Genomic DNA, 65,893 nt, shown 5'->3' on the forward strand with positions numbered 1-65,893 from the left:
AAAGGTAATATTGACAAAATTTAAATTTAATTTATAAGTTTTTAATCATGTAATGATAATCTGCATATTATGTTATCTAATTTAATCAATAAAGATAATATATATATATATATATATATATATATATATATATATATATTAAAAAACAAGTTTTTAAAGAACATGCTTTTCTTTTGTGAAGGGGGAGAGTAAAGAAAGTATAGGTTCCATGGGTAGACCCTGCAACCACCAAGGCTAGAACAAACCCTGGAACCAACCTTCACAAGGTAGGTTCCGGTTCCAAAAACCTGGAACCGACCCCTATAGGGTAGGTTCCAGGTTCTGCCATGGAACTGAACTGAAGCGGCCCATGCTCACCCCTAATAAAGAGTACACTTGGATGGAAATAAATTAAGTTAACAACCCTCGGATGGGAATAAGTATTAACTCTATATTCTCTAAGGCCTAAAGGTTACTTTGGCTCGGGTAGACATTGGTCCGGGCTCGAGTTTCTTGGGCTTGGGTAGATATCGGTCTGGGCTCGAATTCAACAATGATTAGGCCCGAGCCCCAACCCAAAATTTTAAAAAGCCCGATTTTCTGGGCCTGGCCCTAGCCCAAGGACCTAAAAAACTAAGCCCACCTTATGTAAACTTTCGGTCTAGGCCAGTCCGGTCTTAGGTTGGGTCCACCCAAGTTGCATCCCTATGCATTCATTTCCATTGAATCATATATTTAAGGCATTTTTGTTTCTTTTTATTATCAAATTTTATTAATTAAATCCATATATAATAAATTAATAATCTTAATAAGATAAAAAAACTTATACTTTTAAAATCTACATGGAAAAATAGTGTTTTCATCTAGGTGGTGGTAAGAAGTTAAACAGTTTTAGGTCAAATGAAACAATCCATGCAAAACAATTAAATAATAAAATGAAAAAGAATTGGGAACATTGTTAACATCATATCTTCAATATATTAAACAATAATAAGTGTGTTTAATAATAAATATTTTTATTAATGATGGAAATGAAAAGTAAAATTTAAAAACATTTGGAAATAAAACTATTTTCCTATTATCTCTCGTTAAATCTCATATGTAGGATATATTTTTTCATTAATTAAATCCACAACATTAATTTTAATAATATAAAAATAAATATATTAAAAACTAATTTGAAAATAAAACCATTTTCTTCCACCATAGTGGTGGGTAATTAAGCAATTCAACCATTTTGTATTAAATGGGTTAATAACTAGTGTCAAAATTAAATAATAAAATTTTCAATAAATAAATTATATATTAAAAATAAAGAATTTTACATATCTTTAATATTGTATGTTCATTATACTAAACAAAAATAAGTATGAAATGTAAGAAGTATTCTTTTATAAATGATAAAAATGGAATGCTAAATTTAAAACCTATGTAGTAATGAAATGATGTCATAGTCAAATAATAAAATTTTTAAAGATAGAAAAATACAAAGAATTACAAAAAAAAGATAACAATTTTGGGACATATTTAATGCTATATATTTATATGGGTACAATGTGTAATATTATATGTTCATTATATTGAACAAAAATAAGTATTATACATAAGAAATAATTTTGTCAATGATGAAAATATAATGCAAAATTTAATATCAAGATAGAAATCAAACTATGTTCCTTTTTGGGTGGTGGATTAGTGGTTTAGGTCAAATGATATGTCATGGTCACATAAAAATTAAGTGTGACGAGTAAAAGATATTTATATAATGTAGATGAAATATATATTTAAAACTTATTCGGAAATAAAGCTATTTTCTTATCTAGAAGGTGGGTCAATGATCAAACATTTTCAAAGAAATTCATGATGTCATAATTGAATAATAAATATTAAAAAAATATAGAATATAAAAAATAAATAAGTACAAAATTTTGTCAAAAACATTTGAAACATCTTTAATGCTATATATTAATCATTTTAACTAAATAGTTGTTAAAATAAAAATAATATTTATTTATGACAAAAATGGAATACAAAATTTAATAATAATAATAATAATAATAATAAATTATTATTATTATTATTATTATTATTATTATTATTATTGTTGTTGTTGTTGTTGTTGTAATTTAAATTTTCCACGTGGAATAACATGTGTGCATTACTATAAGCATTTAAGTTTATTTTTAATCATATTATTACGTTTGTTAATTTTCAATTTCTATCTTAACTATGATATATCTAAAGTTCAAGTAATTAATATGAAGAAAATTTCTCATATTAATTAATAGTATACTTAAAAGTTGTGGGTCAATGATCCAACATTTAAAACAAAACTCATGATGTCATAGTTGAATAATAAATATTAAAAAATGTATAGAACACAAAAAAAGAAAAGTATAGGATTTTGTGGAAAGCATTTGGAATATCTTTAATGTTATATAATCATCGTATTAAAAAATAGTTGTTAAAATAAAAATTATGTTTATTTATGACATAAACGGAATAATAATAATAATAATAATAACAACAACAACAACAATAATAATAATAATAATAATAATAATAATAATTGTTATTGTAATTTAAATTTTCCACGTGCGCATTTACTATAAGCATTTAAGTTTATTTTTAATAATATTATTATGTTTGTTAATTTTTAGTTTCTATCTTAAGTATGATATATCTAAAGTTCAAGTAATTAATATGAAGAAAAATTTCTGACGTTCAACATACATTCTTAAATACTAGCATACTTAAAACTTGTATTGCATCTCTTAAATAAAGTTGACTTATATGTCATGTCTTTAGGTGGAGGTGGTGTTGTACAACATACTCCGAACACAAAATCAATTGCTATTATAGAGCAAGTACTGGATATGCTCCTCCCACATGACGCCTCACATTGACCTCATAGACACATCCCACTGTACATTGGGAACATCTCCCATACTTATGTATTACTAGTGGTGATTTGTGTGATGCACGATATGTTGTATTTATAATTTTTTATGTGTAGAGTAGTAGAAAAATATTTCTTTTTTCCCCTTTTAGTTATTGATCTTCAAACTTTCATTTTTATATAATTTATATATTATGAGAAGCGTATAAACCAAGTGATAGCAGTTCAATTAATACCTTATTTAATTAGTTGTAGTAGAGACTTTTGGGTTGGGGCAATTGGTTAGCATGAGATTAATAACAAAGTTAAAAAAAATCAAAATTAAACTGATGAAGATAACCAAAAATTCACATTTAGTTATTCTTATTACATTGCATTATTGAACAAGAACATTCCATTAAACAAATCTACATTAAATTAAATTAATAAAAACAAATGAAAAAACTTGAACCCAAGGAAAGGAGCAAAATCGAGGAAAAAAAACGAGTAACTCAAAGAAAGGAGATATGATTTGTTTAGATTGGTTCACCCTATGTACTAGTGGGCAAATTTGAGTTTTTAGACATTAATTTGGGCCAAAGCAAAAACTCATTAGATTCATTCTTAATCTAACCCAACCCATATAATTTACACCATACTTTATTAGAGAGAGAGTCGAAAGGGATTAAGGGATATTTAAGAGGAAATGCTACAAACATTGAATGAGAGAGAGAGAGAGAGAGAGAAAGAGTAAATATGGATTTTATTAGAGATGGTAATGGTCCATGAGGTTTTTAATGTAAAAGTAAATGTGTACATGTGTGAGAAAGGAGAAGAGGAAGTACATGTGAGCTCTATGGTGAGAGGGAGACCACATCTATGCCCCAGAACGTCCCACCCCACAATGCCCCACAGCATATCCCCGCCATGTATTAGGAACATATCTCGATGATGTACTAGAACTGATGATGTCATCATCAGGAGATGCTCTCAATATACAACAGGGATGTGTTGTGGGGCATTGTGGGGCATAGATGTGAACTCGGTGAGAGGACCCTCACCTCCCTTCTTTCCTCTTTATATTATGTTATATATTTATTTATTTATTTATTTATTTATGGGAGATGTTCCAAATTCACGGTGGGATGTGCATGTGAGATTGTTGTGAGACACCCTCTGTAAGGAGCAGATCCCAATTCTATAAAGCATGATTGGGTTTTGAATTTCATGGTTTCAACTTTCAAGTTTTATATAAGTAATTTCCAATTAATTCATCCATAAAATATAATATTCATTTCCGGTTCATCCTTTTATTAAACCAACACAAATCTGATTTGAATCCGATATAAATCAAAGGGATAAGATCATAACAAAACCAAACATCATTTTATATAACATCATTTTGCCTATATGGCAGTTTTTTTAATAACAAAACCAAACATGTCTTTGAACACCCTCTAAACCGTCCTGCCTGGGCCAGTGGGCCTTACTGTAACTGAGACCGCATACTTGCTATGCTTTGACCGGCCCAGCCAATTGCCATTTCAACCAGCCACTAGGCCCACGACAAGTTGACGCACGTGAGAAGTAGGATCAAGCAGGTGGTGAGCCGTGAGCAATTGAGCATAAAGGCAGAGAAGGTAGCGCACGGACGAGAGAGGAAGCGAGAGTCAGCGATGGCGTCGTTGGTGAAGAGCGTCTTCACAGCGATCAGAGAAAAAGGCATCGGCGGCATTGTCAGGGAGCTCAGAGAAGGAGGATATTCGTCGGTTCCTTCTTCTTCTTCTTTCTTGTTATAATTTATCTCTTGAAGAAACAAAACAGACATTTACCTAACTTTCTCAGGGTTAATTGAAAAAGGAATCAATTTCATGAAGAAGTTCTGCTGTAATACAACATTTATTTGATTTTATTGCTTTGATTAAGTGATGCTTCTTGTGCTTGCGGATGCCCATTTATTAGAAAATTTTTGATAGGATTTATCTGCAAATTAGGTTTGCGCGAGTTTTCTGTTCTCAAAAATTTATTTTTAGTTCCTCTTATTTTTGCTAGAAATGAACCTTTCGTTCTTAATTATCATTTTTTCATGTTATAAGGAAGAGGAGGAATTAAACGTTATGCAGATTTAGTAATCGATGGTCGGATATCGGATCGTGTCTAGACAAATATATGCAAGACAAAAGCTGTGGAAAAGCAGAAGCTATAGAGTTAGGGATTTTGATATTGTGAATAAACATCTTCTTTCAGAATGAAAAAGGATATTCCGCAAGTCCACCTTAAATTAGATCCAGACGTTGAAAATGTTGTTAAAATCCTGCAACCGAAAGGATTGAACAAATCTTTAACGATATCTGGAAATAAGATCATCCTACACTTTTAGTTTGATCGAAGACTCATATTATTTTATTCTATAAGAAGCCAAATTCGCCTTAACACCAAGTTATATTGTCACTCATGATCCTCTCGCTTTGGTGTCTTTATTATAGCACTGGAGGTTATTTGGAAAAACTATAGTACATAGTTTGAATTGCACAATATTTGCCCATAGTCTTATTTGTTACAGGACATTTGTGAGTTGAAAATTAATTATTTGGCCTTTCATTTTTATTCCAGTTACGTATCTCAGTTCCTGCTTTTGTTTTTTTTTTTTTGCTGATATAATTTTTTTATTTAACTTTAACAGGAAATGCCTTTTGGATGGAAACCTACTGTAAGTAAAATTTCTTTCCTCAAATTATGGCTGCTCGGTTAAGGAATATCTCTCTATGCAATGACTCTGTTTTGCATATCAAAAGACTGATAGTATTATGATGATGTATATGCAGCTTTTTCATCCTTCTCTTTTGGGTTAGATTATGAATAAGGATGCAAGAGTTATCTTGTTTTCTTTCTTAATGCTGACTGTGCTTCCTCCTGGTTTGATCTTTTCTTAAGGTTAACTTTTATATGCGATGTGGCCTTTGAATCAGATGCACATATTCTCTCTGTCCTTTTCCCTCTAAGCTTTTTTTCTTTTTCATGAACTATATTTTAAAATCCACGTTCATGGGCATGGGAGCAGGAGTGACATGTGAATCTTTGGTTCCACATTATAAGTTGCTACTTGCTAGAACAGGACTTACTGATGTTAAAGCATTTGTTGACAGAGAAAATAAATGGTGCCTGCCTTACACACCAATAAACATTTTTCTGCCCTTGTTATATGTGAAAAACCTTTCTGTTTCTGACTATATGAAAATTCAAATATTGATAAAAAAATATGAAAATTCAGATGCCGAGACACTTTTTTTGTTGGAAATGGTAACTTCATTAGTACAAAATTAAAGTACAACTGTCCACTCCTAAAATAGGGTGTTGAGCTCCGAGTGATCTTCGTCACAGAACTGCCAAGAACAAACTCTCCCTCACAGTCTCTTGTTGAGCCAATGTATCAACCTAACCATTAGCTGACCTTCTTGTTCATTTGAAGCAAACACCCATCTCCCTTGTTGTATTGAGGATTTCCCTTATGGGCTGTCTATAAATCCAGCCCCCCCACTTGCCTGATTCTGAGCAATCAATTAACAATTTAGAGTCTCCCTCTATCTCAACTTGGTGTAACCCCAATTGTTTGGCATATCTTACACCTTGAAGCAAAGCCATCACCTCCGCTCTCAATGAGTCCCCCACTCCTATTGACCTGGAAACATAGCCAACAATTCTGCCATCTCCATCTTTGAATACTTCCTCTATGCCTGAAGGGCTTGGGTTACCTCTAGAGCTCCCATCAAAGTTCATTTCCATTCTTTGTTGTGTTGGTGGGGACCATAATTCCTGCACAATAGGTTTTATGGAAGTTATATGTCCTTGGTTGAGAAGTCTTTAAACAAATCAAATTTTTTCAATCATTGAACAATCATAATGGTTATTCTTTCTACAATTTCCTCATTGGATTTCTCCACTCCTTTAAAGATCCTATTGTTTCTTTCTTCCTAGACTGACCAAATGATAGCTGCTCTTGTGGTTTTCCACATTAATCTTTCACGCCTCTTCGGTTGCTTGAAAAGGCTTGGGTCAAATAGGCTTACCATGTCCAGGGGAGGTGTCCACCTGCAACCAAAGATAGAAGAGAACTAGGACCAAATAAAGTACACAAAAGGACAAGGGATTAATAGGTGTTTGATCGTCTCACCAAAACTCAAGCAAAGGCTACAAACATGGTGTGAAAGACAAAAGTTTGACTTTTTTCTTTGCAACACATCTAGAATATTGATTTTTTGGAGAACCATCTCCCAATAAAAAGCTTGAATTTTTGGAGGTAAAGGGTGGCACCAAACCTCCTTTGAGGGAAAGTTCCTTGTAGGATTAGCTGACTGAAGGGGGACATCAAAGAAGAGCAACAAGTGAACACACCAGATGGATAAGGTTTCCAAATTCTATTGTCCAAACAAGATTGATCCAAATTCACTGAGGCTTGTGAATTATCATGAAAAACTGAAGGGATCACTCTTCTTTTATTTTTTGAAAGTGAATAAATAGTAGGGAACCTATCACTAAGGGGAGTCTATCCAACTCAAGCATTTTTCCAAAACAACACTTTATTTCTTGCATAGGCATCAAAGTTGGAGTAAGGAAGGATGAAAGGTAATGTACCATGAATAGCTTTCCAGGGACTTCACTAGGTGGTCTTTTTTGGTGTCTCTTGGTTCTCAAAGGAAGTCTCTCATAATCTTCTCTTGCTGGGTTGCCACTTTCACTGGTATCCAAAAGGTAGATAGGAAATATACGGGTAAGTTACCCAATGTTAACTTAATTGGGGTTATACTACCTCCTAGGGAAATGTAGTTTCTCTTTCAATTCGCCAGTCGCTTTGTAAATCTCTTAATTACTAGATACCAAAAGCTATCAATATTTGGATTTCCTCACAAACTGTAATCCTAATTCCTAAATATTGTAATGGCCATTCCCCTACTTCACACCCCAACTAGCTAGCAAATCCACTTCTTCACTCCCTAAATTTACTCTTGCCAGTTGCCACACAGCTCTTGCCCCAATTTACTTTAAGGATGGTTATCTTCTCAAATTTATGTACTATCCTTTTAGGTTCATAAGTTCTGCTTTCCCCTCACAAAACAAAATAATATCATTTGCAAACTGTATATGTGTAACCACCACTTCCACCCTTTCAACTGTCCAGCCTCTAATCATGTTATTAGCATTTTCCCTAACAATCAATTCATTTAGAACATTGGCTACCAAGGTAAAAAGGAAGGGGGACAGAGGATCTCCTTGACTAAGGCCCCTTTTAGTAGTAAAGAAATCTTTTGGTACTCCATTTACCAAAACTAAGAAATGACATGAAGAAATGCAACCCTTCACCCATTTACACCATCTTGCTCCAAAACCCCTATGCTGAAGATTGTCCATTAGAGGGTACTCCTTTTATGATCTTTGGAAAAGTTGGGCAGAGGTGGCCTCCACAGCCCCCAAAAAGAATAGACTATTGGTAGATTGGAGACCTCCTACAGAGGGTGTGGTAAAGGTGTAAAGCTGAACTTTGACAGTAGCAGTCAAGGTAATCCAAGACCTTCGGATATAGGAGGGATCTTAAGAGATAAGGGTAGTAATATTCTATCTCTATTTTCAGGACCTGCGGGTGTTGGTGATTCTACAAGGGCTGAGAACTGGCTGTGGTACAAGGAATACAGTTTGCTAACCAACTAGGAGTGGAAAATCTGATAGCTGAGGGAGACTCTAAGGTGGTAGTGGGCTGGATGTTGAATCCTGAAATGGTTTTCTGGGGCTACATGGATCTTCTTAAGTTAATTGGGCTCACAAGGAATGTGTCAGTTAGTTTTCAGTGGGTTAGCAGATCAGCAAATGCAATGGTTGATTCTTTGGCCAAACAAGGGATCTCAAGGGTTGAATTATTTTGTGCTACCTTATGATTGTATTTTGTTAAGAGTTTGGTTATGCTTTCGCCTCTAAGGGGAGGTGACATCTTGCGCCATCATTATTCATTTATCCAAAAAAAAAAAAAAGAATGTCCATCAGAAAAAATCCTATTCTACCATGTCACAAGTCTTTTCTAAGTCCAACTTACAAACCAGTCCCTAATGCTTCTTCCTTCTTCTAAACTCTACACATTCATTGGAAATTGGAATTTGATCCATTATTTGTTCTCTAAAAACAAAGGCCCCTTGATTTGGAGAAATCATCGAAGGAAGGATTTTTTTTAATCTTAGGGCCAACACCTTAGAAATGATTTTGTACACACTTCCTATCAGACTTATAGGCCTAAAGTCCTTCGGCTGGATTGCATCCACTTTCTTTGGTATCAAAGCAATGAAAGTTGCATTTGCACCTGAATTAAATTTTCACCTCTCATAGAATTCATCAAAAGCCTCCATAAGATCATCCTCGATTATCTCCTAGCAATTTTGATAGAATGTCATTGTAAAACCTGGGGCTTTAGATTTCTCCATTGAGAAGACTGCATTTTTCACTTTCTGAACCTCAAACTTCTTTTCCAAGGATTCCATCAAATCTCTATTTCCAGCTCTCCATTCCAGGCCCTCTAAGTCTTCTCTTGAGCTCCTCAGGCACTCATAGAGTGTCTTGAAATGGTTGACAAAGGCTTGAGCTATGTCTTCATCTCTTGTCAATACTTGCCTATTCCATTCCAATTTCAGCACTGAGTTATTCCTCTTTCTTCCATTTGCCAACATGTGGAGCAAACTGATATTGCCATCCCCTTCCCTGAGCCATTGACATCTAGATGCTGAGGCACTTTTCAACATAGAAAAGGAACTGCTTCAAATAATTAAATAAGTAATATAATTTTTTCCATGTATTCTTTTGATTAAAATATATAACTCCTATCCATGTATTCTTTTGATCATGAAACACAAAAATAAGATCAGCAACAAGAAAGTAAATTGGTAAACTACCTGTTTTTTGAAAATAAGGAAAAACCAAGTCCAAGCCTGGCTTAAGTGGTAGGCTCCCCTGAACATCATATACAATCAATATGTCTAGTCGGCCATTCTAATGTCCTACTCCCAGTACAACACTTCTCTGCTTATGCCTTTTCCTGCAAGGCTGTCAGTATCAAGTTAGCAGATCCCAAAGTCCAATCAAACAAGGAGATTAAAGTGGAATTCAATGACTACTGGACCACCTATTATTCTCCTAGTTACAATTTTAAACCTCCTTTAATTACAAGTCCCCCTCAATCCCCACAAAAATAGAAAACCTGAGACCCTGAGGAAGAGAATAATTCAGAATATCAGACTTGAATAAATCCTATTAACCTGCATTTATGTTGAGTTCTTAAAGCTATCCTTTAGTCCTTCCATTGTTCCAGATGATATTAACAATGCCATTATAGTAACCTTCATGATAATATTGTTTATATCCATTTTATTGTGGATGAAGAAGGGGAGTTAGCAAGAGTCCAAGGATAAAATATGTTGTAATTTGTTGTTCTATGTTGGTTCTTCCAACATTATTATTTCTCAAGTTTCCTATCCAGCTGTCGTTCAACATAAACACAAGATACATGTACAGAGTCACAAGATATGCATAAAGATGCGGATGGGTAAGAGCTGAAGTCTTAAAGTGAGAGAGAAAGAGAACATGTAGAATCTGATTAAGAGATGGGATATAAAACTAGAAAAGTGAGGCCACAGGCCTGCATCAACCATTAAAGGTTAAGCAGATAAATGATCTTGAAAAGGAGCATTGGGGCTTTGTGCAAATTGGAATAGGCATAAGGCAGACTCCATAATCAACATAAATGGCTAGATGTCCAAACTAGGGTATGAAGTGTAAGGGGGCATGACTATGGCAATGCTCCAGCATTAACCTTTTATTTGGATTGAAGATCAAGGCCGTGCATGGTTCATTTAGACAATTTTCTAGAGATAATGAAGTCAATTTTAAAATGTATTAAAGGAGGTACCTATTGAAGTTTGAGGTTTCTTTTGTGAACTCAAACCTCATTCTGTTGTCTCTCAGGGATTAGGATTGGATAGAGAAGTCAGATATAAGGAGAGTGGTGAAGTTGAAGCTTAAAGGCTCCAGATATGGTAGCACGGTTTTGAATATAGGTTTGTTTCCTTAGTTAACCTCCTACGAGAGATCAGGTTTATAAAAGGAGTAAGATGTATCATGTATGTGATTTGTGGATTGGTTCAAGGATATAAAGCCTTTGTTGATCAATAATCAACTTCAATGTGAAGCACTGAAGCTTTCCACCTATTAGACATTGAATAACGTGTGCATGACACTTTTCGTCCATTTATTAGACATTGAATAATCTAAGTGAGAGTATTCCTGGATAAGAGCATTCATGTAACTCATTGATTACATTCAAGAGGTCCTTTTTTATCCCCCTGCCTCACTAGGCTGATACCTAAACAAGCAATTTCTTGTTTTGTTTCAGTGAATCCTTGCAACTTTCACTACTTTGTGAGATAAGCATGGCATAAGCTTTGAACTCTTTGTCTTTTGTACCCTCTCTAAGTGTAGGGATTAGCACCTGTGTGGCATTTCTATTCATAAAGCACCTTTTGGTGTTATAAGCCTTTAATATTTGGAAAAGCCTCTATAATTTGCCCCCTCTGCACTGCTTTTCTTCCTATTTCCTGATTCTATTATACCATTTTGTTTTACCAGTTTTGAGACTTCTTTTTAACTTTGTTTGGCAGAACATGAATTTCAAAATTCAAAGGAAGTTAATACCCTTTGGTTTTTCCAAAGACCTAAAGCTCCCAAGCCCTAAATCTTTTCTCCACTTCTTGCCTCTTGGTTTCCCTCTTACTCTGGGTCTTCTTCACCTTGTCAATACAATATCCGTGTCACTGATTAATAGAGGATTGCTGCTTGTCAGTCATACAAAAAGGTTGGTCTTTCATTTGGGATTCTGGGGTATGCCATAATCAATTGGTTACCTTCTGCTCCTGCCATAACAAGAAGATTCAAGAAGGGGAGTCCATTCATTGACACCGAATCACCGAAGATGCAGGGACGAACTGAAGAAAAGAAGTTCTTGATAGATCTGATTTTTGCTTTCCAATGCATAATCTCTTTGAAATTTCAGACATGCCTAACCTCTTCTGTTTTTTTCTCTCTGACTTTATCTCTTTATTATTATTATTATTATATTTATTGTTGTTGTTGTTGTTGTTGTTGTTGTTATTATTATTATTTCTATTATTATTATTATCCGAACGTTTGCTGAATCAAATTCGAATATAATCCATTTGCATCCCTATGGCCAACAGCCTTAAAATTTTAGTAAATATCAAACCCAGACATACCCAAGTTGCACTCCCATGGAAAAATTTGTAGGTCGAAGGGGACTCAAAACTGGTGATAGCATGGACTAACACCAGGAGTAATGCTCCTTGGATTTATAGACATTCCTTAAGGGAGATTGAAAGTCTATGAAGGGAACTTAATATTTCTTTCACTTGAGTCAGGAGGATGGCAAATGGGATGGCTATTCATTAGCCAAACAGGGAGTGCAGCAGTTTTTTTGGGCTTGATTGTAATACTATGTGGTACATTGTTTGTTTTATATTTTTCTGTATTTCTGTAATTGGCTTCTCATAATTGAATAAAATTCTTCTTTGCTGATAAAAAAATCCAATAACAATCCACACTTGAGGAGAATACAGGTCGGCTTTTAAGGTGCAAATCTAAGGGACATTCAAGGGTTACGAATAGGAGGAAAAGTTGATTTAGGTGGGGCATTAGGGTTGGAAAGATGATAAGACAAATTACAGGAGTGCAATATTTATCATAAAATAACGTAAACAGTATTAGCAATTATAGGCTCCATCTTGGATCTGACCCCATTTCATGGTCTCATGGTATGACCGGTTAGCAATTATAGGAGGAAAAGTTGATTTAGGTGGGGCACTAGGGTTGGAAAGATGAGAAGACAAATTACAGGAGTGCAATATTTATCATAAAATAACGTAAACAGTATTAGCAATGATAGGCGGCTCCATCTTAAGATCTGACCCCATTTCATGGTCTCATGGTATGACCGATTGAGAAAGAAATATCCCTTCAACTTTGGACAGAGAAGTTTAAATTGTTCTACCATTTTACATTGTTAATAAGTTAATGAACTTGCAATCTCCTGGGTAATAAACTTGTCCCTATACAATTTATTTCTCTCTGCTACTTGAAACACTTTTTAAGAATCTTTTAATACAAAGCTATATGGAAACCATACTGATCTCCGTATTCTATTAGATGGTTTCTTTGCGGTTGTTTCCTCAGCTTCTCTTTAATTCATACCACCCATTTCCTTTTATGGTCCTAATCCACTGTTTTTTTTTTTTTTTTCAGGCAAACTAAGATCCACAATATTGGTGCAAGACTTGTGGGAGTTGATCAATTTGGAAATAAATATTATGAACAACTTGATACTCAATATGGTTAGTAATTCTCTCTTTCATGCATCTTCTTTAACTTACAATGGCAATGTAACTATGTCAGTACTGAAATGGAGAATTTTGAAAAGAGAACAGAAGGAGCCTTTTTAAAATTGGGGCAGTTTTTGTTGGTCTTATAGACAGTTTTTGGAATGATTTAACTCAATCAAATGAAAGAGTAGTAGAAGCTATTTACATTTACTAATTGAATGCCCACACAAGGCCTTAGAATAACACCTTCCTATTTAATGACCTTGATCATCCTGTCTTAGATTTCAATGCATAACCGTTTGGCCTATAAAATCTCCTTAATGGTAACACCATTGAATGGCGGACCACCTAATTACTTCTGTACCGTGTGTATATATCTGCTTCTGTACCCATATATCTGGTTATGACTTGGACTGTGCCTTTACTCAATCATCAAGGCATGCTCTGCAGGAAGACACAGATGGGTGGAGTATGGGGACTTAGGTCGCTACAATGCTTCTCAGGTACCATCAGAGTGGCATGGGTGGCTGCATTATATCACTGACCACACGGGAGATGAGGTGAGTCCATGGCCCTGTATGGTTTTAGTTCCATTTTTTGGCAAAGAAAATGTAATTGATGAATTTTATATGGCAGCTTCTGATGCTGAAACCAAAACGGTACGGTGTTCCACACAAGGAGAACTTTTCTGGAGAGGGTGACGAATACATTTACCATTCCAAGGGCCACACCCTCAACCCGGGACAGAGAGACTGGACAAGATACCAGTCATGGCAGCCCACAAAGACCTAAATTTTCTTCTTCAAACAGTTCCTTGAGAACATGGAAGGTTGTTTGGGATTTGCTTCTTTTTTTATGCAACTCTCTTCTTGATATGTTTGAGGACGTTGAATAATATGAAATCCTGAATATTTTCTCAGGAAGAAAATATGATCAAGACAGAGCTTTGCTAGTGACTTCATAACCTTATTAATGAACTTCTTTGTTGTTTGTCTGTATAATTTTCGTGCCTTAACAAGGAGCGTAGATTTTTTGGTAATCAAAGAACGTAGATAAGTTAAGTGGAAACTTCTTTGGTGCCTAATAGAAGTATAGAACTGCCCCTGCCCCGGATAAGTTTCAATTCACCCCCTCCCCCACAAAAAAAAGAAAAAGGGAAAGAAAATCTTTGATAAATAAACGTATTGGACTGAGCACAGGATGCTTTCATTAAACGGAAATGGGTGGTGGTCGCTGGTCATTTTCATAATAATCCAGTAGGAAAGATCCCGTGCCATGTAATTTTGTATATGTATGGAGCTAAAATGGCAGGAATGACCTTTCTCATATCTGTATGTTGTGACAGATCTCTACTCAAAGGCACAAGCTCTGTCTGATTTGCTAAATCAATTGGAATGATCCACTCACTACGATGATAAAAAAAAAATGATCCACTCTATTAGCTTTCTTTTCTACCTTGCCTGAAACAGTTATAACACTAACCTGTCTAAACCAATTGGTTAAAGTTGCCCTCACTTCTAGCTATTGCTAAACATTTCTTTTAGGTATAATGCCTTAACTCACTAGCTTTTCTTTTGTGCTATTTGAAATCATCACTTTCTTTTCCATGGCTTTGTTTGAATCTGTTTCCATTTCATTACATGTTGTAATCACTAATAAAAGGAGGCAGTTATGAGTAAAGATTATTATTTTGGCCTAGAATGTAGAAGAATTTACGAGTTTTCTCTTTCTCCTACATTGCTCGCCTTTAGAAAGATAGATGAACCTGCCATCTTTTTTAAGAGTTGAAAGTCCTATTTAGCTGTTCAAGAAGACAAGAGTCACAAGACACTTCAGCTAAACATATTTTGTTGAGGGTCAGGACAACAAATAAACTATAAAAAATCTGCTATATATTTTAGCAAAAATACTTATAGAAGAATTGATGACCACAAAGGATAAGTATTTAGGTGGACCCATGTTCTTTCATTGTTTTAAAGTTCAAAGTTGGAAGTCTCTTGTCCACAAGGTGCAAAATAAGCTACTTGGCTAGAAAGCAAAAACACTCCCAAGCCCGAAGGGTCAATACTTATCAAATCCACTCTTGAGAGCACCCCCATTTACCATATGCAAACCCATTTATTATCCAGAAAGATTTATGATTGCACCAATTCCTTTTGGGGAAATTTTTGGTGGGGTGACCGTGATAATAGTAATAAGTTTCACTTGAAGTATTGGAAATTTGTTGAGCCATCTACACTTTGGTGGTTTCGGTTTCTATGATGCAAATAGGCATAAAATGGCTCATATTCTCAAGCTTTGTTGGAAATTTGTTGACCCATTTGCACTTTGGGTCCAAGTGATGCAAGCTAAATATGGCCATAATCTCAAAACACTCTAAAGGGCCTCAATGACTTGGGTAAGCTTGTTAAAATGTGCTTATAGGCGATGATTGGGACATTGACATACATCATGACCCTTGGGTTCCTTTAGGTGGACAACTCTCTTTCCTTAATAGCAATAGGCAATAACATAGGGTGGTTGAACTTATAGACCATACCATTATGAGTTGAAAATCTCACTCTCTCTTAGTTCATTGATACCAACTCGAGAGTTCTAATTACATCAATCAAACTTCCTCATCCATATTCTCAGGTTTGTGATAGATTGGTTTGGATCCATACCCCCCCCCCCCAATGGTGGTTATACTATTACGTCGGGCATGAAGTGGCTCAGTCAAGCTGATGCTTCTTCAACTGTCGATATAGTTACCCATGATTGGTTGTGGCAAGGATCAAAATATTGATAAGCCCGATATGTCGGTATGGGTGTATCGGGTGAATCGATACAGTGTTTCAGGCTTCTTTTTTTTTTTTCCGCAATCGGTTCAGGGGGGCCGGTTTAGGTCTCCTCTACCTAAGGGTGGATTCGAGTCGAGCCGAATAGTACCAAGCTCAAGCTCGGCTCGAGACTGTTCTACAAGGCTCAAGCTCGATTCGAGCCAGAACATTGAGCTTGAGCTCAGCTCAAGTAAAAAATGCATAAGCTCGAGCTCGATTTTGAGAAAAAATATTTTATAAAAAAAATTATATATAATTTTTTGATTTTATATTTTAAAAATTAAGAATTATAATATTTTTATTATATATTATTTTCTATAATGTTATTATATATATTAAATATCAAATATATATATATATATATATATATATATATATATATATTCGAGCTAGCTCGCGAGCCTCATGAGCCGAACTCTAGTAGGCTCGAGATCGGCTCGTTGCCACCCCTACCTCTACCCCTTGAACCGGTCAGACCTCCAATACACCCACTGTAAGGGCATATCGAAGAGGTCCTGGAATAATACATATCAGCTGATACGTGTCAACACTTTGAACCTTGGGTTGTGGAAACAGTTTTGATGTTATGAAAAACTACCACCTAATATCCGACTATTCCTATGGAAGTGTATCATTTAAATTCTGCCCACCGTGCCATTCTACAGAGGAGATATGCTCATATTGAACCCTGATGCGGTTTATGCTTTGACGATTATGACAACTCTTGAGCACATCTTACTTTATTGTAACGCGGCCATAGCCATTTGGTTTGGATCCCACCTCAGCACTTGCATTGGCTCGATATCCATAGTTGATTGGCTTTTCAGTTGGTAGAAGATAGAGGCATCAGGTCACAGATATATAACTCTTATTCTCCCTTCATGTATGCTGCTTTTGTTTTGTTGAATATTTGGTGGTTCCAAGATGACTTATATTTCAATCATGAGAGCTTTGACCCAAACTTAGTGCTTTTTGTTGTAAACCCTTATTATGATCATTTGTTATTTCATATTGAAAGCAATACAGGCATGCTTCTCAGGATCCTTTTGCTTTTCGGTAAGTTATTTATTCAGGTAAGTGTTTTTTAGGAAAGACTTATCCAGGTGAGTGCATTTACCCATGTTCTTTTATTTTTTATGTAAATAAGGCGATGATCATTTTAGTCATAAAAATTCAATATTAAAAAAGACATTTTTGTCCCATTCAAGTATCCATACATTTTCCCCCCAAGTGGGACATTTTTGTCCCATGTGTTTTTTGGTTAATGAGAATCAAAATCTCATTGACCACCTTTCCTCCTCAAAATCCAGAAAAAGAACGCCCCCTCAATTTAATTCTGACCGGGTGCAGCAGTGGAGGAAACTACGTATTGATGGAGTTAAACTAAATATTGACAGAGTTGTGGGCAACACCAATGCAGGCGGTGGCTTTCTTGTTAGAAACCATGTTGCAGCACTTATATTTGCTCGAGCCATTCTACTTAATTCAATGACATCTTTGGAAGCAGAAGCAATTGCCATGTGGGAGGGCTTGAAATTCATAGTTGATATGGGCTTTTCTAGTATATACATCAAAGGTGACTCAGAAGTAATTTGTTCTCTTGAGGAGCACCAACAGCCTCCTGGTGTATTCATACGCAAACCTGTAATTGCAGAAGTATCGCTGCCTGCGTTGAAGCGAATAAAACCGCTCACAGTTTAGCTAAATTTGCCTTTATCTTATAATCATATAATCATACTCAGATGTGGTATTTTATTTCAAGGTTTTTGTATTTTGAGTTCGGATTTCCTTACAAAATTCATCAGCCCTTGCAAGCGCACATATCAGTACTTATCAGGGCGGAGCCAATTATATTGGTGGGTCTCCTGATCTTCTCCCAAACTTTTTGTTAAAATCATTTTGTATATTGGTAACAAAGTGGATGCAGGGTAAAAAATGTAATAAAGTGGGTCTTTTTCCTCGTTCGGCCACCCTCATCCCAAACACTTTAACTAAAATGAAAAGGATTGCTCTTTGATGCTTTTCCAATCCTCAAAATAATAATAAAAAAAAATCTTTTTTTTAGGCTATTTTTCTTTAAACCTTACCTCATTTAGTCCTTATCTCATTTTCTTGTTTAATTTGGCCCCTTCAGTGATACTTATATGTTTTAGTTGATTGAAGAAGTGGGTGTAAGGATGAATTTTTTGAGGAATTTAAAATTTTCATGAACCGATTAAGCAGTGGGTTCTAATGCTTGTTTTTGCTTTGAGCATTAATTATTTCAATCAGGGGCAAAAAAAAAAAAAAAAACGAGTCACGAGAGCAACATGAAAGCATAGATAAGTGGCCGGCAACTAGCCATTAACTGCATAGCTACTTGCCCACTTGCATTGACACTGCATAATTGCCTAACAAATAAAAAAAAAAAAAAAAAGATTCCATTATTACGGAGAGAGAAAGGACACTATAAAAATTGGACAACGAATTGGTCAAGGGTTGGTTCTTGGGTTGAACGGTCTGACTGTTTCAATTGAATGAATGGTTTATTCTGATAATAATAAATACCTCCCCTCAACTTTTGAAAATTTTGACAAAAACCTCCTTTTTATCACTTTCTTAGACAGAAAACGTTAGATTGATGCACCAATTTCTTTTAAATACCCATTCTACCCTTTATAAATTATTATATATATAAAATTACTGAAATAATCCCATTTTTTACTTGACAAAAATCTCCTTTAACAATCATCTTCTAATGTTTTTTATAGAATTAAAACATGGTTACTCGGTGATTTTGTATGTAAAATAATTTATAAAAAGGTAGAATAGGTATTTGGAAGAAACCGTTACATCAGTCTAATGTTTTCCGTCTAGGAAGGTGACGGAAGAGAGGTTTTTGTCGAGTTAGTATTTGTTAAAATGAAACTAGAGGGGAGATTTTTATGATCGTCAGAAACTTTAGGGGAGGTTTTTATATTTTACCCAGAAAAAAAAAAAAAAAACGGCAAAATTGTTGGACAGTTTGAACAGTTTTGAATAGTTTGACCACCCAGATCTGCAATTTACTGATCAAATCAACGGTTTTTTTAATAAAATAACAATTCTAGGGTAAAACGAAACTGATCACCTAACTAATTTTTTATTTTTCCAGTCCAACCGTCCATTCCAGTTTTAAAAACCATGATAAAAATTGGACATCCACTGAAAATGGGATGTCGAATTCTCTTTTTTTATACGGGTTATAGCCTTATAGACTATTTCCATAGCATGTAAAGATAGTGGATAAGGATAAAATGAAAAACTGAATAATGATTATTGTGGGTTTGTAAAAAATTAACCACGTAATGTTAGGGATATTTATTTTATGATAAGAACTCCCTAATAAACTTCGACGAATACCAGCTGATTGGTTAATTATCGCATGCTTTTATAATATGGGTTGAAGTTGATTGGTTAACGGTTTTTTAGAATAGCCTTTTTGGTATCACATAGTTGGATTTTTTATTGCAATTAGCAATATGTATGTTCTTTGCATCTAACAATTTTAATATATTTTTAATTTTTTCTACAATTTCTTTTTTATATTTTTGTGTATAAAAATAAGTGTTATTTTATCACATTTGTTTTGTTTAATGCAATGAAATATGATATTAGAGATGTGTTTAACTGTTTTTTGTATTTTATTTCTCTTATTTAATCATGACATAAAGGGTTGATACATTTTATTCAAAAGGTTGAACTGTTGACCCGCCACCAAAGAAAACAAATCCATTTTTTACTTGGTTTTAAATTTTGTATTTTATTTCCATCATCAAAAGAAATAGTTATTCTTTATTTATACTTATTTTTATATGATTAATATAAAATTCTAATATATTTGTATATATGCTTTGGTTTTTAAATATATATTTTCAGAAAATATATTCTAAAATATTATATATAATATTTGCACTTTTGAGTTCATGTGCATTGTGCTTGGGGTTGGTTGAAACCCAAACCAACCAAAATTGGCTCAAATTGACTAGGTCAGGTTTATTTAATAGAGGGTCGGTTTCGACTTGATCCATAGGTAACCCGACCAGATTGGGTTAGTTGAAAAAACACTAGTAAACCAACCCACCCCGACTCATGAACATTCCTATTAAACAATAATCAACATGATAAACAATTTTTAAAAACCGAAGGCTAACCTGCTTTTGCCTTTGGGTCATAGCCCATAGGCCACTGGTTCAACTATCAAGGTTAAATGAGTCAAACTGCTCTACGTCAACACTAAATGTATGTATATAAAAATACATATTTTATCAAAAAATAATATAATTATCTTTTATATGTATTATAGTTATATTTTACATATAATATTTGTATTATATATGTATTATATTACACTTATTTATGTTTATGAATAGTCTCGAGAATATTTCTAAAATTTTTTGAGAATAAAACTTACCCCTCTATATTTAAATTTATTGATAAAAGATAAGGAAAAATATGATAGTTGGTTATGTTGAAAATATGTCATTTTAAGATATCATTCAATTCTCTCTCATTAAATCCAACATTTAAGTTATTAATCTTCTTCGTTGCCGAATTGCCGATCACCGTCGCCGTCGCCCATAGAATCTCTCTCGTCGCCGAACTCTCGCAACGGTCCTCTCTCAGACTCAATCTCTCTGTTACATACCCACCTAAGCTTACACTGATACACTCCATTTCGTCGGGGATTCGGGTCTCCGACGGGGAATTCATCCCCGTTGGAGTTGGGGATGGAGGGGGGATTCTTTTCCTCGCCGGGGATCGAGGTCGGGGATGGGGGGTTATTTGGGGTCGGGCTCGGAATCCCCGCCCCGAACCCGCATCATTGCCATTCCTCAATAAGGGTTTAAGGGTATTAATATCTTCTTTAGGTTTTACGATCGACCGCGTCCGGTGCCTAATGGTTTGTGGAGGCGTGGGGCTATCTGGTGTCAATCAATCAATAGGTAGGGCCTTTACCATAGTACTACGCCATTACCCATGTAAAATCTCTATACTCGTCTCTTTCGTCTTTCGCCGGAAAACCCATTACGCTAGTTCTTAGACCAAGTTTTCAACATCGAAGAAGGTGAAGACGGTCTTTCGCCAGAAACTTCTCTTCCTCCAATAACCGGGTACACTCATCTCTTGCTTCTCTTCTACTTTGCGTTGAAACACAGAAACAAGGGTTCTGCCCCTACTTCATCTTTCTTTTTCTTCTGTTCATGAATAAGGTGGGAGCAGGGGTTCCTCCCTATCTCCCTCTCTTTGTGTTCATGTGCTCTGAGAGCTGCTTCTATGCCCGGCAACCTTTTTTATTCTTCTACTGTTGTTGCAGCGTCTGTTTATATTCTTTATTTTATTTTTCTTATTCTCGTTGTCTCGAGTTATTCTGTGGACGCCACAAGAAAATAATATCTTTCCATTGTAGTTTCCATTTATATTTTTCTCAGCACAACTCCACCATCCAAAATGGAGCTCTTTGTGCTTGTTAATAAATTATTGGAATGAAGTTGTTTCAGTTTTATAACAAAATGAACTCCTTTGCAGATTTACCTTGCAACCTGCACGAACCCATTTCAGGTCACAATGGTTTTGGATTAAATACTATGTGAAACCAAAATGATGTTGTTCCATTTAATGTAGCACTCAAACAGGATTGTTTGTCTTTGTTATATCAACACATTAATTTGGTTAAATAGTTAAGTGGCGTTATATAGAAACTGTGTAGTATTAATGGACTTGAATGAATGTATGCGATTAAATGTTTTAATATAATACGGTGCTTAGTTGCAGTGGTGAAGGGTGCCTGGTTAGCATCACTACCATTAACTACCCTGTGGAAAATGCATTTTCAGCTCTATTATATGATTATATCATACCCATTATCTCATTTGGCTAATTTGCATATACAGAAAGGCAACAGGTGCATATACAATAAATAAGTGAAGATGCATGCTTGTAACGGAGCTGCAGTAACTGGTGCTGTTCACCAGCCCACTTGGGCTAAAGGCTCGTCTGTTCCTCCCAAGGTGTCTTTTTGTGGTGGATTTACTTACCAGGTTAGATTCAATTCAGCCAATCCGTGCAAAGCTTCTTATATTCAAGGAAGCTTGGTGACCGGGAAGCCATCATCTTCTGTTTCCGCCCCTTTGTCCGGAATTGGAGGTAGGCATCTTTTTTAATATCTTTTACGGATGTTCATTACTTAGTTTTTTCATATTTGTGTAGTTAGTTTTATATCATATTTTTTCTGGTTAAGTTTGAAGGAAATGTTTTTGTTGCTATCGAGTTGTATGGGTTAAATGTTGCATAGTTGACATTCTAATAATCATGATTGTTAACTAATTCATTAAAGAGTGTTAGGTTTCAACTTAATTATTCAATGGTTATATGTTTCAATCCTTTGAAATATTTTAATGATATATCTATTTGGTGATATTGTGTGAGAAACCTTGATGTGCTATATGTACAACTCCTGTGACAAGCCCCAGTCACTGTTTTTAGATCCCCCTCGCCCCCCCCAAAAAAAAAGAAAAAGAAAAGAAAAAGAAAAGAAAAGAAAGAACGTTAGATATGGAAGTGCTATATGAACCAGTTCTAGAATGTAAATTTTAAAGCTGACTTGCATGGGGAAACTCTATAAAGTTGAACTGAAAATCCAGCAAATTAAAAAGATGACTTGATATGCTGAATACCCTTAAATCATTGAAGCTCAAAGTAGAAGGAACTGACACTCAGAAAACTGAAATGGATGAATTACTCTGCTCAAAATGGTGCTATGTTTATGGTTGTCAAGATATAAGGGAAAGGCTACGTGACAGATGCGTCTACTTAGACATTGCCTAGGTAACAAACAACAAGTATCCACATTTAAAAAACAACAATGTTTTTCACTAAGCAACAATAGGTTTGACATCATAACTGTTTTCTTTGCCTATGGGATGGTGAATCTGCTGAACATATTCTAATTAACTGCCAGATTACTAGATAGGCTTGGAGCTTCTTTCTAAATATTGTTGGTCTGAGTTTTTCTGCTTCGAAGTGTATCTCAGACTTTATTTGGCAATGTCAAAGCTTTGGTTTTAGCAAGAGAGGAAAAAGCTTACTGGGATAATTCATGCTGTTTTGTGGGGTGTTTGGGAAGAAAGAAAGATTTGAATCTTTGAGAAAAAGAGCAGAACTACTGAAAACTTGATTGCCCATAGGCCATATCTTCTTTTATTGTAACTTGTGTAGCGTGAATGCTGAAATCTTCAAAGGAACTTCCTTAAATGACTTACTGAGGAATGTAACCAATTTGCTCTACTCTTCTCCTTGCACTATGACAGTCCTGTTGGTTTATCCCTCCACCCAAGAGAGGGATTGGTCGGCATCGGTGGTGTGATCAAGGAGAAGGTTGGTAAAATCTGCCAGGCCTTCAGTGGTCCAATAGGGACAGCAAATTCTACTAAGGCCAAATTCCTGTCAGCCCTTACAGGGATTCAAATTGCTAAAGTCTTGGGCCTTACATGCTTAGCCATTGAAGGTGACTTGGCAAACACAATCAATTAGTTCGGGGAGAAAGATGGGGGCCCTTGGAAGCTGCCCCATTATCTGGCCGAGGTCAGAGACCTTTTGACTGGTATGGATGCAAGGCTCACCTGGATTCCAAGAGAACAGGACTCACTTGCAGAGAGCCTTGCAAAATCAGGGACCATTATAGTGATTCTACTCTTCCTTTGTAACTGAGTTAGTCTCCTTTATTTTCTGTTCTGTACATCTCCTCATATGCCTCTTCTGACATATTGAATATGGTGATCAATTTCGTACCTATCTACAAGGAAGGAAGTCAGGTTGCTGACTAATTTTACCTAATCTTGGACATGAAATCAGGAAATGATTCATTCAGTGTTAAACCTTGTCAAACAATAAATGATGTTTAGGGTTGTTCTACCCCATTTAGTCTCCTAATTTTCCTCCTCATGTGCCATATAATTTAGTACCTAGACTCTAAATCATCAAATCTCTAGCAAGAAATACTATATCAACTTAAGAAAACATCATGTAAAGAAAGAAAAATAAAGATTAAAAGTTAATTAAAGAAAGAAAGATGGCCAAGAAAGTAGTTCAGAATCATATTTTGAAGGCTCCTCAAGCATTGGAAGTGTGGAACTTAAAAAAAAAAACAAATCACTTAGTGTTGATGAGAGCTTACACACCGAGCTTTTATTTTTGGAAAATGATGACTTGGAACTTACAGACTCAGCACAGAAGAAGCCCTCTCAAATTCTCTCTTTACCTAAGGAAATGGAGATTACCGCAACTATTATAAAGGAGAGGTAGGGGATACCGGTTCCCAAATATGCTCCCAATTCACTAGGGCAGCCCAGCAATGATAGAAGACTAGAGGAATAAGACACATCTCGGTCACCGATCACAGAGTGATTGATCAAGGGACAACTCCTAAGGGCAGATTCTTATGCAAGGACTAAAACAACATTCGTTGAACACAATGGGAACCCGCAGTCACCTCTTTTGGAAGGATTAGCCGTGACTTTGCCCCCTCGTGTTGTTTCTCCAGCGTCATTGCCCACTTCTCACAACCTTTTTTATAATTTTGTCAATTCGTTTTTTTGGTACTGATGTGGATTCTATGCCTAGAACAGGTACCTTTGCAGCTCAACTTGAAGCAGCAGCCATGGATGGAGAGTATTTAATTGGGGATAGGGAGGGCAAAGAACAAGAGGAAGAGGTGTGGAAAAGAAAATTCTAGGAAGAGGAGTTAGAGAAGATTTGGGGTCGGATCTGTATGTATTTGGAGGAGTACAAGAAAAAGAGGAAGCAGTAAAAAAGTATGAAGCTCAAGAAGGTCCAGTAAAGACAGGGGGTTCAAAGTAGCAAAAAGGTTGGAAACGAATCAATCTTGGAAAAGCTACAGAAGGAGGAATTAGAGAGGATTTGGGGTTAGATTTGTGCTCTCCTTGAGGAGTATAGGCAAATAGAGGAAACTTTGGAGGAAAGCCAAGGAATTTTGGAGAGGCGAAACATAACAAAAGCAGACTTAAGCAGATTTGGAACAATTAACAACCGAAGGAAGAAAAAAAGATTAGAGGTGGAAAGTTTGATATCAGATTAGAAGGAGATTTGGAATATAGTGGAAGAGGGGAGAGAAGGAAAGCCTCCAAATAGGGGCCTGATCTTAAAGGGGGATGCCAAATCTTTTATCTCCATGAAAATCATCAGTTGGAATGTGAGGGGGCTGGGGAGTGCTAGGAAAAGAAGGCTAATTAAGGACCTCATTAATTAGTTGAAATAGCTGAAATTGATAGAAGATGGGCAAGAAGCATATGGAAATTTAGAGGAATAAGTTGGGTTTCAGCACCTTCTTGGGGGGCTTCGGGAGGTAATTGCCACTTTTTGAAGAGATGATGCTATGGAGGTATTGGAGGAGCTATTAGGTAATTTTTCAATGTTGTTAAAATTCAAGATGGTAGAGGATGGGTTTACTTGGGCACTAACTAATGTGTATGGACCAAGCAATTACAGAGAAAGGAATGAATTTTGGGAAGAACTTTATGGGTTCAAGGGCTTTGGGATGGTCCATGTCCAAATTAAATAGGTTCCTTTTCAATGAAAGCTGGGAAAACAAGTGTGCAGATTTAATAACAAGAGCTCTATCTAGAGTTACATCTGACCATTGCCCCATTGGCTTAGGATAGGAGACTTTTAGGCAAGGATCCCGACCCTTTAGGTTTGAGAACATGTGGCTGACTCACCTGGATTTCGTGAAGAAGGTTGAAGAATGATGGAGAGAAGATCTAAAAGGGGTGAAGTGGAAAGGGGTAAGATTTCACAAAACACTAAAAAGATTGAGAGCACATGTGAAGGATTGGAATAGGGAGCATTTTGGGAAAATAGAAGAAATGAAGTCCTCTTTGATGACCCAAATAGAAGAATTGGATGCGGAGGAATTACAAAGAGTCATAAACGCTGGGGAAAGATATCGGAGATGGAAACTGAAAAAAGAGTTAGATGAAGTCATTTTGAGAGAAGATATTTCTTGGAGGCAACAGTCTAGATGTAAGTGGCTCAAAGAAGGAGATGGGAACACTAAATTTTTTCATGAACTAGCCAATGGAAGGAGAAGGAAAAACCTAGTATCCAATCTGGAAGTTGATGGATTAGTCCTTGATTCTCAAGGGGGGATAACCAATTGTTTTGTTGACCATTTCAAATCCATCTTAAGGTGACCACTGGGACCTAGAGTGGAGTTGGAAGGTGTGACTTGGTAGAAAGGCTTCCAGAAGAGAGTAGAAGTTGGTTGGAAAGGAATTTTGAGGAAGAAATTAGACAATTTGTTCTCTTCGTAAACAGATCTAAAGCACTAGGGCCAGGCGGATTTACAATGGCTTTCTTTCAAGATTATTGGGACATAGTCAAAGAAGATTTGATTGATGTTTTCAAGGAATTTGAGGATAATTTAGTGATTAATCATGGAATTAATGCTACATTTTTAGCCTTAATTCCCAAGAAGAAAGAGGCCAAGCATCCAAAGGACTTTATACCTATTAGTTTGGTGACTAGTGTATACAAGATTGTTGATAAGGTCTTATCTTTGAGGATAAAAAATGTGCTTCATTGTCTTATTAGCCAAGCCCAAGGAGCTTTTGTTCAGGGGAGACATAGTAAATCGGATTCTAATAGCAAATGAATGTGTGGAGGAGATCGAGTCGTCAAGGTTATGTTTGTAAACTAGATCTTGAAAAGGCCTATGACCTAGTGGATTGGGGTTTCTTATTACTCGTGCTAAGGAAGTGTGGGTTTGGGGATAGATGGTGCAAATGGATAAATGGTTGCCTTTCCTCTTGCCATTACTCCATCCTAGTCAATGGGGTAGTTAATGGTTTTTTTCCTAGCTAGTAGGGGTCTGAGACAAGGTGTTCCCATGTCACCTTTCCTATTCACTCTAGTTGCCGACACTTTTAATTGACTCCTCTTAGAAGTGGATAGGGCCGAGTCTTTAAGAGGGTGGAGAATAGGTAGAGATAGAGTTTTAGTTACCCATCTTCAATTTGTAGATGACATGATAATCTTTTTGTGAATGTTGTGATCTAATGGAGGTAAGGAATCTAAAGGATTTAATTCACTTTGAGAGGGCCTCAAATTTGAAGATAAATTTTGAGAAGAGCTGTGTTGTGGGAATAAATTTGAACAGAGAGGAGATGGAGTCTATAGCAACCTCTTTAGAATGCACTTGGTCTCAGTGGTGGGTAGAGTTTGATGAGGGACTTCTTATGGGAACCTGGGAAGAGAAAAAATATCACTTGATTAGGTGGGAGGTGGTGAGTTGAAGCAAAAAAGGAGGCCTAGGCTTAGGGAATGTAGTGAATAAGAATGAAGCTCTTTTAGGTAAATGGCTTTGGAGGTGGCCCTTGGAGAGGGAGAGGTTGTAGCATGAAGTAGTGAAGAGTATCCATGACTGTTTTGAATCAGGTTGGGACGCAGGGGTATCCCGAAGGGCTTTGCTCACAACACCCTGAAAGACTATTTCTAGCATTCTCCCCAAATTCCTCGGGTTAGTAAGGTATGATGTTTGTTTTGGAAACTCCATTCTTTTTTGGGAAGATTTTTGGGTGAGCACTCAACCCCTAAAAAACCGTTTCCCTTCTCTCCATTCCATCTCTCTCTTTAAAAGGAAACCCATTTCATGGTTCCTTTCCCCCTTGGTGTTCTCCCTTTGGCTTTAAATTGGGATTTTGGGTTTCGAAGAGGGTTAAGGGATGAAGAATTTTCTTGTGTTTCAATGCTCTTATTGCTTCTAGACTCGATGTGTTTGAACCCCCCCAACCCGTATAAAAAGGTTTGATCTCTAACCATCTTTGGCTCCTTCACTTGTGCATCTTTCTTTAAATCCCTTTGCTCCAACCCCCTAAAATAGCAGTGTTCTGTTGGGAAGCCTATTATGGTAAGATCAATACTGTGGAAAATTTGCAAAAGAAGAAACCTTATGTGTTTGTCCCCAAATTGGTGCTTTATGTGTAAAGTGAAGGGTGAGGACTGTAACCATTTGTTGATATCATGCTCTTTTGCTGCCAATAGTTGGAACTGGGTTGTTCCATTATTTGGGAGGAGAGAAATGCTAGAATATTTCAAGAAAAAGAAAGAAATCTTGCTGAAGTCAAGGAGTGCGTAATGACAAAGACAGCCTCGTGGTTGAAATCTTCACACTTGTTGGTGGGTTACCCCTTTGATGACTTGAGGAGAAATTTGGCAGCAGTGGCTTCTATAGTCTCCACAAAGAACAAACCACAAGTTGAACGGAAACCCCATTGGATGGAGTGGTAAAATTGAATTTTGATGGTAGCTGATAAGGTAACCTAGGCCCATCCGGAATAGGAGGGATTCTGAGAGACAAAGACAGCAGCATGTTGTCTTTATTTTCAGGATCAGTGGTGTTGGTGATTCTATAAGGGCTGAGAAGGGCCGAGATACTAGTAGTGGTACAAGGTATATAGATGGCCAGTCAACTTGGAGTGAACAATTTGATAGTAGAAACAGCTTGTTGGTATTACATGGATCCGTTAAAGAAAGTTAAATGGCTGACAATAAATATGACAGTTAGGGTTCAGTTGGTTAGTAGATCAGCAAATGCAATGGCTGATTCTTTGGTCAAGCAAGGGGTATCGAGGGGAGATCTGTTTTGGGCTACCTTGTAATTGTGTTTCTGGCTTGTGTATGTTTAGTGTTTATGTTTCAGTCCTTGGGGGGGAGGTAACACCTCGTGCCTCCTCCTAGGCTGACTGTACTTTCTTTATTTGAATTAATAAAACTACTCACTTGTCAAAAAAAAAAAAGGAAAGATGGCCCAGGAATGAACTAGTAATTCTTATACAGTCTTGAGTGTCATGATCAAATATCTATAGGGGAAAATAGTACCCATGGAAATGGAAATATGCCATGAAAATATTAGGGAATTTGTGGACATTTTAAACCATGGTCAAAGTAGATATATCCAGGATTGGATGCTTTCTATCTTTGGCACCTCATCCTAAAAGTGTTTAGGAGGGTAAGGTTTTCTTTTTCTTTTTATGTCACTAATCAATAATCTTTGACCCCTCTTTGCTTCTCGATGTATAATTATTCTGTTCTTGGTTCTTTTAATTGTTAGTCAAATTTGCATAATTATTTACTGGTTTATATCTAGTAGTTTGGAAGTACTCAGTAGTCAGTACTACTGTACTAGTAGTTTGCAGTTGCAATATGAAATAAGTATTGTCTTTGTATGTGTATAAAATTAATAAATGATGATTCGTTTGTTTTATTTACAATGATGACTGTTACCACTAATTAAGAATGGGCTACTCTTACATGTAATTACATGGTATGTTACCTAGGTAATGGAAGTAGTTTTGTAGACTCTGGCTTGACTGAAGCAGATCCAGAAGTGCGTGCAATAATTGACAAGGAAAAACAACGGCAATTTAAAAGTTTAGAACTTATTGCTTCCGAAAATTTTACGTCCCGAGCAGTGATGGAAGCTGTTGGTTCTTGCCTTACAAACAAGTACTCTGAAGGCCTGCCTGGTAAAAGGTAAACCTTTCCAATGAACTGTTTGTTTGACATTGTTGTTTTCTATTTCTTCTTTTTTGGCCATTTCTTTCCTTTTTTTAATCCTGGTATGCTCTTAATAATCAATATGAATATTTCTTAGGTATTATGGTGGCAATGAATACATTGATGAGTTAGAGTCTCTCTGCCAGCAAAGGGCTTTATCAGCATTTCACTTAGATGGGGAAAAATGGGGTGTAAATGTTCAGCCTTTGTCTGGATCTCCTGCTAATTTTGAGGTCTACACCGCACTTCTTAGTCCACATGACCGAATAATGGTAAGTTAACCCTTATTAATATTGATACACATTTTATTTTTTTGCACGGGAACCATATTAATTTGTATACATGACTGCTAGGGGTTGGACCTACCACATGGGGGGCACTTATCTCATGGGTTCATGACTCCTAAAAGGCGGGTATCAGGCACATCGATTTATTTTGAGTCCATGCCCTACCGGCTTGATGAATCTACGGGTGTGCATTTGTTTCTTTAGATCCTCTGAATATAAGTTAAGCAATCTATTAAGACTGTTTTGCATTGGTTGTTTATTTTAAGTTTGTTTACAAGCAGGCTTTGTTGATTATGATATGCTTGAGAAAACAGCTATTCTATTTCGGCCAAAGCTCATTATTGCTGGTGCTAGTGCATATCCACGAGATTTTGATTATCCTCGTATGAGGAAGGTATGGGTCAAATGTAGTTTTTCTGGTTGTAAATTGGTACTCTTCTATGTTAAGATTTCATGGTTCCCTCTCTCGTGAATCTTCACATCTAAATCATTGTCATTTGCTTTACTTTGGAAGATAGCAGATGTTGTTGGTGCTTTTCTCATGATGGATATGGCTCACATAAGTGGACTTGTTGCCGCTTCTGTGGTTGGTAACCCTTTTGAATATTGTGATGTTGTAACTACGACAACACACAAGGTATGCATCTAGCCATTCATTTATTTGTTGTGAATGGTTTACCAAAATGCTACATTTTCATGGGCCCTTTTATTGTGAATGGTTCTTCACTCTGTGAATGTGTATTTTGAAAGTCTCTACATGAAGTTGATGCCTTTTCATTTTACCTTCCATGGTTTAGCATGCATCTGATATGATGCTTTTCAGGATGGGTAATGTTTATGTGAAATCGTAAGCAATAAAATATGTTAAATCTCTTGATCCTCATCATCCCTACCAAAAGCTTGGGGCAACTTCTCTGATTTCCTTCTAATGGGAACTCCATAAGTCCATAGTCAACAAAAAAATCAAGTCCCCAGTATTATCTTCTGCTTTACACCACTAGCCCAATCTACAACTGAGATTAACTTCAGATTCTGTGTTAAGCTTGAGCCATTATTTTGTATCCATTTTTACGGTCATGTGTTTGCTCCATGTTCTGAGATTGCAATATGAGGTACTCTACACTTGAAAGTTGTATTTTGAAGTTTATCAATTTTCTGGATGAAGTTCTATCTGTTCTCTTCACTTTGCTCTATAATGCTGTATGACCTATTAAATCAAGAGAATTCATTTCAGTCCCTACGAGGGCCCAGAGGAGGCATGATCTTCTTCAGGAAGGATCCTGTTCTTGGAGTAGACTTAGAATCTGCCATTAATAATGCTGTTTTCCCAGGTTTACAGGTATGTTAGAGTAGAAAGTGTAGGGACTCTGTCTGTGATATCACATTTGAATTGGCTCCATATTTCATTATTTAGATTTTCATTCATTTCCATTAAAGTTCTAATGCCCTAAACTGATTGAAATGCAATGCAATGAATTTTCTTCACAGGGAGGTCCTCATAACCACACCATTGGTGGTTTGGCAGTGTGTTTGAAGTATGCTCAATCTCCCGATTTTAAAGCTTATCAGGAACAGGTATCTCACTTTCTTTGCATCTTGAAGAGAATCACCTAGATATTTCTCAGTCCTCCAGCTAAATTTATTTGCTTTTTCCCAATTGAAGCTTCTTTAGATATCTTATCTTAAAAGAGCGTGGTGACTGTCTTCGCAGGTGGTATCTAACTGTAAAGCTCTAGCAAGCCGATTAATTGAATTGGGATACAAGCTGGTTTCTGGTGGGAGTGACAATCATCTGATTCTGGTGGATCTCAGACCACTGGTAAAGTTATCAGTATTATCTACTCGTTCTTGTACATCTAAAACACAACTAAATCTCTACATGTTTGCAGCATTCTAGTGCAGAAAGTTTGCAGTTTCAAACCTCTCCCCCTGCAAATTAAATTTGTGACACTTTTTTTGGCAATAGTACCACAATTTATACATGGGTGACCTTTTAGAGAGCTTGATATTACGATTGTTTGATTTGACACATACCCCCAACCAAAAAAAAAAGGATCTGGATACAACGATACATAGAGTTGGGTTTCCCAGAGCTTTACTTTTGAACAGGAATGAGTAGTATGCTATAATGCAATGTCACCTTGGCGTACATGCGGACCAGATGTACCTCTATTTAATACAATACATTACTTTTTCAGGAGTGCAATGTCACCAAGATCGTATGAAAATTCAATAATCTTTGTTTTTTCTTGCATTCTCAAGATCTTGCCCATAGGCAAAGAATCAAAATGTGGTCTAAAAATCATTTTTCTTGTAAGCATTTTTTAGTGAATAAATACTGTTTCATACTACAGGGTATTGACGGTGCTAGAGTTGAAAAAATATTAGACTTGGCTGCCATAACTCTTAACAAGAACTCAGTGCCTGGTAACTCTCTCTCTCTCTCTCTCTCTCTCTCTCTCTCTCTGTTTGTGTGTGTTGTGCGACTCTACTTATATTTGCTTTCTAATTTTGGATTACCAAGGTGATAAGAGCGCACTGGTCCCTGGTGGCATTCGCATTGGTACACCTGCTATGACTACTAGAGGATTCACAGAGAAGGAATTCTTGGCAACTGCAGACTTTATCCATGAAGGAGTGCAGATCGCACTTGAAGCAAAACGTTCTGTGACAGGGTCAAAGCTTCAGGATTTCCTGAAGTTTGTTAGCTCTCCAGGTTTCTTGCTGAAGGACCGTGTGTTGGATTTACAAAGGAGAGTTGAATCTATGAGCACCCAATTTCCTCTGCCTGGACTATAAATCATATTTCCCTTTATGTCGTCTTTCTTTGGAAGCCCAGGTTTTAAAGAATCCCCATTGATTCTCAGGTTGCAAATGGCTCTGTTGAATTCGAAAGGTTACCTCTGATCAAAACATGTGTATTATGTGATGTGATGAAAAAACCGTAAATTGTCCAGGTGGCACAGAATGATAAGTTGGTACTCCTTTGAGATTTTTGAAAAACACTAATTTGTGCAATTTACCTACTTTATCAAAATTAAGGACTTATTTGTATTTCTGAAAGGGATTATAGCAGTTAAGGGCAAATTTTGGCCCTTAATATCAATAAAAGTAACATTAAAAATAATTAAAAATATGTTTAATTTTTTTAAAATAATATCAATTAAAGGCAAAAACACTGTTCATCATCTTCCTTTTGCAATCTATTCACCGGTGTCGTCGTTGCCTCCAGCAATGCCTTTTCTGCTTCCGCCTTTGGCAATGTTGCCGGAGGTGGTGGCGGCGGCACTGGTGGTCATTCTTTTGCCCAACGCCCTACTTCTGCCCACTTCCGCCTTTGTCTCTGATAACATTGTCAGAGGTGGGCAGAGACAAAGACGACAGCGGCAGTGTTGGTGGTCATTCCTCTACCCTATGCCACCACTTCTGCCCACCAGCATTGTTGTCACTTCTACCTCCATCCACCTCCGGCAATGTTGTTGGAGACAGGTGGAGATGGGCGGTAGTGGCGGCGTTGGGCAGAGTAATGACCGCCACTGCCGCCTCTGCTTCTTCCCACCTTTGGCAATGTTGTTAGATGCGGCGGCAGTCAAAGGATTGCAAGAGGAAGAAGATGAATAGTGTTTTTATATATTATTTTTAAGAGAAAATTACCGATAGATATCTTGTAGTTTAGGCTGAGTGCCAATTTAGTACCTAAACTTTAAAACGCAATAATCTAATACCCGAATTTTCGTTCTACAATGATTTAATGTCCGCTGTTAAATTGTATGCAAAAAAACAAAAATACCCTTCAAATATCATTTAACTTTCTTTATAAAACCAGACCACAGTGCCGCCTATTCATCGTCTCGCATCTCCTCGCTCTTTGCCAAACAGACATGGAAGAGAGCAATTGACATGCATGAATAAACAAAATCCAAAAAAAAAGCAAAAAAATCTGAAATTTCCGCATTATGGCAAACATTCCAACTAAATCAACGAAAGTATTTGTTGAGAAAATCAGATCTTCAGCGAAAATGAAGGACAAAAAGGAAAGGAGAACGTTGAGAGATCTGGACGAAGGAGCCGACCTTGGAGAGCTCAAATGGCGGGAAAACGAGTCACCTCTCCGGAAATTTTAATGGTCGGACTCCGGCGAGGACTCGCCGGAGATTAGATGGAGAGACAATGAGAGAAAGAAGAAAAAAAAAAGGAGCATGGTTGCGGGCACTGACATATATAGAAGTAGAGAGAGAGAGAGAATCCCAGGCTTCCTCCGTATGGTCCAGAGCAGAAACAGTCCCAACAGGATGACCCCGGAAGTACACTAACGACCGTCTCAGAGCATCCCAGGCTTCGGCAACCATTGGATGAGGATCAAATGAATTGCGAGAAGAGGACGCCGACGTATCTAAGTAGGGCCTTCCCCCGGTGAGTTCATTGCCTTTAAGTTCTCAACGCTTGCTCGGGCAGCGAAACCAATCGATAACTCATTGAGACCTTTCATCTAACGACCTATGTTCAGCCTCGGTTTATGAAGAAGCTTTGATCAACGGTATTGAAGGATAATTTCGATATTTTTAAGTCTCAAATCTTACATGTGGTAGTCACTTAGATTGTTGCAAAATGAAAATTGAGAAGATATTAGATTGATACTAAATTGTGGCATTTTAAAATTAGGATATTAAATTGGCATTTGACCTAAAGTACAGTACAGGGTCCTTATCGGCATTTTCGGAGATTTTAACTTTTAACACCATTACTTTTTATGCATTTGATCATCGTTTTAGGCAAAAATCAGGTACAAGAACACCTCATAAATTTAAATGAAATCCAGTCTAGTGATTATCATTTCTGATGGTGGCTGATTGCTTATCATTTTCTTAGGTATCATGCATTTTCAGTATCCAATAGTTAATTCTAATATTACGCAAGTCACTCATGTGACGTAGAAACTTAACCATTCCACTCCAGTACAATACTAGAAATTTAATGGCATTCTTAATTTATTGCGGATCAATTATCATTTCTGAAAGACAGTCTCAAAGCCCTATTTAGACCATTTTTGAGAAATTCTAAATGGAGTTTTTTTTACTTATTTAGTTTCGTCTTCATGTAAAAAGACACGCCTCCAACCAAACGGGCTGTGAGCCCACTATGTCTTTTGGTTGTCAGATCTTCCAAAAGATTTTTCAAAAAAAAAAAAAAAACTTTTCAAATGGCACCTTCATCTTTTCCTGTTTGGTCTAACCGCCAAGTGATGCAACCCTGAAAAGACGTGAGAAGCCCGTTTCAATTTATTTTTGGAAAACTCCAAATAGAACTTTTCCACTTATTTCATCTCATCTTCATGAAAAACACCTCCAACCAAATGGGTTGTAAGCTGCCAAGATCTTTATGTAAAAGCTCATTGTGTCTTTTGGCTGTTAGATCATCTAGGAAATATCGAGGGTTGCCTTTGTGGTGTGTTAGCTGGTTTGTTCTAGCATTGACGTGGAATCAAATCCTACAACCAGCACTTTGGGGAAATTTTGTCAAGGGAAGTTATTAATGGTGCATAGCAAGGTTCAAAATATCATAACGTATCGGTCTGTATCGGCCGATACGTACCATTTCGATAAGAACCCGATACGGGCCCGTATTGGGTTGTTTCAGATATGTATCGGTCGATACGAACCCAAAATAGGCCGATACAAACAGAATCCTTTCGGTTCCCCTTCTTCCATTAATTTGGTTAATTTATATTTAATACCAAATCTCTCTCATTAATGTCATTTATTACTCCTATATTTAGACAAATTTAAATTCAAGTTTGAATTTTAGCGCCTAATTCCAATTCTTTCATTAATTCCATTAATTAATGATCATCTCTCTCATTAATTTCGCTTCATCTAAATACTACAAATGATAACATTAGCAAGACTTTGAACCTTGGTCACTAGATTTTAACACCCAAAACTTTGTCACTAAGCCACTCTAATTTGGTTGTTATAATTATATACATTTTTTTTTGTTTTAAGTGAACTTTATCTTTTCTTAGTAGTGCTTATTATTAAATGCTGAAATTAATTATTAAAATTTATATACTAATAAATATTAAGATAAATTATATTGGTTATTTGAAAATTGATGTATATTCACATTTTAGTTTTTTTTTTTTTTGCTTTTTTCACATTTTAGTTATTCAATCATTTGTCAACGGTTGCTAAATATATCTTGATATGTCAAATTTTATATAAACATTAAAATATGTCTTTTACATTTAAATGACTTATTTACAATCATATAAAACTTGTAAGTATTATTACTAATATATTTTTTATGATTTATTTGAATTTTCTATCATATTTATGTGTATCTTGATTTTTTGTCCGCATCTATGCGAATCTAAAATGTATCCTGATGTGTTTCTTAAAATTGCATTTCCGATACACCTTGCATTTCCGATACTTTGAACCTTGGTGCATAGCACTGAATACCAAAAAAAAGGTCTTCCAGAAGATCTTTCAAAAAAGACTTACCAAACGGCACCTTAAATAACCAACATCTTATAATTTAGAATATCAATAAATCTAAACCAATATATATCGATACTTTGATCTAAGATACAAATATTAACTTTTTAAATCACTTTAATGAACTTCGCAATTAAAACTTTTAAATATTAATAAAATGTATATTGGTTTTCTAAGATATATAAGCATCTCTTATTCTAAATAGTTTAGAGTTTATACTTAATGAAAACTGTTACTTTTTTACGTGCATGCATCTTCTAAATAGTTTAGACTTCATGAAAACTGTTACTTTGTTAAGTGTGATCCATCATCCATCACGACAAAAGTGACTAAAATTAATGTCAGTTGCCAACCTAACACAACCCTCCTTTATCCCCCAACCAGTGCTTATTATATGTGTATATCTTAGAATTCGTCTGATTCACAGTTGGAATCGGAATTGAAATTTATTAAAATCAGATGAAATGGATTCTCATTAGACCTAGCAATTGGATTGGTTGGGTCAGGTTCGGATTGGGTCAAGACACTTCGAATTGATTTCGGATTCAGGTTAAATTTCAGATTGGGTCAGTAAATGTTATACCTTAACCTTAAATGTTCAGATTAGGGCCTTAGGGGTTGACCCACGTGTCAATTGAATCAACCCTGAAAATAACTGAAATTAAAAAAATTACATAAAATGCCAAAAAAAAAAAAAAACCATAAAATACCCAACATAAAACAAAATGCTTAAAACACTAAGCAATTGCAAAGATTAAATTGTAAAGATTCTAGTGGAAACTTCTAAAAATACGTAAGTAGCTCAATAAGACCTGTCAATTGGGTCAACGGATTGACGAATGACCCAACCCAGTTTTTTCTAAATCGGGTCATTTTCAAATTCAGATAGCTAAATATGAGACACTAACCCTATTTTTTGAATTGGGTTGGGTCAACTTTTTAACAGGTCTAATTCCTAAGTGGGAGGGAAGGGCCATTCCCTCAAATGGGGGAATGCCCTTTCCACCAGGAATGAGAATCAAATTCCGGCTCCACTCAATCACACGATTCACACCGTTGGAATCGAAATTCCAAATCCAATTCCAGACCCCTATTCCCGTGAAGCAAATGGACCCTTGTTTAGTTGTACCGTAAAAACTTCAAATCATTTAAACATTCAGTGTTGTTGATACATTTACGACGCTTATAAAATTTCCCCTAAGGTGTGTCCATGTTAAAGTTAACCTTCTTCAATCCATATGTTTGAGTGAGTTTAAAAAGGCGATTGACTACGAACTGAAATTTACAACAAATAAAGGAACAACCTTTTCTCCTTAGTAATCACAATATATTCTAAACAATACACATCTAACTCAGAAGTCTATTAAAAAAGATTGCAAGGTTATCAGTTTCATTTAAAAAAACAATTGTTTGTTGGCGTTAATGTATTCAGAATTTATCCATGCCATTGTTGGGAAAAAAATTGATTAATAAGCACGGAGAACCCAGTCTAATCAACTCCAAGGCGGCAAATTGGGTTTCTCTTAATAAGACTGAGATCCACCTGCACAAAAAATGAAAAAAAAAATTATACCCCCTTCTGTTTCTAATTTCTATAGCGTGTATAAAATAACAAAAGTAGTTGTACCTTGTGTCCAAAGAGATCTCGAATGTTATCAATGCCATATAGTATCATGGTTGGTCTGGTTAACAAAGAAACAAGAGAAAAATATGAGCTATTGTTTTGTACCAAAAAAGGGAAAAGAACAGAAGGTACATGTTTTTGGATCATGTTCTAGTATATCTTCCTAATAAATTTCTAAACAACAATAGTAAAATGTTCATACCTTTCAAGAGAAAGACCCCATGCAATTACCCTCACATCTTCAGGCAATCCCATTGGAAGCAGCATTTCAGGCCGAAACATACCAGAATTTCCGATCTCGACCCATTTCTTGAAGCCTTCATGATAACTGTTAAAATAAAAAAGTCATATGTAGGTTGCTTGTGTATGGGAGCATGCACTAGATGTGCCTGATAGTAAAAAGTAGGCTTTCTTTACCTGAAGATTTCCATGCTGGGCTCAGTGTAAGGATTGTAAGCTGGTTTAAATCGCAACTTTAACATACCTGAACACATGAAATGGGGAAATGAAGTCACTGGATAAATTTGTTTCGCTGTTCTTTCATTATTACATTTGCAGCAGAGGTTGAATATCATCATCATTTAAGCCTTGTCTAAATTATATGGGGCTAGCTACATGAATCCTGTTCTGCCATTCTGTTCTGTTTGGTGCCATATCCTTTTTTTTTTTTTTGGTAGAAATGTTTTTTTGCTACTTCAACCCATGTCCCTTTCAGTCTACTCCTAGAGCTTCTAGCCCCCTTTGACTTGTAATACATTGTTTCTTATGGACATTGTAGATAATCTTCTCTGCACATGACCAAACCATCTTTAGTCCACCTCTCACTTTATCACCTATTGGAGCTACTACTCCTAGGTTCCTTTGAATGACTTCATTTCTCACCGTCTTTTCTAGCTTTTTTCCATTCATCCATCTTGGCACATTTTTTTTATAGATATCCATCTTGACACATTTGCATTTCTGTGACACTCAATGTTTGGGCATGCTTCTTGAAATAACACCAAAATACCCTTTACAGATTTCTTCTATTTCCTTACTACTTTAACTAAATATTTTCCATTAAAAAGGAGTAGATGATATAAAAAATATGAAAAAAATCAGAGAATATTTCTATTTAGCCATTGAAAAAGATCTTACTGCGATTCTAAGACATGCTTATAAGATGCATAAAGGGCACCGAGGGATTTTAGATGTGTAGCCAAGGTGGTGTCTAAGCCGTACCAAATAATATGTTATTGGCATATACCAAGCCTCAAATCAGCTCATACATGGGCATCTCCAGATAAGTTGATCTTTTTATACAAGAACCAGGATGCACAATGAGCAAATTATATTACAGAAAATGATATCAAGGAAACTCAACATAAAAAGATTTTTAAATATGCTCTCGTGTCTTACCCCCAAGGATGCATCCATGCAAATGCTTCTAAGCAAATGTCTCATTAGGCCTTTAAGAGAAATGCTAATTACATGCATTGTATTCCACATAGATGCCAAATCACAAGAAAAGCATATGAATAATTTTTTGTGCACATAAAGGGTTAAAGGAGTTTTATTTTATTTTTTTTAGATTTTAAATTCATGATGGCCAGTACCATGACACTAGCATTAGTCTAGACATAATACAAGACCTAGGGGTATCAGCTGGTCAACTCCAGGGCCATGCATACCCAAACATGGCCTCACTATTAGTATATCAGGAACCAAATTTGCACAAAGTGATTATTTGGAAACAGAAAATAGCTTACAGAAAAACACAAATATTATGCACATACTTTAGTGTGCCTTAGCACCCCCTTTGTTTGGGATGGCATTTGACATCCACTCATTGCTTCTATTTCTATTTCTGCTTTTTTTCTTTTTGATTTTTACAAGTTTCTCCCTTGGAAAATCAGTCCCCAATAACTCTGGTTTCTCCCCACTCCCTGTCTAGCTAATAATATGTCAGCTATGGCAGTGGCTGAACATGTACGTCTCTCCCAATAGCTTTGCCATCTCTTTAAAATATACCAGATTTCATGTCCATAATGCCAAGATCTCATACCATAATTTAATACCCCCCCCAAACATGTGAATAAGCTACCACCAATATATTCTGAAATTGAACTTCTTTGCCAACCTTAATCCTTGTTGGATTGCCTTCACTTCTGCCCTAGTTGATATACCCCTAATTCCAGATTTGCCTGGATTACCAAGATTGTAACCATCAAATTTTAATTGTATCATACCATGAACAATTGGCATCCACAAAACAAAGGATGGCCTTCTAGCTAGTCAAAGAGGAACTTGCTATAATTTTCCAACCCTTAACAATGTTGAGAGTAGTAAAGCATCCAAGTTCTTCACACAATGAACCACCTAAATAGTAATTTCCTCTATTAACACTTCCTTGATAACACTGAAAATTATAAATTTTACATTTCTGACTACAAGAGAAATTCCAATGATGAGAACTTTAAAGCAGTAAACTGTTAGAAAGAGTTAAATGTATTACCTAGACGTGAAAAGAAGTCATGCAAGACTCCTATCAGGTCACCTAGAGTAAGCCCCCGATCACAGACTAGACCTGAGACCAGAAAACAGGAATTTTAATAGGAGCACAATGCAAGGCACAGGAACCACGTATTCCTAAAATTGCTTTGAGTTTGTTTATAAAAGGAATCAAGAAATTACCCTCAATTTGGTGGAACTCTGCAAGATGTGTTCGATCCACAGCTTCATTTCGGAAAACCCGGTCAATAGAGAAATACTTTTTGGGGGCAAAAGGTTTCTGTGCACAGCAAGCAGTTATTGATTATTCATAGAGGAAGGAATTCCAACCTCGATGTTCAGCTGACACCAGGGTAAGAAATTCCAACCCCAAATTTCATTGAAAAACAGGGCAAAGGGTAACAACCCTAAAAGTTAAACCAGAAAATTGGGATAAATTTTTCCTCCCCCAGTTAATATAAAAACTCCAGGAAATACAAGGTTGGAAGTTCAATAAAAACCTTGATCAAGTTGAATTTGACTCAAGAAATTAACTACCAAAAATGCCTTCTTTTGCTTCAATGTTTTTAAGGCATTCAATAGCAGCATAAGTAACAAGACAATTTACCTGTGCAAGTAAGTAGAGCATTCTTGAGGACACAGCAGTTGTGTGGGTTCGCAGCAAATTTTTGTTTGCTTCCTCCCTTTTCCAGTCATAACCATATCTATAGAGAAAAAAAAAAAAAAGAGGAAAAAACAACTTTTAGAAACCCCTTACCATAAAATTGTGACAAAAAATACAAAGCATACCCTCTGGACCCATAACCGCCTGATTCATGAACACGTTTCACCCTCTCAACATAATCTTCAGGTAGCTTTTTTGTAGTGCAAGGAACTGCAAATATAAGATCACTGGCCAATGCTCAGAAGGATGCAATATAAAGCAAAATTATGTCAAGAGCAACCAACCTTGTAGAAAGAAGGTATCATGTGAATCACGAGCAGGATGTTGTTGCGGCTGGAACAGTGCATCAAAATTCCAAAAGCTACAAAGTGAAGAAGAAATATACGAGTTTTTAAGGAGACACTCCCTCACACAGGAAAACCTTCACAAAAGACTATTCCACTTATATTTCTTCAGCTAACTGCAAAATTATAATTCACAACTGAAAAAAAGGTCATGTCCTTCGAACAGTACTGTTGTAGTGGCATGAGGACATAAAAGGAGGGAATAACAATGATAAAGAAAAATGAAAGAAAGGTTTAATGCTTGAACTTGTCAGTTTTTCTTTCCCCCACCTTATTAGCAAACTAATGTTTTTCAAAGCATTTAATTCATAAGTTTCTTCAAATCAAATAGAACCACCTTGTAGACTGGTTCTAATTGAGCGAATTTGTAATTCAATAAAGGTTAAAATAAGTTAGGTAACTAGGTTTTGTGGTTCAAGACTCTACAGAAATAGAAGATACAACAAATCAACTTCTGGTGAGATTTGAGCATCCTAAGTTACTAACACATGTAAGAGGAGGAACCATTTGGCTGCACCTAGATTTAGAAGCTGATAGTAGTTTTTAAATTTATAAGTTTTTTTTTTAATGTTTACAAATCATCTGTTGTTTTCTTTTGGAGTATCCTATTTTTTTAACGTCTGAAATTAGTAGTTACCTTCTCTACAGCTGTTTTTCTTCTTCCCTTGAAACCAGCATATACTTGCCAACCTTTATACCCACCAGCCCCTACATTACTAGGATCTAGTAATAAGATATTTTTTGCTAGTATATTGAACAATGGATATGGCATTAAACAGAATGGGATGGTGAAACAGGATTCATGTAGCCAACCCCATATAGTAGGGATAAGGCTTGGTTCGCTTGGATGATGATGATAATTTTTTTTGCTACTATAATGACTCCCATTTATTTTGACTTCATTCAATTTAAAACCAACTTACCAAATTTTTGTAAGAGCAAGGGATTAGCAACCCACACATAGCAAAGAGTGTGATAAAGGCCAACAGCGTGTAAGAGTGTGGTAAGAGCCAGGCGTGAAATTTCACACCACCATACTTAGCTGTATGATGAAGTATCTCACTGGATGATCAAATCGCAAGCATAACCTAAGTGATCATGACCCGCGTTCTGAAGTGTGATATGTGCCAGGGGTATCATATTGCACAGCCACACTTAAAAATACATTTCACAAAATGTCAGATTGCAAGTCTCAAAGACAACAACTGGCCAGATTGCCAAAGACTGAGGAAAGGATGTTGTGACCAGCGTCTTCATGCACATGTCAGGAAAGGGTGAGTGCCCAAGAACCGAAGCCCACGAAGACAAATGGCAAATCCCTAACTAGTCCAGATGGCATAGATCAGGCCAAACCCAGCCCTTCGGTAGTAATCTTCTAGAAGGAAAGCCAAAAGGGAACTTTCTGGAAGAAAAAAGTCCTCAAGGAAAGCTAATAAATAGGGGGACCTCCCAATGGGCGGGGCTCTAACAAATTTCCCATACTTCCCTCGTGAGTTCTTAAGAGGTTGAGATCTTTTATGTGGGATCCTGGGGAGGAAAAGAAAGGTCATCTAACCATATGGGAAATAGTTTGTAGGAGTAAAGGGGAGGGTGGACTGGGATTAGGAAGGTTAGCTCTAAGGAATAAAGCTCTCTTAGGGAAGTGGTCGTGGAGGTGACCTAGAGAAAGGGAGAGATTGTGGCATGAAGTGATAGCTAGTATACATGGCAGACGGGAAAATGGATGGGATGCGGGTGTATCACGTCAAGCTACATTGGCATCTCCTTGGAAAGCAATTCAGAGTGTTCTCCCTCAGTTTCTCAACTTGGTCAGGTATGATGTTAACTCTGGTGACTCTGTTTTATTTTGGGAAGATACTTGGATGGGTACTGTTGCCCTTAAGGACACATTCCCAGCTCTCTATTCTCTTTCCCTTTACAAGGAAAAAACTGTCTCTCATTTTCTTCCTTCTATTACTTCACCCTCTTCCTTAAGCTGGGACTTTGGTTTTGGGAGAGGTTTGAGGGACGTTGAACTTAGTAGTGCTTTAGATTGTTGTCTCTTCTTGGCAGTGTCTTTCTGGACCCTCTTCGTTCAGATGTGAGACTATGGTCCCCTCATCCAAAAAGTTTTCTCACTTGTACTTCCTTTTTTAAGTCCCTTTGCCCCTCCATGGGACAGTTGGGTTTTCCATCTAAGGAGATTTGGTTCAGACTTGTTCCTCCTAAAATTATAATTTTCTGCTGGGAGGTGTTTTATAGAAAGATCAACAATCTGGACCACTTGCAGAAGAAAAGGCCTTTCATGTGCTTGTCCCCTAACTGGTGTGTACTTTGCAGGGCTAGTGGTGAGGAATGCTCCCACCTATTTGGTATCTTGTTCCTTTTCTAGTGCTATTTGGAGTTGGATTTTTTCTTTGTTTGGAAACAAGTGAAATCTGTCCACAGAATTAAGTCAGCTGTTCGACCCTTCTTTTTTTGTGTGGCCTACAAACAAAGGAAAAACGATGTGGAGATGTTTTAGAGCAGCAGCCTTGTGGACAATTTGGGAAGAAAGGAATGCTAGGGTGTTCAAAGAAAAGGAAAGAAGCATACAAACTGTTGAAGATTGTATACTGACTAGAGCCATTCATTGGCTAAGAACTATGGACTTCTTTCATACATTTTCCTTTGATGACATTTGGAGTAATTGGAAGGCGGTAGCCACTAGTCATACGAGGAGGGACAAGGCAGCTGCAGTGTGGAAGCCTCCGCCTGAAGGTTGGGCAAAGCTGAATTTTGATGGTAGCAGCCAAGGAAACCCAGGCCCTTTGGGGATAGGAGGGGTGCTGAGAGATAGAGAGAGCAACATTTTAGCTTTGTTTTCAGGCCCTGTGGGAACAGGAGACTCAAATAGAGCAGAGATTTTAGCGGCTGTACAAGGCATCCAGATTGCTGAACAGTTAGGAGTTCAACACTTGATAGTTGAAGGAGACTCTAAAATTGTTGTGGGATGGCTGACAGAGCCAGCTTCAGCTATGTGGCGACATAGAGATTTATTGAGGGAAGTCAATTGGCTCACAAGAAATATGACAGTTACCTCTCTTTGGGTGGAAAGATCAGCAAATTCCTTAGCGGATGGACTAGCTAAGCAAGGGTTTTCAAGGGATCATTTGTTTTGGGCTGCTATGTAATTTTAGTTCTGTTTATTTCTGCTTATCCGGTTCTTAATTGATGTAATACTTTGTTAGAAGAGGTAACAGCTCGTGCCTCTTCATGGGTTTCCTGTATTGCCTTAACTTCTGGATTAATAAATTATTTTCATTCATCCAAAAAAAATTATTCCCGCTTCAGCTCTCCAGGACCCCTTTCTCTTCTGCCTCTGGCCACCCAATTCTTGGGAGCCATTCTGCCGTCCTTTGAGCAGAGACCCCCCTGAGTGTCAATCCCTACCCTCCTACAGTTTTAATGTAATGCCAGATGACTCAATTCAACGATTCAGGATTTTTAAGAGTTTAGCAAAATTTTCAATGCTAGCTGCCAACTTGATACAACCTTCCTTTATATGGTTTTGGATTGGCAGGTTCACACTTACAGAGAGGTATAAATTGGGCTGTAGATTGAAGTAACTTTAGTTTCAATTGAAAACTAAGGGCTAAATCCAAAACCAAAACCTTCCTTTATATGGTTTTGGTTTTGGATTGGCCAACGCCAATAAAAAAATTGCACCTGTAGGTTGAAGTAACTTTAGTTTCAATTGAAAACTAAGGGCTAAATTGGGCTGTAGATTAGGACAATAATGTCTGAACAGCTGAAACCAAAGAGAGGCTATGAGATTAATTTAGAAGCTTTGTAGATGTAATGTACTTTGAAGGTCAAATAGGGTAGGGTGATCAGGTGAAAGAGTAGGGATGAAATAGGGAATCAGGTATGTCCAGGTAACATTCTCAGTGCTGAATGATGCCATGATGAGTGCTAAGTGAGTGAAGAGGACGAATGTGACAAGTTAGGAAAATACTCAGGTTGAAAACAGATAATGGCATTAATAAATTAAACTAAAGTGATCAAAATATTATATATTATTAATAAAATGAACTGAAAACGATTGTTATTTTATTCATGAATTGAATTGAAAATAACTTATATGAAACTTGAACCTGTGACTTTTTAGTAAACAGTAAACATAGCACATTTAAACCAACTTTACTATATTTACGGGAATATCCAGCATTGAGAGACTACTACTTACCTCACAAATAGAAAATAACTAACCACAAATTCGCATAGAAAAATGACCCACCTACTTAACTTCTCTCTCTTACACCTAAACTAGAATTTACTAATAAGATACAACATAAGCAGCCAAATATTTTAAGCAACAATCATAAAAAATAATATTAAAATAGGAGGATGTATATATATATATCATATGCAACTAAACTTGAGGAATGAACAAGAATATGGGACAGAAGTAAAAGGCCAATTGTTGGGTACAATAGGTCTGAGGTGCCATCAGGTAATTGGGCCAAGTTGTGAACAGGGAGGGAATTTCAGGTCAGACTCGTTTCATCTTGTAGCTTTGGGGTTTCTGTATGCACCTTTGGTGTTCTTTCTTTTCTTTTTTCTTTTTACTTTTTTGTTAAATTTCTTTGCTAAACCCCATCACACAAGAAAAAAGGAAATTTGGGGAGGGGGGAAGAAGAGGAGACATGTAAAATTAGGGTAAATGCAAACTTGGCATGTTTAAGATGATGCTATCGAAAACACATTTTCAATCAGATATGCTGATGCAGAATGAGCAGACCCACATATTTGGGTCTTAGCCTCTTAGGCACATCTCAACAAGGTTTCATTACCATTCATGTCTCCCAACTTTTAGTGGGTTCTCTTCTTGCAAGCCCGCTACCCCAGCCAAGGGATGAAGCCCACTACAACAAGCCCAATAATGAAATGATCCAGAAGATGATACTATAAGAACAAGCTTAAAAGATATTTTCTATTTTCCTAACTATTTTGGTATAGATAGCTTGAATAACAAATAGGTTTCATATTCTCTTTATAACTAATTTTTCCCTTCCTTTTTAAGTTTGTGAATAACAATGTTTTGAAAAGTTTTTTTACAGCTCTTGGAGTTTGTGCATCGAGGGCGTTTCTATCTTAATGGAAACACCATTTACCCCCTTTCCTTGCCAAGGGTGCACCTATTATTTAGATCATGATCCTACAAAATTATTTTCAGCTATCAGGAATGAAGCCGCAAGGTAGTGCTTATCTGTTACCCAAAGTTCCAATAGCAATTACATGTCCATAGATTATATTACCTGCTTTCAACAAAGTTATTTGTTGGCATCTCCTCAAAACTGCAGAAAGTAGATTAGGAACAGTTAGAGTTTGTATTTTATAATCATATTATTCTAAGACACTGCACAGTAGTTGTCAAATGCAGAAGGATGAGATTGTATACTGTCATACCCCATTTGGAGGAAGATCATTTGCAATTGCTTCCGCACCTGAAATAGGGATATAGATCAGTCCCAAGCATTAAAAAGCCAGGAAGAACACACTTATAAATGCATGCAGACACGTGTGCACACACACACACACATACAAACATAGAGGACAGAGCTAAAAGAAATAAAGATGTTTCTCTTAGTTCCAGTGGAGAAAAAAAAAGTATCAGGAAGAAGTGTTTAAACATGTTGGAACCTGAACCTTGATCTAAACATGTTGGAATAAGTGCTTAACCCAAGGCCACTCAAACCCAGTCCATATTGCAAGATTTGTTTATACATGTCACTGTAATACTTTCTAGTTGTAAGACTATAGACATCACTATGTCTGCAGAATCATCAAAACATGTTGCAAATCCCAACCCAATTCATGTAAATCCCACAAGTAGATGTTCCTGGGGTTAAGCCCACAGGAACCCAGTGCGTTGTGCATGAGAAATGCAATGATCTCAATAAGTTCCAATGGCAACATGTGGCGAGATTGCATGAGCGGCAGGGAAAATTGTGCAAGCCAGTACCTGCTCCCCTCACCCATGTTCTTGACTGTAACTTTTCGTGCTGAGTTGGCATAACTAACTTAGGAACTTGCCTAAAAGGAATATTCTAGAATTCTGTCTGCTAATCAAAAAACATATATATTCTAGAATTCTATTCGAGGTTGTACATGAGTTGCATGGCCACCCTTCCCAATAAAAAAGGGAACCCTACTTCCCTTTTGGGGACTTATATAAACTCAGATTTCTCAAATCCTTAAACATTTTCCCAGACTTTTTCTCCAGGAGGTTTCTCCAGAGAGTAGACATCTCAGTCTAACTTTCAGAAATTCATAGACCATCACCATCCTATCCTCTTACACTCGTATATGATTTTGTCTATCATTTAAACATAAGTGATATGCAAGTTGATGAGAAATTACTTAAAATATTGCTCCAATACTTGGCTAAGAAATATTGCAGTCCATACATCAATCCAACCATAAATATGCTGTCCAACTCCATGCAAACAACATACTTTATTCTTTTACATAACTTCCAATACTTCCAAAAAGAAGCAGATGAAAAACCTGTCACCAGGTACTTTCATGATGTGGACTTAGTATAATTAATGTTATGATAGGTGATTATCAGAAGAAAAGGGTATTGCAGCCAACAGAATTTTCAGAATCTTACATCAAGCACTATTTACTATTTAGTAGTTTAAATGATACTTTAACCGTTTAACCTAAAAGAAGCCAATGGTTTCTAACCTATTTTAATAAATAAGAACTTGCTTTCCAGTAAATGGTTCCTAACCTATTTTAATAGATAAAAACTTGCTTTCCAGTACCAAATTCTCAACATTTCTTATTTAAAAGAAGTCCAATGCTTTAAGAATCAACAAGCAACCAAATAGAAATAGAAGAAAGGGAAGATAAAATCATGCCTTGAGCAAAGGATGGAGATGGCCACCTTCCGCTGGCTGGCCCTTAGCACTGAAGTTATACTCTTTGAACTCTAAATCCTTCCAATCACCCCTTAAAATTAAATGCAAAACAAATAAACAACTGTCAGCATGATGACCCAACTCATTTATTGCTTGTTCTCTAAAAAGAGATACAGGTGTAATAAATAATAACAATATCAAAATGTTAAAATAATGAAACGTCAAAAGCCATATATTATCACTGTTTCATAAACAAGTCAAAACAAGGAACAATAAGGATCTGTTTTGACCAAATTGCACTACTTACACCAAAGCAATTCTTGCAAAATAAATCCTTCCCCTAATGTTTATAAGACTTAGCAAGAGGCTCTGGTACTAAAGCCTATAAATATTCGGTATATATAATACTGTAACCCTCCCACCTTAGCTACTACAATTAAAAGTGGGTAGTGAACAGGGTACCCCCATATGCCCAATATGCTCAGACCATTTGATCAACAGCAATTAATGAAAGCATTGGCCCCAATATCTTGACATTAAAAAAACATGGATATTATAAGTCCATGTGCCTTATTTACAACAATTTTATATGTGAAACACTATTCTCTTAAGAGAGATGATTCCTTTCTCTGTGACTTCTAATGGTCCTTGATATGGAGTTTATAACTAATACATTACCACCATATAAGAACAACATTGAAAGAGAATAGATGTTATCTCAAGTACCTCTGTAGATGTTCGCGAGTCAAATCTGTGGCAACCTTCTTCCTTTTTGGAGCATAATTAGGACCCTTTGTAAGAGAATAGCTCTTCCATGCTCTATAAGAGCAGTGGAGTGAAAAGGTCAATAACACAAACAGCAGATGAGCATGTAAACAAACAATAACAGGTAAGTATGTATTGCCATGATGATGCCTTGGAGTTTGAACCATAGTTTTCAAGGCGCCAAGGCAAGGCTAGGTGACAGGGGGGTGCCTTGTCGCCTAGTCGCCTAGGCAATGGATTTTTTATGTAGAAAGCATAGATCCTAGGGTAGTTCCTAGGTACCATAGCCATATTTCCTTAAAAATTATTCATAATTTTCAGTATAGAGTTCATGTTAAAGTATAGAAAATCAACATGTTCATGAGACGAAAAAGAAGATGCAAAAGGAAATTCAAAAAAATATAGGAGTCGAACCCTTATTTTTGTTATAGGAAAAGAAGAAAAGAAATAGTAGCAATGTTTGTATTGATTAAACCCTAACAAATAAGAAGATAATAAAAAGGAATTAGTATATAAACACACAATATGAATATTTTAGTTTAATAGTGCCTATTTATAACTATGATGTCAAAAAATAAAGAATAAAAAGTATTTTATAATACATAGTACAGAACTGCTTGGTGATTAGGCGAGGCAAGCCTCAAAGGGCACCTTGTTGCCTAGGCGTCGCCTTGACAACTATGGTTTGAACCCACTAACAATAGTTAGCCCAATCTTTGGTAGACCACATGTTTAGAAATTTGAGAAATATTTATCCCTATGTCGGGCCTGAATCTAACTTCTTTAATACACGGGGTCTGTTCCCTCATCAGAAGTTCATTATGCAAAATGCTTAGAAACCAATCACTAAGAACTATTCATCAGCATGATTATTGGTAGGCAAGCTCATGAAGGTAATGTAACATTATTAATTAATTATTGATTAATAACAGAACTGACAACAGAACTCATATAAATAAAATTAATGAAAGTGAAAGTATTAGATCATTACTGCAGTGCAATAAGCTTTCTCTTTTTGAGAGCATCAATATCCCCTTGATCAACAGCCTGGAATAACAATAAAATATAATGCTATCAAATATAAATAGGCACGTAATACTGCAAAAGCTAACAAAAAATAGATATACATATAAATATGTATAAGAACTTATGTGTAGTAAATGTCTATTTCTAGAGATCCGCGCATCTTGACATACATATAAAATCTTGATTGAACACCAGCAGATACTTTCATATAAATCTAAATAATGCCAAGTATGAGATCGTTTTTGGTATAAAACACCATAATAATGTGAATGTATTTACTTATGGTTTTCATTTTATGACCGAACCGGCCAAAGGGCCAGGTCATGGTATAACCAGTTCAACCGACCGGTCCAGTCCAGTTTTCTAAACAATGGTATTTAGATGCTAGAAAAATGTATTCCGTAATATATATATATATATGTATATGTATATAACAAAATGAATTTTTTGTGTGAAACACCATAAGAATGTTAAGGTATTTAAACGTTAGAGAAATATAAAAAGCATGTCTCCGAAATTAGCACAAAAGAGTTCACACCCAGTGCCTATCATCAGGAATGTCTTTATTAGCAAAATAATATATAATATGACTTTGCAGTACATGCACCTCCCCATCTTGTATCCGAAGAAGCAAATCTTTGACTTGATCCTCCACTTGTTGAACCTACAAAAAGTCATAAATATGAGAAAAGAAAATGGAGAAAAAAAAAACAAATAAGGCAGTTGAGAATATAATAAATCAGTTAATAAGTAATATCCACTTCCAGTAGCACATACCAATATTTTTTTTTGGTATTCGGAACTATGCACCATTAATAACTTTCCCCTGACCCCTTTTTCCCAAAGTGCTGGTTGCGGGATTTGATTCTGGGTCAACGTTGGAACAAACCAACTAACACACCAACGAGCCAGCCCTCGGTTGGTATACCAATATACATTTAGACCCCATTGATTAGGGCCCAACTTCATAGCAGACAGATAGGAAAGGGGAAAAAATCCCCAGAGTTAATTGTGTCGATGGATGACCTAGGATCACTCCTGAGACATGTCAATTATCACTTGAGATGTTTACGGTTTGTGAGAACAGCCTTAAACTAAGTGAACATTATAGATTCGCAATAGGATTATCCTAAGTTTCTTGGGTAGGGGAACGCTGATTTTAGGCTTCTGGGTATGAGGGATGAGGGCTTTAGAGAAGGATGATTTGATTGGGGACGAAAAGATACAGTCTTTCTATCATATAGGTCAAATTGATTAGATCCATAGAATATGGATGTGATTATCAATAAACTTAGTAAGGAACACCAAAGAATGCTGAAATTTTTAAAAGATAATAACATAAATTGTTATGGATGCATTCCTCGGGAAGAAGTATCATCGTCGCCGACAGCAGCAGGAACCTGACCCACCAGCAGCAGCAGCAGCAGTGATTCAATGATTCTCATCCTACCCAGTTCAGCAACAGCAGTCTCATCCAGATTAGATTAGATCATCTTGCTTGTTCTTATCTTATTGTTCTTATCTTATCTTATTAGTTGATTATCATATTAGGATTAACTTATCTTATCCTTAGCAAGATAGAACTGGAAGTCTCCCTATTCAGCAAGGAGACTCCCTAGGATTAGGACTCTTGTAATCTCCTATTTAAGGAGACACCATTATTGAATGAGGATATCGAATATTCAGTTAAGAAGTGAGTTAGGAGAGTTGGTGATCTCTTGAACAAATCACCAAGGCGCCAAGATAGGTTCATCAAGAGCAGGAAGGAACAAGGGAAAAGAGGAGGTTTTCCCCGTGGACCGACCCGTGACGAGATCCTATTCTCGGGCCCTTAACAACTTGGTATCAGAGCAAGGCATCATGGAAGATCTAGAGAAGCTGCCATCCAGGGTCCACGACCTCGAGCACCAACTCGTGGAGACCAATTCAGAGGTACGTGAGATCAAAGACGAAGTCAGGGAGCTGTGGCGTCTGATGGAGTTATTCCTTTCTAGCAAGGAAAGGAACACTGAAAGGGGGACAGCCACTAGCAGCCGTCGACCAGATTTGTCAGAGTCTTCCGACAAACAACAATTCATTAGCCAAGGAGCCGCCATCATCCCCCAAGTACAGCAGGTTAGAATTTCCGTCGTACAACGACAACGGAGACCCCTTAGGTTGGCTGTACCGGTGCGAATAGTTTTTTCGGAATCAACGGATAGACGACCGAGATAAGGTAAGTCTAGCCGCCTTTCACTTAACAGAGGAAGCACAACTTTGGTTCTATCGGTTAGAACAAGAAGAACCCGGGCTCAGTTGGCCCCAATTTAAGTCCTATTGCCTTCTTAGGTTCGGACCCCCTCTGACCAGCAACCCCCTAGGCGAGCTGATTAACCTTATACAGATCGGCACAATGGCAGAATACCAGCGCCAATTCCAAACCCTCCTCACGAAGGCATCCTCAGTGCGATCGGACCAGCAGGTGGATATGTTCAGGGCAGGGTTAGCAGAACCCCTGCGGGTGGATGTCGAAATGCAGAATCCCCCAAATTGGTTACAGCCATGAACTTAACTCGTGCGTTCGAGCGCAAGCTACAACTCAGCCGCGGGACCTACAAATATGGGTCGTCCACCGAACTCATGAGCACCCACAAAATCAACGACAGCGACCCCCTCTTCTGCAACCAACCGGGAACTGAGATCTCACACAACCACCACCCCTAGATCGGTGACAAGTGCAGGAAACAACATGGCTGCTCCACCCATTAAGCGTTTGACCAAGGCAGAAATGGTAGAACGCCAAGCGAGAGGCCAATGTTTCAACTGCGATGACCTCTACTCGGCAGGACATAGGTGCAAGAGGCTTTTTTGCCTCCTAGTCGATGAGCAAGAGGAGGATGAAGAAGGACCCGTCGTATTTGAGCCGGTGATCCCTCTCCAAGCGATCACCGGTATTAAAACCTCTCAGACCATGCAGTTATAGGCACAGATAGCAGATAATCCAGTGCGCATTCTCGTCGATTCAGGGAGCACACACAACTTCATAAGTGAACATGCCGCCCTTCAGTTGAAACTACCGATGGAACTCCGGCCATGACTACAGGTAGCCGTCGCAAACGGTGAAAGAGTTCACGGCCATGACTACAAGTCAATTCTAAACTATTTCCTGCTGATTTATTTGTACTCTCCTTGGATGGGTTCAATATTGTTCTTGGGGTCAAATGGTTAATTACCCTAGGCCCGATTTTATGGGACTTCAGCGCACTCACAATGACATCCCACTTAAATGGGAAGCAAGTTTCGTGGCATGGTTGCAGGGTTAAAGAGAAGACACCACAGGTTCATGCACTTCAGACAGAACCGGCGGCCATGGAAAGACTCCTCGCCGAGTTTTTAGATATACTCCAAGAACCCAAGGGACTCCCTCCTCCCCGAGCATGCGACCATCGAATTCCTTTGGTGGCGGGTTCAGAACCAGTCGTTGTCCGGCCTTATCGCTACCCTCACCTACAAAAGGACGAGATAGAAAAACAATGTACAGAGACAAGTGATCATACGCAAGAGCCACTCCCCTTTCTCTTCGCAGGTTCTATTGGTGGCAAAACAGAATGGAACTTGGAGGTTTTGTGTTGACAACAGAGAGCTCAACGGCCAAACGATCAAGGATAAGTTCCCTATTCTCGTTGTGGACAAACTGTTGGACGAGCTACATAGTGCTCAGTACTTCTCTAAGTTAGACCTCAGGTCCGGGTATTTCCAGGTTCGCATGGCTCCCAATGACGTGAAGAAGACCGCCTTTGGGACCCACCATGGCCACTTCGAATTTTTAGTCATGCCATTCGGTCTCTCCAACGCCATCCACGTTCCTGTCATTGATGAATGAGGTATTTCAGCCCCATCTGCGCAGATTTGTTTTAGTATTCTTTGACGACATCCTCGTTTATAGCAAATCATGGGTAGAGCATGTGCACCATTTGCGGACCGTTTTCGAGCTCCTACGCCAACACAAACTCTTCCTCAAACGGTCCAAGTGCTCCTTCGGGGAGTAACAGGTTCTTATCTCGGCCACATCATCCACGAGCAAGGTGTGACGGTTGACAGTTCCAAAATTAAGGCTATCAAGGAATGGCCCAAGCCTCAATTAGCCAAGGCCTTACGCGGGTTCCTCAGATTAATGGGTTACTACCGCAAATTTGTATAGAATTATGGACTGTTGGCTGCCCCGTTAACTAACCTGTTAAAGAAAAATTCCTTCCGGTGGGACGACACAGCCGATGCAGCTTTTCTGAAACTGAGAAATGCCCTATCTTCCACCCCAGTCATGCAATTACCAAATTTCGCTCTCGAATTTACAGTCGAGTGCGATGCCTTTGGAATGGGTATCAGGGCCGTGTTACAACAGCAAGGGCACCCGATTGCTTTCTTCAGCTGCAAACTGGCCGACCGACATCTGAAGCTTCCAGCCTATGAGCGCGAACTAATCGGCCTTGCCCGAGCCGTCCAGCACTGGAGGTCGTACTTGTGGGGGCGGTCGTTTGTCATCAAAACTGATCATTACAGCCTCAAATACATGTTAGAGCAACGTCTCACCACTTCCCCTCAGTAGCATTGGGTTAGCAAATTGCTCGGGTTCGATTTCCAGGTAGGATACAAGGCGGGCACCTCAAATCACGCAACTGATGCCTTGTCTAGGCGAGATGAAGACGCGATAGTTCTGTGTGGAATTTCCCAACCCCAGATCTCTCTGTTAGACAACATCAAGAAGGCAACGCCACAATCTCTGGAATGGTCGCTCCTGGTCCAGAAGATCCAGTCCGGCGCTGCCGACTCCAATTGGTCGCTTCAAGATGGGTTGGTACTATATAAAGGTCGAGTACACCTTCCGCCAGACTCCCCGTTGATTTCCACCATCATCACCAGCATCCATAACTCCACCCATGAGGGCGTTTAGAAAACGCTACACGTCCGGGATGATTTCCATTGGCGAAGTATGAAGACTTCTATTCGGGATTTTGTCCAGAATTGCTCCACGTGCCAACAGCATAAATGGGAAAACCTACACCCGGCAGGCCTCCTTCAGCCCCTTTCGATCCCGACACAGATCTAGGCTAACATCTCCATGGACTTCATTGAGGGACTACCCAAGGTAGGCGGCAAATTGGTCATCTTCGTGGTGGTAGATCGCTTCTCTAAATATGCCCACTTCATTCCTATATCACATCCGTATAGTGCCACTTCAGTTGTCCTCGCCTTCTTTACACATGTCTTTCGCTTACATGGGTTACCAGAATCCATCGTCAACAATAAGGACTCGGTTTTCACTAGTGCCTTTTGGAAGGAGTTATTTCGGCTACACGGCACCACCCTGGCCTTCTCCTCAGCTTATCATCCATAGTCCGACGGTTAGACGGAGGTGGTCAACCCCACGATCAAGATGTACCCCCGTTGCTTCGTAGGGGATCAACCGCGACGGTGGGTGGATTGGCTTCCTTAGGCCGAGTACTGTTACAACACGGGCTACCATTCTTCCCTCGGCATGACTCCCTTTCGCATCGTTTATGGCCGGGACCCTCCTCACTTGAAGTCCTATGAGCCCAGTTCTACTCATTTGGATGAAATTGATCACTCCTTACAAGAACGCGACACCCTCCTAGCCGACGTCCACCTTCGCTTACAGCAAGCCCAGCTCCGCATGAAGCTCACCTATGACAAGCACCACCGGGAACTATCGTTTGAACCAAGACAATTTGTTTGGTTAAAACTCCAGCCCTACCGGCAACGCTCCTTGCGCCACAGGGCTGCCCCGAAACGGGCCCCTAAGTTCTATGGGCCCTTCAAGGTTCTACGGCGGATTGGCAATGTGGCCTACCAGCTGGAATTGCCGGAGAACAGCCAGATTCATGATGTTTTCCACATCTCCTTGCTGAAACCATTTACGGGTGTTCCTCCGGACCAAGTCCCTTCCCTGCCACCCTTGAAAGAAGGCAAACTTGTTCCCCAGCCTAAGGCTCTCACCCGCTCTCGTATCAATCGAGGTATTCTTGAAGTCTTGGTGGAATGGGGTAGCTTACCATCGGCTGAAGCCACTTGGATCCCATTGGCAGAGTTCCAAGCCACGTATCCGAAGTTCGAGCTTGAGGACAAGCTCTTAGTCCAGGAGGGGAGTAATGTTATAGACGCATTCCTCGGGAAGAAGTATCATCGTCGTCAGCAGCAGCAGGAACCTGACCCACCGCCAACAACACCAGTGATTCAATGATTCTCATCCTACCCAGTTCGGCAACAGCAGTCTCATCCAAATTAGATTAGATCATATTGCTTGTTCTTATCTTATCTTATTAGTTGATTATCATATTAGGATTAACTTATCTTATCCTTAGCAAGATAGAACTGGAAGTCTCCCTATTCAGCAAGGAAACTCCCTAGGATTAGGAATCTTGTAATCTCCTATTTAAGGAGACACCATTATTGAATGAGGATATTGAATATTCAATTAAGAAGTGAGTTAAGAGAGTTGGTGATCTCTTGAACAAATCACCAAGGTGCCAAGATAGGTTCATCAAGAGCAGGAAGGAACAAGGGAAAAAATGAGGTTTTCCCCATGGACCGACCCGTGACGAGATCCTATTCTCGGGCCCTTAACATAAATGCAGCAAAATACTTAAATCTACGATGTATCTAGATCAATGAAGAACCATAAAAAAAAAAGAAAAAAAAAAAAAAAAACAGAAGAATGCAAGAAGAGATAGGATGCAGATAAACAAAAGAAACTTGCAAACAAATCAGCGGCACGTAAATATGATTATAGGTTTCTGACCATATTACATTTACATCAGCAAATGGATATAAAAAAGCTAAAACAATGAATTTTGGTTAATGCTAAAAGGAAGCAAAAAGTCATTTAGAAATTATTTTCTCAAAACAGCATCTCACTATAATATGGCATCTTTAGTTTTCAAAACCTCGGAACGTAGGAAGGAATCACAACACTTAACCTAGCATTTCCATGTAAAAAAACCATAATACACAAAGTACTCTGAATGCTTTAAATTCTAATTCAGACCACAAGAGGATAAGCGACGGACATAAAGCCCTCCACCAAACAAATGGTCCAATCTTTAAGATTAACAAGTTAACAGCTTATATTGTAAGACATTTAGACCCACCACGTTCACAGAGTTATCAATTTCACATAATTTCCAAACTTAAAAGCACTGAGAACTAATATGCCCTCAATAGAGAAATGCAGGATCTAAAATACAAGAAACTCACGAGTCTGAAACTGTGTTACCTTTCTGGATACTTGCGCCTTTCCCATCTCCAACCACTTATTCTTAATGGCCTGGGAACAACCTATTTTGTAAACTGAGGGGTCAACCTTTTTCTGCATCCGCATAAAGCAAACAATTCAATTCATAAGACTTACTCTAAACAAGCTATTAACTGAAAACAATTTGCTACTGGGTATTCAATAACCTGTAATTCTTCCCGAGAGATGCCTTCTGGCGGCACCGCCAAGAAGAGCTGCACCTCAGGTGAGCCTGCCACAGTATATGATTTCCCTTCATCTGTGAGAACCCACTTCTCTCTCTTGATGTCCTGCGCAAAATCAAAAACAACAAAGCAGTCGATCTCAGGGCGAGAACAACAGGAAATGAAAGGACACGGAACGATATTGGGAACCTCGGCATCGACAAGCCTGAAACCGTGGAGGCTCTTGATGACATTGACGATCTCGTTGTGATCGATTCCGATGTTAGATGCAAACTTCCCGGAATCAGCAATCTTTTCGTTCTTCTCCAAGAAACCCAATATAGCATCTTCAGCCATTTTCCTCCCAAGCTCGGTCGTCGTTCACTTCAGGTAGCCCTACTCTGGTTGGGGTAGGGTTTATCAAGCAAGTAAGAGCGGGGGGGTTCAGAACGAACCAAGTGCAGCCAACGTTTTAGAAATTATAATCAAAACCCCGAAAAATCGTGAGTCAATGCGAATCGGGAGCGGGAGCGGGAGCGGGCTCACGCAATCGACCGTGGGAACCGGTTTTTACTTGTTACAAACTTACAAAGGATCAATGAACCGGTATTGATCAGTATCGGAAGGCACATATCGGCTAATTAAGGTTTCCCGTACTGCTGCACGAAGAAAATTTGGAAACGAAAACAAGTTAGAATTTACACTTAAATCATTTGCACTGTCATGGTTTTGCAGCAGTGCAAATTTATTTACATTGCAAGCACACACAGCCTTAATGATAGGTTATTTCCAATTCAAAAAACAATAGCTCACATTAATTCCATTTTTGCTCGGTTAGTTTTGCAACAACATATGAATCATCCAGAGATACAAGGAAGAAAGAAAATTCTATTGAATGTAACACCAAATGTGGATTGTATTATTTGTACTGATGCAGGATCAAACTCTCAATCCCATTTCTCTTGTGTGGCTATTTGTTTAACCCTGGATCTATCTTGTTTTTGTGTTTGGGAGGTAGAACTTGTCTAGATTCTATTGAATAAGTTGAACTATATGCAATTTCTCAAGGGCTAGAGAAAGCGCGACAGCTGGAGAAAAAGCATTTGCTAATATGTTCGGATTCAAAGAAAGTGGTGATGGCCATGAAGAACCAAGCCTTGCTAGTCACTACAATGTTCGTGCCTTGGGCTTCTGTCTACGACCAAGCGAAAGATGACCTCTTTCCACTTTCCACTTTGTTGATACGTGTTTTGGAAATAAACACTTGACTTTCCTACGCATGAGGCTGCGAATTTAGCTAAATTAATATCGCGAGATATCTTTTATTTTGATAATTATCCTAATGGGACACCAATTGTAAAGAACTACTTGTCTATTTCTCCCTTATAATATAGTTTATTTTATCTTAAAAAAAAAAAAAACGAATCTTGTCCATCGAGTGGTTTTGAACCGGATTTGGGTACTGAATAAATAAAAAATAAAGTTATCCCAAAAATGTTATTGCTACCAAAAAAAATATAATTCATCATTTGTTTAAGCTCAGTTTGTATATTACAAATACATATAAAATAATACAAAATACAAGATTTTATACTCTACATATTTGTATTTGTATTCATTCCAAACTGAGCCTTATCGATAAGTCTATTTACCTATGTAAATGTTATTTTGTCATGAAATCTTTTTTTTTTTTTACTTTTTTTCTCAATCTCTTGTCCATGTTCTTTTTTCAGAGGCATTTTAGTAAAAAAAATGACCTCTTTCCCCTTAGATGAGGAGTTCATATATGTGCCCCACAGAGCAAGCCCCACAACACATCCTGTATGTGTCTTGGGAACATCTCCCAATGACAAGTATAGGAGATGTTCCCAATGCACGTTGAGATGTGCATGTGGAACGCCTATGAAACGTCAAAGTTCAAAGTATCGATATGCCAATAGAGGCATATCGGGTGAATCGATACTCTTTTTTTTTTCGAAATAGGTTCAGGGGGGTGGTTTAGGTCTCCTCCACACCCTAAGCCAATCAGACCCTCGGTACACCCACTCTAGGGGCATATTGGAGGGGTCCTGGAACAATGCGTATTGGCCGATACGTGTCAATACTTTCATCCTTGTGAGAATGTTGATCTGATCTCTTGGATAAGGAGGTATTTTACCCACCAAGTTGGTCGATACGTGTCAATACTTTCAAAGGATGATACACATCCATCAATAAGATAATGGAAGACATATGATGTGCAATGAGGATAATAAAAGACTAGTTTATATAGGTGGCTACACATCATTAATGAAGTGTAATATTTGATAATGCATGATTAATGGAAAAAGAGATAATTTGTCTAAATGATATGATAAGATTCACAATAAATTTAACCGCTCTAACAAAATTCCTTGATAAAAGGAACATTGGCATAGAGCATGTTAACTATTTTGAGGGATAATGTGTAAAGGTGAATGGACGTTGAAAGGTTTAACGATTGGAGAGGTGTTGTGACTGTGCCAAATAAATCGCCATGTCAATAGTTCATCAAATGATATGATAATAGGGCAAGTTACATTGATTAGTAGACATTTAATGTGGCATGACAACTACATGTCAAATGGCAAAACAATTACTCTATGAGTGGCACACTGAAACATGATGGGATAGTAATAATAGTTAGCAGATGGGCCAATGACATTAATCTAACAGTCCATAATGAGCCTAAAGGGCATGATGATATCCGATAAAAGTAGGCCTCAACATGCAAAAGGGTTTATAATTATACCCTCAACTAACAACACTAAAGGCAAAGAGATCAAAGAATCATTAATATCTCTCCTTACCCATCACCTCTCATCATCCACTTGAAAACCCTGCTTCAATTCTTTCTCAAATTCGGTCCATGCCGATTATCCATATAGAAACTAGCTAAAACCATCACTTAATTATTTAGATTGGTTTGCATCGTCATTCATATATCACATTTCGCATCCAAACTCTTAAAAACCATCAAAATTTGCATGAGTTAATAGTAAAGATACCTAATACTTATAATGACATAAAAATAAATGATAATAATTAATAATGCTATTGTTCCACTACAATCAATCCATTTGTAGCCATGACAAATTTTAGAACTTACTTATCATATGAAAATTGAAGAAAATGAATGCTTATTTCTTATTTGTAGTATCTATTACCAACATCTAAACATGGATGATATTTAAGCTTTATGTAATGTTATAATAACCATGCGAGTAATTGTTTATTACAACATTATTAAAAATACTTGTCATAGCAAAACGGAAAAAAAAAAAAAAAGTTTGAACCTAGCCAAGAAAGTAGGTTTGGATTGGAGTTCAAGTTAGTGTTACGATTGGAAAGTATGAACCCGACTTAACTTTAGGTTGGATTAGTGTTGAGGCCTTGACTGACTCAGCCCAACTCAAACTTGACTTAAACTTAGACTAAGTTTAGGAGATCTCATTTGAAAAAAAAGTGCTTATGACAATTAAGTGAACACTTATTTTAAACATTGTTGGTATAGGTATTTTCGAAATGACACACAGGGTCTAAATAGGCCAGAAATGAAATAAGCACCAAAAAATAAGCTCAAAATTTTGGCTTATAGAGCACTTATTTCGACTTATTTTTTAATTGAAAATAAGTGTTTATTGGTACTCAAATTAAATAAACCTTTGCTTATGTATGTTTATAAAACAATGCATCCATGAATATATACATGTGTGTATTTATTTATCTTTGTATTGTAAGTATCTATGTATATTGTATTTAAAAAATTCAAGGCAACTTTTTTTTCTAAAATGATAACTATGTTCTTTTGCACATAATATTGCTAAAATTCAAATAATCTAAACCCTTGCATACAAAAAATAAAACATTTGGCAAGAGGACAGTGTGAGATCTGACAAACTTAAGGTTGGGAATTCAACAACTTAGGTTAGGTTAGGGTTGATTTCAACCCAACCTTCCCCCATACATAGGGTTTACCTATTTGTAAGTGATGGGCTAGGATAAATGACTTGGAGAACTTTGTTCCCTGGTCATGGGAGAAGTATTTAATTCTATAATGAGTCCAACCATGATGCTCAAGGAGCACAGTATATAAAATCACAATAAGTTCAGTAAAAAAGCATAGCCCTATTTGTACAATATATTTGTATTTTTACTCTTTCCAAATATACAAAACAAATTATTTCAATTAATATTGCATTATGATATTGAAACAATTCAATTACATATAGAACAAAGAATAATAAAAAAAACTTGGCAATTTGGGCCTCATTCTTTTAATTATTATTCATTATGGGTAAGAATGAATAACATTAGAGTGTTTGTTTACAAAATTCTTGCAATGGGCCACATTTTTTTTAGAATGAAAAATCAACCCATAGCACAAAAATTGAGGTAACCTGCGGCATGAAAAATAATCATGCCCCATCTTGCTCATTTTCATTATTTGAGGAAAATATGCCTATAAAACTGTTGTCATAGATATTTACTAAAAGACCACTGTCGAAATACTTTTACGAAAGCAATTTTATAGAAATACTTTTACACAAAAGCACTTCTATGAAAGCACTTTTATAAAAGTACTTTTATGAAAGCACTTCCACAAAAGTATTTTTATAAAAGCAATTTTAGGAAAGCACTTCTATGAAAGTACTTTTGTCAAGGTATTTTTATGAAATCACTTTTACACAAGTATTTTTACAAAAGCACTTTTACATAGGACGGTTGTCGGTCTAAAAATAATTCATTTTTATGAAAAAACTGTTTGGTCTATGGAAATATTTTCTCATTTTGCCTATTTTACCCATTATTGTCCATTTTGAAATGTTATCTTAGGTCATAATGAGAAAGAATGAAAATTGAACCAAACATGGCCTTAGAGTCAAAGCTAAATAAAATATTTCATGGTTTTTCTTTAATGGGAGTTCAGTTCTACCAAACACCACATTAATACTTGGCATGAAATACATACACATGCTTGATGCTACCCCTAACACATATTTATACATTTTTTAAAATTTGTGGATGTGCTTATGAAGATTGATACATTTTTATTTTTTAATAAATGGGATACTCCCATCAAGCATAGATGTGCTTTTGAAGATTTGTACACTTGCAACAAAGGTTCAAAATGTTGCAATCTGTTGATTTGCCGAATCTCGTGAATTATTATTTGAAATGACTGAGATGGGTATAGGTAGTACCTATGTGTATAAATATATAAATACTTAATTCTAATAATTTATACATATCTACATATGTTATGTCGTATATATATTATATATATTGCATAAATATAATATGACTCCTACAATATTTATTATATATAATATTTTACATTATATAATATATAAAATAATTTTTGTGCACATATTATATGTATATATAGTATAAAATATTATTCATATTCTTTTTATTTTTTATAATATTGAATATTACACAAAGGCTTTAGACTTTGAATTAGGCCTAGCCAGGCCCTAGCCTGCTAGGTCTGAGCTTGGACATATATATTTGAAGCCCATAACCCAGGATGGGTCAGGGCCGGGTCGGGCCCAGGTTATCTTCCTTATCCTGGGTGCAAAACCTGCCTTGGGCTGGACCCATGATGACCCCTATAAATAGTTGCATAGTATATATTTCTATCTTATTTGCCCCTAAAACAACATAATATATATATATTTCAAGATGAGAGAGGCCACGTCATGTTAGAATGGTTAGGTCTCAATCCAGCTCAATTCACCATTCGCAAGACCCTTAATGGTTGGTAATAAAAAACAAAACCATTGCATGTGATATTTGTCACAAATCAAATGAAAGTATGAAACTACATCAAAACAAACAAAAGAGTACATGTGATACTTAGAGTACATGGCTGCAAATTGTGAATAAAATCATACAACTACAGAGAGGAGATGTTCTCCCTATTTGGTTGCAAGGGTTTTTGAGGACCAATTTTGAAGAGGAAATCTGATATCGTTATTTTATATCTAACAAAAAACTGAATAGGAGTATTGATTCCTCTCGCATATACCTGTTCATGGGCCGGGTAGCCCGAGGGCTCGGCCCGGCCCGGCCCGCACCCCAGTCGAGCTTGGTCATGTAATTAGGTCCGTAGGCCTGACCTTGGGTCTAATACAGTAAGCTCGACTGTGTTTCAAGCCGAGCTCGGGATTTGTCAAAAAAGCCTAGCTCGACTCAACATTATATATTTTATAAAATACATAATATGTATTTTCTATATTACATAAAATATATAAATAATATAATATTTATTGAAATATATATATATTTATAATTTAAAATATACAAAATTTTCTTTATAATTTCTCTCTCTCTCTATCTCTATTCAACCGCTTCAGCAATAGTAACAGCATGGGCTAAATTTCGAGCTTGGGCCCAGGTCCGGGCTTCGGGCTTTTTATGAGAGCCGGGCTCGGGCCCAAGTCGTAAGAGTCGGGCCAAGTTTGGGCTCGAGCCTTGGAAAAATTTGTTAATATAGAGTGAAAGCCCGGCCCGACCCATGAATAGGTTTAGTCCCATCCTACACAACACTTGAGTCTTGGAGCCATGCATCGGGGACACATTTATCCGTGAATAAAGACTTAGATGTACAAAAGATGTTCCTCGCGCAGCTGTAATGTGGTAGGAGTGAGAAAGGTTTAGCTGAATGCAATAGATTGACATGCATTATCATTGGTTCTATGGCCTGTTACACAACTACAACGTTCAACTAATCCATATTTTCTATTAGGGGTGGCAATTTTCCCCGTCCCCGATGAGTACTCGGGCTCCCCAACCCGATGGGGGTTACCTTGGTGGGGTCGGGGTTAGGGATGAGGCTACCCCTGAATCCCTGATTGGGGACAAGGACGGGGACAGGGAATGCAATCCCTGCCCCAACCTGTCCTTGATTAATATATATATATATATAATTATTCATTTTTTAAATATTAATTATTAAAACTTTAAAAATAATAAAAGTGTAAAATATTAAACAAGTCTAAAACCCTCAATTGAGAGAAGTCGAGAACTCTCAAGTCTCAACTCGTCTATCTCTGGAACAGCTTCGCTGATTTGCCTTCCAGCCCTTCCTTCATCTTTGACTCTTCATTGCCGATTCATCGACCACTGGCGTTGTCACCCGTCGTCGTCGCAGAAGATTCAGAACCCTAGCTTTGTGCATTCTCGAGTGATAGAGAATAGATAAAGAAGAGTTTTAGTCGACAGTCCTTCTAACCTTTGCCTATTGTCGCTGACCGCCGTCGTCGTGACGCCATCGCCTGTCGGACTCTCTCTCGTCGCTGATCTTAACTCTCCCAACGGTCCTCTCTCTCTTTCTCTCTCTTTGTCTTAAACTCTCATTCTCTCTGTATCAATCTCTCAGTTCGTCGGGGATGGAAGTGAGATTCCTTTCCCCGCCGGGGATTGGGGACGGGGACGAAGGGAGATTTGGGGGTCGAGGTTGGGGATGGAGAATGTAATCCCCGCCCTAAACCTATCCCGTTGCCATTCCTATTTGCTATGTGCTAGATAACGGGTACGAGAAGGAAATTCAAGCTCAATATGGCTGTCACTTTTTGCATGAAAATTAAAAAATCTATCAAATTGACGTACTATGTGAGGCAAAGTTTCAAACATACTAATTGACATGGCATTGACACAACGTGGCATGGATAAACAAAATAGACATTAATTTATTAGTAAACAAGATTCAAATGATATTTGTATTAACCCAAAGCACTTAGGTTTCTCTCCCTCTTCCTACCTTTAGATGTACATGTTTCCCCACCTTTTCTCTAGCTATCTCTTTTTTCGACCATTGACGTTTATTGAAAAATTGGTGCCAATTCAACGCCACATAGGCATTTCCCCAATGAAATTTGAAACACTGTCCAGTTAAGTTGTTTAAGGATATAAACATATTCTTAGTTTGTAAGTCTCATCATTTGGGGAAACATTTTTTTGGTTTTAATGTTTCCCCTAAAGATTACATGCAAGGTTTTTGAACCATCATTGACCCAGACGGTTGGACCATTTGGCCTGGAAATCATTCAGGCAACTGATTCCGTTTTACCCCAAACCTAGTTTTTGGCCAAAATCGTTGAAAAAGTCAATAATTCATTGATCTAGGTGGTCGAACCATCGA

General features: G+C 37.2%; 3 protein-coding genes and 1 long non-coding RNA gene across 7 annotated transcripts; 3 read left to right on the forward strand and 1 right to left on the reverse strand.

Annotated features, from left to right (window-relative positions):
- Positions 1–4,512: 4,512 nt before the first annotated feature.
- Positions 4,513–14,279, forward strand: LOC148879550 (NADH:ubiquinone oxidoreductase, 17.2kDa subunit). Its single transcript, XM_088961123.1, has 5 exons — positions 4,513–4,622; positions 5,541–5,567; positions 13,202–13,290; positions 13,729–13,838; positions 13,915–14,279. The coding sequence occupies exons 1-5, from the start codon at positions 4,534–4,536 to the stop codon at positions 14,068–14,070; spliced, it is 471 nt and encodes a 156-aa protein (XP_088817249.1). The 5' UTR covers positions 4,513–4,533; the 3' UTR covers positions 14,071–14,279.
- Positions 14,280–16,798: 2,519 nt separating this feature from the next.
- Positions 16,799–17,803, forward strand: LOC148879551 (uncharacterized). The gene is made up of 2 exons (XR_016104278.1): positions 16,799–16,947; positions 17,495–17,803. It is a non-coding gene; the product is annotated as an uncharacterized LOC148879551 (long non-coding RNA).
- Positions 17,804–20,661: 2,858 nt separating this feature from the next.
- Positions 20,662–33,014, forward strand: SHM3 (serine hydroxymethyltransferase 3). The gene is made up of 12 exons (XM_088961125.1): positions 20,662–21,229; positions 22,010–22,262; positions 29,471–29,666; positions 29,788–29,962; positions 30,044–30,161; positions 30,259–30,371; positions 30,492–30,614; positions 31,212–31,316; positions 31,466–31,552; positions 31,689–31,796; positions 32,332–32,404; positions 32,502–33,014. The coding sequence occupies exons 2-12, from the start codon at positions 22,046–22,048 to the stop codon at positions 32,774–32,776; spliced, it is 1,590 nt and encodes a 529-aa protein (XP_088817251.1). The 5' UTR covers positions 20,662–21,229; positions 22,010–22,045; the 3' UTR covers positions 32,777–33,014.
- Positions 33,015–37,755: 4,741 nt separating this feature from the next.
- On the reverse strand, positions 37,756–58,497 carry LOC148879553 (phenylalanyl-tRNA synthetase, putative / phenylalanine-tRNA ligase). 4 transcript variants are annotated; one of them, XM_088961127.1, is made up of 18 exons: positions 57,940–58,497; positions 57,733–57,855; positions 57,548–57,640; positions 50,885–50,941; positions 50,243–50,298; positions 49,213–49,305; positions 48,487–48,577; positions 47,027–47,064; positions 46,876–46,914; positions 41,537–41,613; positions 41,378–41,462; positions 41,196–41,292; positions 40,772–40,868; positions 40,593–40,664; positions 38,516–38,582; positions 38,301–38,426; positions 38,102–38,156; positions 37,756–38,017 (listed from the first exon to the last, which is right to left on the reverse strand). In XM_088961127.1, the coding sequence occupies exons 1-18, from the start codon at positions 58,084–58,086 to the stop codon at positions 37,964–37,966; spliced, it is 1,467 nt and encodes a 488-aa protein (XP_088817253.1). In that variant the 5' UTR covers positions 58,087–58,497; the 3' UTR covers positions 37,756–37,963. The 4 variants fall into 4 exon arrangements, with proteins under 4 accessions (XP_088817253.1, XP_088817252.1, XP_088817255.1 ...); XM_088961126.1 differs by having other exon boundaries at positions 50,879–50,941; positions 57,940–58,285; XM_088961129.1 differs by lacking the exon at positions 49,213–49,305 and having other exon boundaries at positions 57,940–58,443.
- Positions 58,498–65,893: the final 7,396 nt, after the last annotated feature.

This window comes from Nelumbo lutea, chromosome 1 (assembly GCF_056320005.1).
Source record: "Nelumbo lutea isolate HS-2025 chromosome 1, American lotus-T2T, whole genome shotgun sequence".
In the NCBI taxonomy this organism is placed as follows: Eukaryota; Viridiplantae; Streptophyta; class Magnoliopsida; order Proteales; family Nelumbonaceae; genus Nelumbo; species Nelumbo lutea.

Excerpts from the sequence above, each read along its gene's own strand:
- SHM3 (XM_088961125.1), top strand. The coding sequence starts at position 22,046 with ATGCATGCTTGTAACGGAGCTGCAGTAACTGGTGCTGTTCACCAGCCC. Across the intron at positions 30,615-31,211 it reads TAACTACGACAACACACAAG|TCCCTACGAGGGCCCAGAGG; the intron begins GTATGCATCTAG and ends AATTCATTTCAG. Across the intron at positions 31,553-31,688 it reads TTAAAGCTTATCAGGAACAG|GTGGTATCTAACTGTAAAGC; the intron begins GTATCTCACTTT and ends CTGTCTTCGCAG.
- LOC148879553 (XM_088961126.1), bottom strand. The coding sequence starts at position 58,086 with ATGGCTGAAGATGCTATATTGGGTTTCTTGGAGAAGAACGAAAAGATT. Across the intron at positions 50,299-50,878 it reads TACAAGATGGGGAGGTGCAT|GCTGTTGATCAAGGGGATAT; the intron begins GTACTGCAAAGT and ends TTGTTATTCCAG. Across the intron at positions 38,583-40,592 it reads TGACTTCTTTTCACGTCTAG|GTATGTTAAAGTTGCGATTT; the intron begins GTAATACATTTA and ends TCATGTGTTCAG.
- LOC148879550 (XM_088961123.1), top strand. The coding sequence starts at position 4,534 with ATGGCGTCGTTGGTGAAGAGCGTCTTCACAGCGATCAGAGAAAAAGGC. Across the intron at positions 5,568-13,201 it reads CTTTTGGATGGAAACCTACT|GCAAACTAAGATCCACAATA; the intron begins GTAAGTAAAATT and ends TTTTTTTTTCAG. Across the intron at positions 13,291-13,728 it reads ACAACTTGATACTCAATATG|GAAGACACAGATGGGTGGAG; the intron begins GTTAGTAATTCT and ends CATGCTCTGCAG.